The sequence below is a fragment of the Sceloporus undulatus genome, chromosome 6, assembly GCF_019175285.1.
Source record: "Sceloporus undulatus isolate JIND9_A2432 ecotype Alabama chromosome 6, SceUnd_v1.1, whole genome shotgun sequence".
Taxonomy (NCBI): domain Eukaryota; kingdom Metazoa; phylum Chordata; class Lepidosauria; order Squamata; family Phrynosomatidae; genus Sceloporus; species Sceloporus undulatus.
Genome location: NC_056527.1, coordinates 62,256,501 through 62,319,989, shown reverse-complemented (window position 1 = coordinate 62,319,989; position 63,489 = coordinate 62,256,501). Strand labels below are relative to the sequence as shown.

At 40.5% G+C, this 63,489-nt stretch overlaps 2 long non-coding RNA genes and 1 pseudogene across 2 annotated transcripts; 2 read left to right on the top strand and 1 right to left on the bottom strand.

The window, feature by feature from the left end:
* Positions 1–4,160: 4,160 nt before the first annotated feature.
* Positions 4,161–4,247, bottom strand: LOC121935827 (annotated as a pseudogene).
* Positions 4,248–13,291: 9,044 nt separating this feature from the next.
* Positions 13,292–19,407, top strand: LOC121933057. Its single transcript, XR_006104452.1, has 3 exons — positions 13,292–13,367; positions 17,099–17,144; positions 19,321–19,407. It is a non-coding gene; the product is annotated as an uncharacterized LOC121933057 (long non-coding RNA).
* Positions 19,408–47,724: 28,317 nt separating this feature from the next.
* Positions 47,725–51,772, top strand: LOC121932706. The gene is made up of 3 exons (XR_006104406.1): positions 47,725–48,432; positions 49,140–49,193; positions 51,664–51,772. It is a non-coding gene; the product is annotated as an uncharacterized LOC121932706 (long non-coding RNA).
* Positions 51,773–63,489: the final 11,717 nt, after the last annotated feature.

Here is a 63,489-nt window from a genome sequence, read left to right as displayed (position 1 = left end):
TTTTTCCTGTCTGTTCAAGGGCATCTTAGTGGGAGTAATACAGACATGTAGATTGGAAAAAGCAAAATACTGTACAATTAATAGGTGAAGCCATTTTAAAAACCTTTAAAACAAAATTAGGGTACTCATTTATTAAATCCAAATTTCTGCAACGATGGTAAAAAATAAAAATGAATGAATTGTGCTTTTGCATGGGAAATGATTTAGCTAAGAACATTAATTTAAAAAAGAAAGAATAAAACTCCAGTGCAGTGCTAAAATTGGAGTGAGCAAAAAGGCAGTAATTTTATTTATGTTTAAAATACTTAATTCATGCTATAAGATTCTTGCATAAATGCTGTTTCACAAGCATTGTAATAGATATGTGGATGGGTTAGATATATAGATACTACAAATCTTTTTAGCACTATTTAAAGTGTTCAAATCAGACATTCATCAAATGGTGTCCCTCTGGATGTTTTGGACTGGAATTTCCTTCAATCCAGCCAGTCTTGTCTATTGCAAGGAATGCTGGGAAATGCATTACATTAACTTCTAGACTGCCATGCTTTTCTCACCTCTTGGCTAAATTCAGCAGTATCCCAGTGAAATCAATGGGAGTGAATTATGACTTAAGAAGTCAGTGGATTTTAATACTCTAGGTGGGATGAACACTGAATTTAGCTCATTTTGATACAATAGTTCACTCTGGAACAGTGATATTGGAGGAGATGTGACAATTTATTATAAGACCACATGTTATATGTGTTATGGCACACATTGAAATTAACAACCATCCACAGAGATTGTACTTCTGTTCCATTTGTCCTCAAATAAATAAGATTTTCTGTGGTCTGAAGAAAAAGATGATTGAAGTAGTTCTGCATGAAAACAGAAGCCCTATAATGTAATGACAACACTCTCCCATATAAAGTAACTAAAGGTGAAAGAACAATACCATGCTAAACTCGCAGTGTGGAAGTGTGTCACAGATTGAGTTTTGACTCCATCATTCTAGTTCTCTCTGTAATTGTTTTACAGAGAAAAAAGGTCTGTTTTTTTCCAAAGCAGTGCACCAAAAGTGTCACCTCAGTGTTAATTCTGTAAAGCATTATTCAGGCATGAGTAAGTTGGTAGGATGTATCAGGATCTTATTGAAATTTCAGCTCCCAGCACATTGAACATGAAAGTGAATTGCATTAAAACCTTGGGTCAGACCTTCTTACCGAAGCAGAACAAACCAATAGTTCAACCATGCTAGCAAACAGCCTCTACTGGCATAATGTCAACACAGGGATTTTGGGATCCTGTGCACTTCCAGTAACTAAATTAAGAGGAAAAATGAAGAAAAGCAATTTACTATCTAAAGAGCGAGCCCTGAAAGACCACTAAGCCCACAGCCCTCCCTCCACTTCCCCACTGTAAGACCATTAAAACAGTTTATAATTACCTAAGTACACCACTCTTGGCATGCTGTCATTCATGACATTTTAGAATAAGTTTTGCCAAAAAAGAAAAGAAAAAAGGAAAAGAAAGCCCCAGTCTTTCCTGTAGATGGCTCTACATTACTGTGAAATGGAGGCGTAAGATCCATAGAAGTATTAGGGTGATTTTGGTGTCTTTGGCCAATGTGCCATTTCATAATATAATAACCTCTTTCTCAACTGCTGGAACTCCACACTAAATGCAATCTTTATTGGTTTTAAACATACTGTGTAAGATTGCTAGTGCCATGCAGGAAGGAAGCAATGCAGAAGAGTTGGCATTTGTGCAAATCTGAAAATGACTGGATGCTTTCCATATGCATGTACAACACTTGAGTTTGTATCACTTTAGGCAGCTATAACAAAAATGGCTGCTTTTACAGATTTGTTTGTACTTTTTTGGGGCAAAGTTAGTTATTTGCTGTCACTGTGAACTGTGTAAAACGACTGTTTTTAGGAATTTATTAAAATTGTACAGAGATAAAAGAAGAAGAAAAAAAATCCCTTTCCAAAAGTGTACAATCTAAATGAAACCAAGATGAAGGTTAAAGCAAGCCAGAAGAGAGAGCAGGAGGCAAGAACTGGATCTTTTGTTTGCAATGATAGCGGGTGATTTGAAAATTCTGCCTGTAGTGTTACATTTGTGCAGAGCCTGGAAAAGTAATTTTTTGGGGACGACAGCTCCCAGAATCTCTATGATCCTGGAGAATGATGGCAGTTGTAATCAAATGTAGCATTTCCAACCTCTGGATTTGTGGCAACAACAGGCCTCGCCTGGGAAGACAAAGAGCCCTCCTTCCGACCACCATCTTTAGGGGGAGAGAGGCCTCCGAGAGAGAGCAGATGTGCTGGACTTTTCCCCCTTCCCTACTGTCATTCCTTTCTCCTTTTGTGTCTTGTCTTTTTTAGATTGTAAGCCTGAGGGCAGGGAAATGTCTAATTAACAAATTGTAAGCCGCTCTGATAGCCTTGGCTGAAGAGCGGGGTATAAATAATAATAATAATAATAATAATAATAATAATAATAATAATTATTAAGAAATTATCCTCCATCTCTGAATCTTACATATAATTACAGTCAGCTACTTGTTTTTCTGTTTTAAATCAACTTGTTTCAATTGTCTTGTCCTAAGTGTTAAATGGTTTCATAGAATCATAGAGCTGGAAGAGACCACAAGGGCCATCCAGTCCAACCCCCTGTCATGAGTTTTTAGTGAGCTTGTAGTCTTTTATAATTATTCTTCTTGTTCTAAAATATTTGAAAATGATTATATTGTACATGTCCAGACAGCTTTAGATACAGAGCAGAATATAAATATTTTAATAAAAGATAAAATAAAATAATGACATGGACACTGAGAGCAGACCCGTGGAAATCTTAGTAAAGTTTGAATCCCATTGATTTCTATGGTTAGATTATGTTGTGTGCCTTTTAGTCATTTCCAACGTATGGTGACCCTAAGGCTAATCTGTTGTTGTTGTTAGCTGCTTTTGAGTCAACCTTGACTCACAGTGACTCTATGAATGAGATCTCTCCAAGCCCCCCTATCCCCTTCCTTCCTGCTCAGGTCGTGCAGGCTCAAGCCCAAGGTCTCCTTGATTGAGTCTATCCATCTGGCATGTGGTCTTTCTCTCTTTATACTTCCCTCCACCTCTCCCAGCATCATTGTCTTTTCTAATGGGTCATGCCGTCCCATGATGTAGCCAAAGTACAATATTCTTAGTTGGCTTCTAGGGAGAGTTGAAGCTTGATTTGCTGTATGACCCATTTGTTTGTCTTTTTAGCTGTCCATGGTATCCTCAGCACTCTTCTCCAGCACCACATCTCAAATGAATTACAGTGGACCCTTGTTATACGCTGGGGTTTGGTTCCAAGATACCCCGTGTATAACAAAATCCATGTATGCTCAAGTCCCATTAAATATAAATAGCAAAATGGTATCCCTTATAAAAAATGGAAAATCAAGGTAAATTTATACTTGTTTGGAACATTTTCAAACCGTGTATGCTTGAATCCGTGTATAGAAAATCCGTGTATAAGAAGGGCCGACTGTAATTTACTTCCTATCTGCTTTCTTCACTGTCCGGCTCTCACATCCACCCATGATAGTAGGGAATACAATGACTTGAACAATTCTAACTTTAGTGTTCAGCTGTATATCTTTACACTTTAGGATTTTGTCTAGTTCTTTCATAGCTGCCCTTCCCATTCCTAATCTTGTTCTGATTTCTTGGCCACAGTCTCCATTCTGATCAGTGTTTGATCCAAGGTATGGGAAATCTTTAATTATTTTGATTTTCTCATTATTTGGTTTGAATTTATGGAAATCCCCTGTGGTCATTAGTTTTGATTTCTTTATGTTTAACATTAGGCCTGCCTTTGCACTTTCTCCTTTGACTTTTTTTTAGTGATAGTTCCAAGTCTGTGATGTTTTCTGCTAGCAGTATCGCCATCTGCATATCTTAGGTTGAACCTATCATGGTGTTTTCTGGGCAAAATTTGTTCAGAGGGGGTTTGCCTTTACTTCCTTCTGAGAGAATGTGACTTGCTGAGTGGGTTTCCATGGCTGAGCAGGGATCTGAACACTGAACTCCAGAGTCATAGTCCCACACTCAAACCACTACACCATGCTCTAAGTATGCTCTAAGTATGACCAAATCTGGATCTGTAATGTTCACACACTGATGATAACGTTTTGATGTTTTGTCATGACAAAGCTAAGAAATGTGCTCTTTATGTGTATGATACTACACTTGATCTTAGCCAAAAGGCCGAGAAGCGATGTATGAAGGCTATTTATTTATCAAAAGTGTGTGTATAAATGTATCTGCTGTGTCAGAGAACAACTTGCCTACAAACTATAGGCCAATTTATGTTCAGAATATTGCAACTCAGTCCTTATGCTTGTGTGATAGCTAATAAATAGTTGAGGATGCATGCTTATGCCCATTTTCCTTAGAAAAACCTTACTGAATTCACCTGGGCTTACTTCTGAGAAAACAGGCATAGACTTGCACCGGAAGTTGCAGTAATTTAACCATAATTTTCTGATTAGTTATTTTCAAGAGTCTGAAACATATAGGCAATACACAAAATTAAACAACTGCAATCACTTTGCCTGCGCCATATTATTAATGATTATTTATAAAGAATCTTCAATGTTGAATCAGTGCACAAAATTAAGAACAGTATCAGTTATGCCTGTGGACTTACAACAGCTTCCTCCAAGTTGGTGCCTTCCAGATTTTTAAAATTGTAATTTCCTATCTTCTTCAGCTAGCATGGATAATGCCCAGAGCCAATGAGAGTTGTTGTCTAAAAATCTGAAGAGCCCTAGGTAAGGGAAGGATGCTTTCAGTCTAATATGCTATAGTATGCTGCTGTTACTCATGTTCAGCACAGATGTCCAAATGTTTTCACATTTCTACAGGGTAAATAGACACAGGTCCTATATTTACACATACTTATTTATTCCTCAGAGAAACATCAAGTGATGACCTGAATACCAAACCCTGATGTCCCCTGGGATCCTCTCAATGCAAACTTTTTTTTAAAGTAGAGACAGCTTACCATAATACAAAAGGTATTGAGTGAAATACGCAAATTTGTGAATACGCATTCAGTTTTTAACCACAAGACCAGTCATGTTTTTCAGGGTTCAGAAGGGGAGCCAAGATGCACAGGGGGTGGGACCTGGTCTACTTCCTTCAAATGCAAGGAGTGTATTGTATTTGAGACCACTCAGACGTGTCATCACTGGACTACAACCTATTTTGGACAATAATGCTGCCCTCTCAAGGGCTCTTGGTGGCAGGCCTATGAGCAGCCTCCCAATCCCAAACAGCTACGTATAGGAGGATGTACATCACAGATGGGGCGACAGATACAAGACCTTGCCACAAATCCAGATGTCAACTTTGCCCACACATCTACTCAGGAAATGTCATCACAGGACTAATCACATAACCTACAATATTAGAGGCACTTTCACTTGCTCATCCTCTAATGTGATATATGCCATTCTTTGTCAACAATGCCCTTCAGCACTCTACATTGGGTAAACAGGCCAGTCTCTGTGTCAGAGGATAAATGGATATAAATTGGATATTAGAAAATGGAATACACAAAAACTTGTTGAAGAACACTTCAGTCTCTCTGGGCATTCCATCCCTGAGCTCAGTGGTCCACGAACAAAACAAAACACACACATCTTCCCCCCACCTCCCCCGCCAAAAAACCTACGAAGGAAGATTGGAAAGAGAAACAGCCGAATTACAATATATCCATAAATTCCAATGCATCAGCAGTGGATTGAACAGAGATAATGACTTCTTGGCACAATACCCCACGAGGATGTTCTTATCACACCTCTTTTCTGGTTCTGATTTATCATACCTCTTTTCTGCTGTGACTTTTGCCCATGTGGGATCCTATTTCTGTTGGTCTTTGCTTCCACCTACTAGGCAAGACTAGCCTTCTATTGGTTGGCAAGCAGTTCACCCAGTGCTTAGATTCATGCTCCATGGTATGATAAGGCTCTTCAGCTGTAACTAACAAAGTTGTGGCTCTTTTACACTCCAATCATGTGCTGTCAATGTCCATTACTTCCTGTGCTCTTGCTAGGGCAAGACATCTTGCTATGGTGCAAGGGAAAGGTCCACGTACTTTAGGCACTGGGTCCTTGTAGAGAATGAAGGGAGAGTTAGAGAGTGGTTGTGATGAACAATGGTTGGCAAAGTCTGTGGCTGCAAGTTCAATTGCATTTGCCTGAATGTAGAGATGAGAATACGGCAAACATATTGGCTGGGGTATTCCGGGAATTGTCCAAAAATGTGATTTTTTTCAATCTCTGCCTAACTCTGGACTCGTCCGATAATTTTCTGACCAGTTCTATCTAAACCCTCCACTTTTTAATGCACAGGGCACAAAGTACCCATAAAAGGAAATGTAGACCTAATTGGGTATATAGCAACAAGCAAGGTACAGTTGGGAAGAATAGCTTTCCATTATAAAGAGTGTGTCTGTGTTTTCCCTGAGAGATGAGATGTATTTGAGCCCAAAATATGATTTACAAAAAGCAAACCCAAACTCTATCACTAATTAGCTTCTTCCTGAAAAGAAATTGAAAGTGTTCCTTTATCAGAAAAAGAGAAAAAATAGGATCCACATCCTATGGGGATACCAAGACATTGATTTTTCCGCATGAGATTATGTGGCCTAGCTATATAGGCTTAAGGCTTTTAATTTGCTTACACCGTAGATAGACTGGTTGAGCTCTATACATCATACGATCAATGAAAAACAGTTTAGTTCAAACTTGGTTCCATTTTAAAAGAATTCCATTAACTAGTAATAAAGGCCTTCTATTAATAAGATTACTACAGGGTTTTGAGTGAAGGGGGAAGATATGGCATTTTATTTACAGTGTGGATGCTGTAGAATTTCTTTTAAAAGATGAAATGGAAAACTAGGGAGATAGAAACACGTGTGCACGGAAGGAGAGTAATTTGATTTTTATCCAGCCTTACTTAGGAAAATATAGCTAGTGGCATCTATCCTGTATGGATGGCCCCACTGCTAAAATCATGGTAGGAGCACTTGCACCACTGAAAATTATGGACTCTTCTTGCAGTCTAACTCCTATGTTTTGGTTGTGTAATTTGTATAAAACTTACAATGGCTGCAGTACTATCTTATTCCCTTTAACTTCTAAGGTCAGTCCAAATGTTATTTTAAATTCCAGCAAGTGATCTGAGGGCAACACAGGATAGTTCACCACTGAAGCTGTGAGTGCTGCTGATCCACATATTCCTTACATGGAGATTTCTGTGAAATTATAGAATACAGGTTTAATTAATTGTTTTTTTTAAAAAAAACCTGAAGACCCTCTATTTCTTTTTTTTAAATGATGTAACTTCAAACCCTCAAATTGCAGCAAACTCACTCACTCCCAGTTTATCACAAACATGTCTCTTAGTATTTTGTCTTCCTAGAACCATGGGTTGTTGCATTGGATATGGGCTGTGCAGCTGCAACTTTAATCCTTAACAGATCTTCCAGCAGGACAAGGTACCTGTCCTCCCTCTCCTTCCAAACCTTAACTTTCAGCTGCACCCATCTCTCCCTAATATGTTAATTTCCTTGCTAGTCGAGGCGGGTTGCAGATTGCATTCAGCAAGAACTAAACTGGCACTGCCAACTGCACCCTTCCCTTGCTTTTCACCACAAAGGCAATAGTAGTGTTGGGATGGACACATGTGGCTGAATGTTGGGTTTGGAAGGTGAGGGGGGTATCTTTGTCTCACTTGGTGAAGCTTTATCATACCTCATTAGAACCATTGGTACCACTGATGAAGCTTTATGGTAGTTATGTTGCAAAATCTATTAAGAATTAAAGTTACTGGAGCCCTTCTCTCCCAGATCCAATCTGGTAATCCCACCAGAATCCTCCTAGATGAAAATGAATTTAGGGTTGAATTTAGGGCTGAAATGTCACATTACTTCTGGTGGACTTGGGGGCCATTCGTACTACATGGTAATATAATTTGATTTTACCTACCATGGTTGCATCTTATGAAATTCTGGGGTTTGTAGCTTGGTGAAGCACCAGAATGCTCTGGCTGAGCATTGTAAATGTCCCTTCTTAAACTGTAGACTCTGGGATCCTATAGGATGTTACCATGGCAGTTAAATTGGAAGATAGTACTATAATTGTGTAGTGTAAGTGGGTGCTTGGATATGCAACCCCCAGAAAAAAAACTTGGTTAGTCAAGGCATAAGAAACTAGATAGTCTCACCAGGATTGAGCTCAAGTCTGGTGGATGGACAAGCCTTCTAGCCCAGTAAAAGCTGGCCAGAAGGCTTAAACTGGAGGTGGGGAGCCAGCAACCCACACTGTGACAGTAGGGCCAGAAACTATTCAGGCTACAGGTGGATGTACTGGACAACACAGAAGTCTTGGGGTTCCTCACTGTGCCAGGTGAGTGCAGTAGCAGCCAGTTTTCTATCATACCTTCTTTACAGGCTACAGCTACAGCCCTGGGGAAGAGAATATCCAGAGCTGGCTTTGCTGGGCCTGTAGGAATTTCCCAGCTTTTGCAAGCGGAAATACAATATATTGTATTCATTGTTATATTGTATTTCTTTATTGTTGTAACTCACCCAGATTGTATGTGATTGGATGGGCTATAAATAAATTATTATTATTATTATTATTATTGTTATTAATTAAGCAATCAACTGCAAAGTGAAGGTGTATATAAGTACCCAAGAATTGTAGAACTCTGATGGAAGAACTACAGCAGAGGTCCTTTGTCCTCAGTTGGTGAAAGCAAGAGAATTCTTCTATGCCCGTGACATAGGTCCAAAACACACTGCAGAAATAATCCATTTTGACACTGCTTTAACTGCCCTGGCCCAGTGCTAGGGAATCCTGGGAATTGTAGTTTATTGTGGCACCAGAGCTCTCTGACGTAGAAGGCTAAATTTCTCACAAAACTTCAGTTCCCTAGCACTATGCCAGGGTGGTTAAAGTGGTCTCAAACCCGCAGTGTGTTTTGGACCTTAGTGAGAGCTCTAAATTGCTGAAGTGCTCTTCTACTGTCAATAAAGCATTTCTGAGTTACATCCTAGAGAGTTAAAGTATGGCCTTTAGGGAATAAGGGAAATTTAGACCCTATACAAACCGGCCTGAAAGGCCAGCATGAGGGCAGAGCCAGGGCGTAGCGTCCTCAGGATGCATGCCTGATTTTGCCCCCCACCGTGCACTGCTCTACATGGCGCGCAGCATGTGGAGTGTCCAGTGCTGTGTCCAGATGACACAGTGTTGAAGGAGCACCATATATCCCTTTCAAGAGTGCCAAAAGGAGCCACTTTTTGCAGCTCCTTTTTGTGCCTTTCAAAGGCCTGATCAGGGTCATGGTGTAATGTTGCTGTGGCCCTGAACCGGCTAGGAAAGAGGCAGCCTGTCAAGCCCCTTAGTGTCCTGTTCCCAGTGGAGAATATCACACCAAGACATTATGCTACATGAGGCAACAGATGTTTAGTAATACAGCATTCCATTCTAAGGGGCTTATCGCTTAGGCAAATAAGCTGGCTTACCTCTTCCAGCTTCAATTCTGGATCCAGGATGCCCCTGTATGTTTTCATACCTAAATCGCCACCTATCTAGCCGAGATGTTGTCACCCATATGCATCCCAGGCCGAAGCCTCACTCAGCCAGCACTTTTTTGAAGTGGGGGAGTTTCCAACTTCAAAAATTGGCTGGCTGAACAAGGCTTCGATGTGGGATGCATCTGGGCGGCGACATCTCAGCTAGATCACTGCTTAGAAAGGTCCTGAAAGAAGCACTGCTCCATGCCCCACTCTCCCAGGTTTGGTAGTGATCTCTGAAAGAGCTGCCAAGGCAGAGTGTGTGTGTGTGTGTGTGTGTTAAAAAGGTGAGTCCTTTCTCAATTGGATGTTGAAAGCTCTGGATCTCTCTACCCATAGAAGACCCCACTTTCCCCTACTTCCTTTCTTTTTTCATTCAGATGTTAAAAGCATCTCCTCCAGCACCAGGGAAGTGGTGTTAGGTAGTTGGGAGAGGTCCAGAGACAGAGAAGGAGGGAGGGGTGTTTTCCTTTCCTTTTGTCCTTTATATCCTTTGTTACTGCCCCTAATTTTTACGCTCAACTTATCCACAGATCATATCAAAATTCATGAGTTTGGCTCCAAAGCCTTCCCTCGACTTATACATGAGGTTGACTTGTACACGAGTATATATGGCACTTCAAAGTTCTCCTTTTGTTTTGTAATTTTTACAATTACACTGCACATGAGATACTCATGCTGAGAGAAAGTGGCTTGTTTGAGGGCACTCTTTCCAGCAGAGGATGTGCCAACTGAACCTGGGGACTTCTTAATTTGTACTTCAGTCCCTTTGCTGTTATGATACATCAGAATAGCATGCTATACTAACTGTGCATATTAAGTATTTAAGGCACCACAAAAGTTTTCATTCTTTTTACTAAACTAACAGTGTGAACCTATGCATATCAACTCAGAAATAAGTCCTATCAAGTTCAATGAAACCTACTTCTAGCTAAGGAGTAAATTGCATCCTCACTTACAAATCCAAGGTCATAAGTATTTGTTGATAGGGTGAAATCTCTTCATCTCAGGATCTCCAGAGATTTGTTTGAGTAGCACAAACTGTCTAACATTTAAGTTTCCCTCCCTCTGCCCCCAGGCAGGGAATTGGGGCATTTGAACTGTGAAGGGCACAATTTCCTGGCCTTGGCTCTGAATGCAGCCAACAATTTGATGATTCCCATATGAGCTTCCCCACTTTGGCATTTTAAAATATGTCTCCTTCTTCATCTTTTCAAGTTCCATTCTCTACCATGGCCACTCTGGGTTGCTAAAATATTGATTTTTGTTGTTGCTGCTGCAGCTATGGATCTTCCTCAAGACTACGTATGTCTCTTAGGGTTTAGACTTGCAACCAAGAATTGCAAAGATGCTCTTCCAGATACTTACTAAGAAAGCCATTTGTTGTGGTGAAGTGTGTTGGGACAGGGAGAGATTTGAAACTCATAGTTTTGCCCCCTTAGGGCCAACACAAGACATTCTGCTGCCTGAGGTGGTAAAAAGGAAAAAGGGGTTCCCATTTTCCCCTCCAGTCAAGATGCACAGTGTCTCAGGCAGAGAGTCCCACAAGTGAATCTTTGCCGCAGTAAAAGAAAGAAAGAAAGAAAGATAAAAATAACAAATTAAATAATTAAAAACCAGCTGCCATTTCATAATACTCAAAACCAACTGCCTGTGGTGGCTGCACCGTGGTGCCTAAAGTAAAGCTAGACTTGGTCTCCTGCACTGAGTAAAGTAGAGCTAGACTTGGTCTTCCTCATATTTTGTTAGAATCTCTTTTCTTGTAATTTGTAACCACTGATTCAGATCCCATCATTTATAGAAGCAGAAAACAAGCTTGCTGCATATTCTATGTGACCTACGTTCATTTGAAGATGGCTATCATATAACCTTTCAGGCTTTTTGATAGACTAAACATACCCAGTTCACTTAATCATCCTCATGGGATTTAGTTTCTACTTTTTTACCATATTGATCACCCGCCACCAGACCTGTTCCACCTTGCTGATACCTTTAAACTATGGTGCCTAGAACTGAATCCAAACCTTCAGTTGAGGCTTGGCCATTAGCAGAATAGTGTGGTACAATTACTTCTCTTGATCTAGATACTATGCTCCTGTTGATGCAACCTAGAATTGCATTATCTGTTTCTTCCATTGTGACACAGTTTAACTTCTGGTCTTCTGGATCCTGAACCAGCATGGCATAGTAGTTAAAGTGTTAGACTACAACTCTGGAGACCGGGGGTTTGATTCCCAGCTTGGCCATGAAACCCACTGGGTGATCTTGGACAAATCACATGTTCTCACGGGAAGGCAGTGGTAAACCTCCTCTGGACAAATCTTGCCAAGAAAATCCAATGATAGGTTCATCTTAGGGTTGCCATAGTTGGAAACAACTTGAAGGCACATAGCAGCAGCAGCAACAACAACAACTTCTAGATCCTCTTTATATATACCACTATCACAACAGTTGCCATCAGTTATGTTTTGGGCCATCTGATGTTTCCTGGCTAATATAAAACTGCATGATTTCTACAGTGCAGATGCAGCCTCTACTTTTAATCTGCTTTTGCACTGATCATTTTGATATGTCCCTTTATTAATGATAGCAGGGTAGATCAGATCTACCCATAGCAGATCTTGGAGTAATTTGCAGTGAATTGATTTCTGGATTCCTATGTGTTTAATAATAGCAGCAACAAAAAGGCCTCACCCTTCTGTTATTGCAATGAAGGAAGTAAGAATGGGGGAGTGGAGTGAGGAATAGCCAGGAGGAATTGTGTGTAATCAATCCAAACAAATTCCTAGGCACAGAATTCCAGAATTCTAGGAATATACCTTTTGCCCCTGGCTTCAGTGCATTTGTTAGATCTTGGAGTTCTGTTTTAAAAAACAAATTAAGGTAGATCTTGCAATATATGAAAATTGATATTTTACATTCAATACGGATGAGCCTCATTGCTGAATGGTGGCACGGCCTTCTTGTATGTCATGACCACAACCAACACTTAGAGCACCCAGGATCCCAGTGTCCTACTGTGCCCATTAGTCATTGTTCCTAAACCATCTGAGATGTGCCAGTATAGACCTTGTTTTAAAATGGGCATGTGGTATTGTCATATATGTGTGTGCCTTCAGCATAAAACAAAACAAATCCTTATTGCCTCTGTGAATATCCTGGCTCAGGCTGTAGCCTTATCCACCATTTTCCTTCCATCCTGCATTTCAGACACTCAGATAAGGAAGCAGAGGGCAGCATTAGCAACTCTGTCTCCTTTCCTCTTTTGCCCTCACATTCTCCTCCCTCAGCTCCACACCTCTCTGTCGGCTGGTTGCTTCTAAAAGGATTAATTAGGAAGATGTGAGCAGGGGTTGGAACGTCAAAAAACAATCGTCACTTTCCTATCTGACCCCTATCACCAGCTGCAGAATTAACAAATTGAATGTCGTCAGCAAACAGGAGTTGCAGATGATATGAAGTTCATTACTAGCAGTGCAGGGCTTGTTGTTCAAAGCCCATTTTAAACAACTCTTGCTGATTAAATTCCTTGCAGGGACCCCTGCCAGACGCTGTTAGAAAATACGGACATCTAACAAGTCTCTTTCTCTCTCTCTCTCTTTTAAACATGTGCCAATTATTTGTCTCCTATCTGCAGGTGCTGGCAAGGATCAGTGCTTTGGCCCCGCTGTCTACAGTCTTATCCATTTGGCGCCTCATGTAGCACTCTCACATTACCAGCAGTGGGGTTCTGGTTTTGACTGTGAAAAGCTGTGAGTATAACTCTCTTCCCCCCACACCTCGCTCTCCCTGCCTCTTTTCTTTCACCTTCCCATTCCCACAGCTCTCTTAAAAGTGCCTCAAAGTGCCAAGAAGAGACCCTTGGCGATCCTGTCAAAGATGTTACAAAGATGACATATGCTGGAGAAGGGGGAGGGACATTATTTTCATGGCACACAAACATTCAGGTATACTTTTTCCATCATTCGCTGCTACTTGGCCAGAGTTTTGGTTTTTATTTTGTTTTGCACTACTTATTTTTGCTCAATGAAAATGGCCATCTAGCACTGGGTTATAATGCTGTAAAGTGTCATGAATCCATCTAGTCTGTTCTTAAAACAAGACGCTATGCACTTTGGTCTGGAAATCTTGCATTGTTTTCGTTTCAGAAAGGTCAAACTATGTTATATTAAAACTGGTTATTTTAAATATATCCTATCAAAAAGCAAATAACATCCTCTGGGTGTATCAAAAGGCATCCTCCTGATGCAAATAGCAGGTTTGTGGGTGAAATTATCCTTAAGACTTCAGTGGAAGAGGAAACAGTTTCACATTAATTGAGTTGTGGACTAGTTCTAGATTTTAGTATGAACTTTATAAATAAAGGTTAATAATAATAATAATAATAATAATAATAATAATAATAATAATAATAATAATAACAACAACTTTAAAGGAGCTGTCCAAAGTGTCTGATCTTATTTCTGAAATGACACACCCCACTTACACAGAAGTGAGCAGCTGCCATTGCGAGGAAAGGACGATATTTCTCCTCTGTGCCTTTTCTCATCTTGATACTTATCAGCCTCCTTCCCATGGCAGATGGCATTTCTATTAGAAATCCAGTATATCTGATCATAATGGAAACGACTATTACTAGATGACTGTTTGCTTATTCAGACTGCTGTTCGTGTGGTGTTAATGTTTAGTTCGGCCCTTAGATTGGAAATAGATGTGATGGAAACCAGGTAGCTATTCCTTAAGAGCATCTCCTCCCCATCCTGTCTCCTTGTGCCCCTCAGTCATCTTTAATACTATAAGACATGAGATGTGACGTCATTATGTGTTAAGTTTCCCTGTCCCCACAAGTGGCAGTCAATGAAGTGAAACACACAGAGAGGTACTGACAGTATGGTGTTGCCACATCTTGCTTTGCAGTCCTAAACAGAAAGAAGGAGGTAGGGCCAACCTTACTAATAGGCAGAGTGAGGCAGATGATATCTTAGGTGGCAAATGGTGTGGAGTATCTGTAAGGTGGAGAAAGACAAACTTGTGCACATCCTGTAGATTTTCCTGTTTCCTCTAGGCTAGCCCTTTTACCCCAGATGTAGTGGAGAACACTGTCTCATAAAATTCAACAGCCTATCCAGTTAACTTTTATACATGGACTGAGGAAGGGTGCCACCTTTCCTGCAATCAGTTTCAATGCAATTGACTTATGCTTCAGATTGCAAATTGCTTGCTGAAGGGAAAAGTATAAGTAAAGAATGGGTACAGTAGATATAATGATCATATAGTGAAAGGTAGGATCTAGACTCTCTTGGTCTCATGGGTTTCTAGTTTCAAAAGCCCAAACTGGCTTTTTGTTGTTTCTTGGCTCAGTTTTCTCCTTTTTCCTTTGATTAAACAATTTAATTTAAGAAACTGGAGATCAACTGAGAGAATGTAATCACTTAGTTGAACTTTTACACTGGATGAAAATGCTGTACGCTTCAGACTATTTCACATGGTATAATGAAGGTCAGGTTTGCACGGATTTGGGTGCCATTTTATACTGACTCATTTGATTGCCCAACAGCAGATGGTTCTCAACTAAGTGCATGAAAAACTGACCCTGTGGAAAAGTATTGTGTCCGTGATTTGATCTGTGAGAGCTCTATTTGTGGGAATTTGTCTATGGTGACTCTTTGATGCATGTTATCACTTGATGTTGCAGTCAGTGGCCTACATCCTATTGCTAGTCCCAACCAGTGTTGCCAATTTCTGGGGAATTCCCTGGAATCAGGGAATTGAATTAATTTCTTTCTGGGGATTTTGACTGAGCAATAATAATAAATATTGGGGGAATTCTGGGGATTTTGGATTTTGGTAAAACATTCTGGGGAATATCTTTGAGGCTTGTTGGCAACATTGGTCCCAACAAGCCTACATCCCTTGTTAGTCCCAACTAGAGTAAACTGGTTGAATCAGTTTGATTCATCTACGTGTTGATTCACCACCCAACAGTTGATGCAGTAGGTTCGCTCTAGTTGAGGCTACCTAAGACCATTCTAGCCACTGAATGTTGTGTGAATATGAAATAGTGCTGGACTGAAGTATATGGAGATTGTGTGTGAGCTACATTCTGTCACCTTGTGTTCTTGTTCTGCAGTCTGAATGTATACTATATTTGAGGGTCAAACTCGGTGTTAGGAAAGCCACATAACTGCCACTGTTGTGTGTTTCTACTTTTTCTCCCCTGTAATAAAAGGAGTCATTAACATAATATCATTACGCTATGCATCTTTCCTCCTCTCACAGCTGCCAGCCATTGATGCAGACTGTTGCAATCATTAAGAGGACATAGAACCTCTGTGGCTCTTGAGGTATCTAGTATGAATCTAAAATGAGCAGATCTTTGGCAAATTAATTAACACTGGGAAACACTTTTACTGTTTGGTAGGCTCATTAGTTTGACCGGTGTTGTACAGTGTTTTGCTTTGATTTCATAAACTCAACTATTGGCCCAAACAAGTCATGTAGCATTTGAGCAACAAGATTAAAGCAGGACTCAAGAAGACTTCAGACACTGTAAACTGCAACATTTTAGCTGCCTGCTAGATGGCTTAATTCTAACTCCAAGGCAATGGAGTTTAACACTTGGACTTTATCCCATGCAGAAACAGGATTTAAATTGGTAAAATCTCACAAAAGCGGGATCTTTTTTCAAACAACGTCAGGGAGTATCCCACACAGAAAGTGGAAAAATCTCACAAAAGCGGGATCATTTTCAAATGACGTTGGGGGCACTGAGCATTAATCCAACGTTAACCCACACAGAAAGTGGATACAATCAGCTGCTTTTTACTTTCTGTGCAGGTTAATGTCGGATTAATGCTCAACGCCCCCGATGTGTCTGAGAATGATTCCGCTTTTGTGGGATTTTCCAAGATTTAAATCCCGTTTCTGCACAGGATTTGGGCACTTAGCCTCCTGTATTATAACAACTAGGAACTTTATCGCATTGGCCCTGGAACAGGCCTGTAGCGTTCCAAAATGGAATTTTCTGGGGATGGGAAGCGATGGGGAATACATTTTATCACACAGCGAGAATGCTGCCACCACCGCCGAGTGTCCCCATCCCGTTCTAGATGCGGCCCAGAGGGGGTGATTTTCAGGAATGCTTCTCAAGCGTTCCTGGAAATTACCCCCTGGGGAACACATCTGGAACGGGATTGGGATGCTTGGTGGCGGCGGCGGCAGCATTCTCGCTGTGCGATAAAATGCGTTCCCCGCTGCCTCCCACCGCTAGAACGTTCCACTTTGGAACGCTACAGGCCCGTTCCAGGCCAATGCGATAAAATTCTAGGTTAGCTCTTCCAGCTGGAGTGGGTAACCATATTTAAATTTACAATCTCAGACTATGAAGCATCTTAAAGTTTCTGAATCTAAAATACATTCAGTAATATGAATGAAACAATGTAAATAATTAGTTTTCTTAACTTTGATTTCATAATTGACTCAGCTCATGAAGAGAGGATTAGAAGGGTGAAACTGCATGGTTCAGACAGGTAACTTTTATCTTCTGCTTCTAGAATTTCAAAATGTATTAGTATTACTTTGAGGACTAGAAATGTTTTTTTAAATGATTCCCACTGTTTCATTATGTAATGAGGAGATAAATAAAGATGTGATTAAGCATCAAGGTTTATTACCTGTCAAATAGTACAAACAGTACTGTACTACTGCTTTGATGAATAGATAAGGTACACAGCAAACAAATGAGGCAGTCTGGAAATGTTGTGCTTAGGAGACATCGCTGTGGTTCTTCAAGATTTTGTTTTTAGTGTACGTAGGCCTATATCAAGATGCCTGTATCAACATAAAACACTTGTTTCTTATGCTAGTGTTAGAGACAAAAATAACCATTTGGGCCATTTTCAAAAACAGTATTTAAAATGCTCAAGAATACAAATGTTTTGCTCTTGTTCTGATAACATAGATTTACTGAAGAGTGGCTCTATTAAGTATTCTTTATGAACTGTGACAGAAAGTGCAATAAAACTAATGTTGGGCCTTGGACCTTCAGCAAGCTGCTTCTTGATTGAAGAGGGCACTGAGTAAGTAGTGTATTCCGTAGCTGAACAGAAACCCTAACAGAGTTAGCAAGCAGTAAAAGTGTAATTAATGTCATGTAATATAAAGATTTACCATTTTCTGTATGAACTTGCCTTACTCTTCCCTTAAGGAAGTTTCTTGGCACTATTCAACAGAAGGATGGCCATGATTTACACATATAGCCTAGTTTCTCATCCTGTGGGTCAGTCCTTTGCAAGTGCATGTGAGATGCCTGAAAAGTAATATTCTAAGAGCCAGCGTGATGCAGTGATTTGAGAATTAGACTACAACTCTGGAGACCAGGGTTCACATCCCCCCTTGGCTATGGAAACACACTGAGTGATGTTAGGAAAAGCACCCTTTCTCAGCTTCAGTGGAAGACAAAGGCCAACCCCCTCTGAACAAATCTTGTCAAGAAAGACCCATTATAGTTTCACCTTAGGTTTGCCATATGTCAGAATCCACTTGAAGGTACACAACAACAAGAGGCGGGTGAGGCCTGAGTATCCCCATGCTCAGGAAAAAAATGGCTACACTTTGCCCTCCATCTCAACATTAGGAGGAATTTCTTGACAGTAAGAGTTTTTCGACAATGGGACACACTCCCTCAAAGCGTGGTGGAGTCTCCATTGGAGGTCTTGAAACAGAGGCTGGGTGGCCATCCTGCCAGGGATGCTTTGATTGAGAGTTCCTGCATGGCAGAATGGGATTGGACTGGATGGCCCTTGTGGTCTCTTCCAACTCTATTATTCTATCATACAACCTTTCCTAACCTCCTGCTCTTCAAATGTGCTGAAGCAGAAACTCCCATCCTCCTCCTACCACCATGGCCAATGTCTTTGATGCCTCGGGGAACAGCAGGTTGATATAATGTATTCTCTGGCCTCACAAAAATTCGTGATATGTCATGGTTTTAGAGACTCAAGATATGTGGTGATCAGGCCAGCTGAACAATGGTTTCCAGACTGAAACCTGAATTGTTCAAAATTCTTTTCACTGTTTTGTCTTCCACCAGAAAAGCAAAATTATAAAAATCCCAGATATAAAGCCTGAGACTGGAAACTTTTTTTTAAATGGCAGCTCCCACAACTATGGGTAGGGGATTCTGGGAGTTGTAATTAACAAAACAGTTCCCAAGTTGTGTGTAAAACTGTGTACACATTCAAATAACTGGTCATGATGGCATCATAATGTATTTGTCTGGGCTATATGATTTGATAAGGCAATGGGAGATGTTTCAGAACTGTTGGAAAAAAGGACGTTGAAACAGGTGTGTTACCATCCATTATTATAATCTTTATAGCATACAAATGTGGCATGGAAATATAACAGTTGTATTGGTGCATAGTTTCCTATTGATCTTTATTCTGTGTTTGGGGGATGTTTTCCTCACCTGAGATTCAGGGTTAATTGTTAGAGATTTAACTCAGGTCCTCAGCAGAGACTCCTATATGGCCACTGACAGATGTGTTTTAATTGCATGCATGTGCTTCTCTTGTTATCACGTAGAGTCACACTTAGTGGCAGCAGATCACAGTGCACATGGCACAGCTAGAAAATACTGACCAACAAAGCTGCACTATCAGCAACTATCAAATTAATATGCAGTTTGATTTTTCCATCTGACAGTGCCTTGCCTTGAAGTGACATCCTCAGGGGGTGACAGCTGCAAGTGGCCATTTGCATCAAACAGTCCTCAAGTCACTTTCTATTAGGTGAGCTGCTCCTTTTTCCTGTTAATGAATTGCTTGCATCTGTGAAATTACCATCACTCATTCTGTTTTGGTTTAAACCATGTATCTGCTGGATACTACTTCTTGCTTCTATATTATGCACTGCTACCAGAGCTTGGCAAACTTACTTTTTGGATTACAGTGCCCCAGAGTGGCCATGCTTGTTGATGGATTCAAGGGGCTGCAATCCAAATGTTTCTTTTTGGAGTATTGGTTGCTACTCAGAATGAGGTCCTCCTACATCTAGTTAAATGTGCCTAAGTCCATAGAGTTTAATGCAACTAACAGCCACACACTATACACACTTAACAGCGAGTGTGGATTAGTGATTACAACACTGGTCAAAAGTAAGGAGACTCAGCTTCAAAATCCCACTCAACCATGCGGTTCTGTGGTTAACACTGAGCCAGTCTCTTGCTTCTCAGGCTAAGCTACCTGAAATGACTATAGTAAGAGCAAAAGGGAGACAGAGAGCCATGCATGCCACTTTGAGCACCTTGATCAAAAGGCAAAAAGTAAAAGGAAAAATAAATAAAAGAAGAAAAGAAGCCAGTTTAAGAGCGGGGTGCTAGTCATTCACACAAACCTTTAGCAGAGTAGGAGCTACTTCCATTCAGCTGATTCTCACCTGTTTGTCAGAACTAGTTGTTAAAAATGTTAAAAGATGTGGAGGTTGGGAAGATCAAAAGTGGAGTCAGGAGAGCAAAGGGAAGACTGGAATGGATAAGGGGGACAGAGAAGTGAGAGTGTCAGGGGAGGGAAGGACTGGATCCTCCAGTGTCATGGGAGTGAGCCATGAATAGGAACTAGTTGCTAATTATTTTGGATGACACCATGAGCTACTTTCCTAAAATTTCCAAAATTCCCTAGCATTGAGCCAGGACAGTTAAAGCATTCTCAAACTGGATTATTTCTGCAGTGTGTTTTGGACCTCAGAGAGAAGAGCTCCTCAAAAGGAAGAGCAGCAGAGGGACCAAAGAACTCCAGATGGTAATACAGCACCCTCTGTTTGAGCCATGGGTTTTGGCAGGCAGTGCATAATGCCAGCTCCTGATGTCTGTCTGTGACACGCTCTTCACACAAGAGAACTACTGGCCAGTGGTTATTTTCTTGCAAGTTAGAGCTCATTGTGTCATCAGAGGCAGATCAAAGGTGAAGCAGAAATAACCCATTTTAAATCTTCCACAGTTCTCTGGGAGTCAAGAGAAAAACTGTGCTGTCTCCATCCCCAGTGAGTCCATAGCTGGAGTAAAATGTGAATCAGGGACTTCCCAGCTCCTAGCTTAGCTCATGTCCTTAGTTACTATACAACATGAGCTCATATTTGAAATTTTGCTTTGGCAAACCTTTTCAGGGAAGTAATTTCCCCCTTAAATCTGATATGAATGACAGAAGATCAAGCTTGTATAATACCTTCCCAACAATGTGACCTATTGATCACATGGAGCAATAAGTGGGGAGACTGGCTACATGTACGCTTGTATTGTACCAAGTGGTTGTGCGGTGATTATCTTCAGAGATCAATACAGGCAAGTTGTTCAATCAGCCACATGGCAAAGTGTTGCACATAGTTTTTGACTGCATGCTAATTCATATTTCAGTCTTTGCAGTTTCATCAGTTTTTTCAAATTTGCTGATATTCATCCATTGCCCCTTGAACTCAATGAAGCGCGGGAAAGAATCTATAATAAAAAATAGTGAGAGTCAAGATCACATTTTAATTTCAATTAATTTCAGTTTTATGTGTCTTTCTGAGTTGCAGCATCAACTGTCCGTTTTATCATTGAGAGCGGGCAGGCTCCCAGTATGAAGTATTTTCAGTCTAATGACTGCATTTGTCTAAGTCTTTTTCTGATTAGTTCTCCGATTACTGAGATTGTCAGTAATCTCTAGTTTCAAAGGAATTACTTTTAATGAAACATTTTATTGTTTTACGTTTTTCTTATTTTCAGAAACTTGTTTTGTTCTCTCTTATTTTTATTGTAAATAATTTGGGCCTATTTAAAATGAAAAGCAGCATTAATGTATTTTTCAATTCATACACCCCAAAAGAAAGTATCATATATTACTATATCATATGGGCTCTATATACTGAAGAAGAAAACATATTCTTAAGAGAATTGTGTATGGCAAACTCTATTTTTCTTGCTGCTTGACATTCAGTATACAACATGTCAACCACTGTTTAATGATTTTTGTCTCATTGTGAAAAACATACATTTTTGATGGAGTACTGTCTTGCTGAAACATCTTTCAGCTTCTGCCACAATCATTGGCAGTGTGCGAAAGATCAAAACGGCCATGTCCACTCCACTGAAGATCAGTTATTTCTTGTTAATCTCATTTAATATCAGTGGGGGTAGTTCATATTCATTTCCAAAAGCAGACTCAACTTTTTATCAGCTGCAACATTTTTTAAAAGAAATTCTCAAAAAGGTCTGTTTGATGCATGTCAAGTAGACTTTTGGAAGTTTCTCTGAATTATCCAGGCTCTGGTATCACATATTTTAGGACTCAATAGAATGTAAAACAAATGCCAGTGGTTGCTTTGTATCTGCACTCTAACGTGCAGATGTCCCCATCCAAAATTATATGGAAACTTTTACTATGGACTTTATTACACAACACCCATTCTCACTGCAATTGCATTAATGAAAGGAAATGCCTATATATCAGTATATATGCATACTGGAAATGCATACATACACAACTCCCTATGGTACGTCTCTTCAATGGCACGCCCAGACTGTTGCTGGTCCCACATTCTCTCTTCCATCCCCTTCCTTAAACTTACTTTCTTGCCCTATGTTCTACCCAGTGTGCTTTTCAAGATTAGCAATTCTGGAGTTATGCTAATGAGATTGAACATTTTGAGATTTAAATAAAACAAAAGAAAGTAAAACAACAACAACAAACAGGCTGTTTTGAAATAGCAAGGGGGAGAGGAGAGGGGACACTGAAACCATGTCACTGCCCTGTCCCAAAACGGTCATAGGAGTAACTTGTTGCATCTTTCGATTAATACTATACAAGCACAATTGGGAGATTATTGATGAGTTTTCCCTGTCAACAGCAAGATGCGGTGTAAAAAAGCTTTGAGGACAAGGCAGTGATGAGGCTGAAATAGCATCATGTGATAGGTATCATCAAAGGTTCTGTTTTCCAACTTTTATGGTGTTTTTCAAGTGTGATAAAGTCCTATCACAAGACACTTATTCAAAGGCCTGCAGAAGAAATTGCAGCTCCTTTTCCCTCTGGCTGATGGTGCTTTGCTTTTTCCTTCTCACAGTGTATCTCTCCTTTTTTCCTACACTCACCAACCTCTGAACTTTGTAGTTCTTCATGTGATAGACCATGTCAAAAAGAAGAAAACCAACCAACCACCACCCATCTTCCACAGTCCTAGTATCATTGCACAAAGGCACACTCTGTTGTAATGAAAGGTCTTAAGTTGACGCTCAGCCATGATGCCAAGAAGCCCAAAATGTTGCTTGAGATTGCGCTAAGGCTGGTTCTTATTGGCTCCAGAAAATCTCACAAGATATGGCCAGTATAGAAACAAAGATACAAGGAAATAGGTTTCTGCATATCATGGTCTATAATTTTTCACCATTTTATCCTTTGTAATAATGGGAATTGTAGACCTAGGGGGATGTTGGAGAAGGAAATTTATTTACAGTCATAGACCAATAAAAGGAGATACCATTTACAAAATTTAAGAATCACATAAGATTAAAACTTCTTGTTGTTGTTATGTGCCTTCAAGTCAATTTTGACATATGGTGACCCTAAGACAAACCTATCATCGGGTGTCCTTGGCACAATTTGTTCAGAGAAGGTTTGCCTCTGCCTTCCCCTGAGGCTGAGAGCATGTGACTTGTCCAAGTTCACCCAGTGGGTTTCATGGCCAAGCAGGGAATCAAGGCCTGGACGCCAGAAGCGTAGTCTAGCACTCAAACGTCTATGCCATGCTGGCTCACTAGATTTCTTAAGCCTAGTAAATATAACCTTCCCGCCATGTGTGGGGGCCCTGCATGGATGTGAACTCATCCAATTTAAGTTATTAATTCAGATGTTCTAAAACATTGCTTGTGGGTGTTGCTGCATACATTCCTGTATATTCTGCTGACATATTTCTTTGTTTACCTATATGGAGAGTAAGAACTAAACTAGTGTAAGAAAATGGACAGGACCCAATTCCTGGCAGGAGCTATAGTGAAGGTGAAAAAACAGCTTTTGAACATAACACTAGTTGCCATCAGGAAGGTTTACCGATGGGTTCTATATTTAATCCCATGGCTTCATGCCTTTTTGTTTTAATCTGGGGGCAGGGGGGAAGGTATTTACAGGATTGTCCAACCAATGTAGCAGGCCACTTTAGAGACTGTAGTAGGCCACCAAAGAGTAGAACCTGTAGCAGGCCACTTGAGAGACTGCTGGTGGTTCAGATGTTGTTTGTTTCAGGACATTGCCCTGCCAATCTCTCTCAATCTCATGGGAATTTATTGCAATTTCACTCCTCCCTCACCCTTCCCTTGTTTTTCCATCTTTGCTTCCATGTTTTTTTCTTACCATGGCAATCCTGTGAAGGAGGGGAAAATAGAATATCTGGTGTTCTTTTTAAATGCCAGTGTAATAAAAATGTTATCTGATACTGCCCTAAAACAGTGATCTGAGTATTTTTAATCTAGAAAATTAGTGACTTAGGCCCTATACAGACAGGCCAAAATAAAACTGCTTCAGGTCACTTTGGAGGTATGGTGTTTCAATGATGCATGCGTCCTAAGAGTCTGGAAGCTGCACCAAAGCTGCACTCCAGTCCTTAGGACTGGAGCGTGGCTTTGATGCGGCTTCTGGACTCATAGGATGCATGTATCATTTAAACAGCATATTAACAAAGTGACTCGAAGCAGGTTTATTTTGGCCTGTCTGTATCAGGCCTTAGTTGACTGCAACACCCATTCACATAAACCCACTTGTGCTTCTGTTGGTCAAGGAAGCAAATGCAAACACCTCTTTGCAGTTAATGCAGCCTTTTTCTTCACTTTACTTCATTGCTGTAGTATGTCTTGTATTTCTACTTAAATTCTAACCATTATTTCTAAATTTGAATTTCTACATATAAATAAGCATATGCACATTTTATGCAAGTCAGCCTTCTTTTGCCCTCTTTGTTGTTGATGATGTTTGGTAATGTGTTTGTTTCGTCTGTTTGGTAACATGTATGTCACCATCTTGTGTTTAGGTCAATCCCCTACATGTTTTCCTAGATGTTGAGAGGGCCTTACATAAATGTGCTTAGGTTTTCAGGAGTAGTCACTCATTCTGCCCTGCTGCATTTCAAGAGGATGCCCTTCTCTATATTTTTCCTGGTGTCCTCATATCATAATTGTAGACCTCTGATATACCCACACACTGATTTATTGGGCATTCTGATTTACCAGTTGTTCATTCCAAGTTATTGCTCTTTCTCAAGGAGGAGTGTTTCTCTTTAAACACAAGTGTGGGTATATGGGAGGGGATTTTCTTTCCTGATGGTTTAATCTGTGATAGGATTAAAGTGGAACTGCTCCTTTTAAAAAAAAAAAAGTGTCCCCTTCCTCCTTTCCTTCCCCCACCTCTCCAATTACAACACTAATTTCAGTAATGGAGCATTAATAGAGTAATGGGCTGGCGAAGCCGGCCTGAAGGAACTGTAGTGCTCAGCACAAATTGAGTAAATAAACCATATATTAGATTTCTAAACAATACTTTTAGTCATGTCCCTGGGGAAAAAGAGTTGTCAAGACTTACTTAAGTCAGCCCTACAAAGTGTATGCAAAAAGAACTATCCATTCATGCTCTGAAAAATAAAACATAAGTGACTTAAAACAGCAATAGATGTCTTCTATATATTTTTGGTGGTCCACATGAAAAAGACATGAAGAGAAACAAATGATCCTATTTTGTTCAATTTACTTATTTATTGCTTATATAGGTTTCCCGCTCTGCAGAAAAGTGGTTGGGTAGAAGAGAGGCAAATTTAATACAGAAAATTCAAGGCTGATACCAGGCACCTGCCAAACCTCCCAACACTGCAAAAGGCCCACTGTTGACCCATGACCATCTTATCTCTATTTATGAGTTATCCTTGCTATTCCTTTTCTTGTTTTCTATTCCCTCTGTTAAAGTAAGCAAGAAGTGACCAAAACAAATAGTGGTCTTCACCCTTGTTCTGGACAGTTGAGTCCAGAGGAACAGGGCAAGTGAATGGACAACAATGACAGTGGTAAGGAAGAAATTGGTCCACTGAGGAGGGCTTGAGAACATCTTGCCCAAAGGTCCACCCAAACCAGGAGCCAGTAATGGGAATCTTACACAGGTATGTAACTAGTGTTTGTGGTTGGACTGTTATGACTGGACTCAGTCCTTTAATGTTCACTGAGAACATTGCCCTCATTGCTGGATAAGAAATGTGGAGAATGAGAGCTTGCTCATATTACACAGAGAAAAATTTGGGAACCTGTGTTCTTCCATATATTTTTTGATCTACAGCTCCAAGCATTCATGGCCTTTGGCCATATTGACTAAGGGTTCTGGAAGGTGGTGACCAAAAACATGTGGAAAGACACATAGCCTGACCAGGTTAGGTCTCTGAATTGAAGTCAGAACATTTACTAGAGTCATCTGCAACTGCGCTGGCAGGTAAATTATCACCTCAAGCAAGACACTGGCCTAATCTGAAGCAGTTTGCCTCTATGACATGATCTCAAGGACTGTGAAGCACTCAGAGGCTGGGCTGAACTTGTGGGGTGGAAGGAAAAGGAGCCTCTGCATGTACTCCCTGTCACTGTGGTCTTTATAAGTGAAGCTGTAGAAATCCTCTGCAGTGTTTTTTTTTTATCATGGTCTAGGGAGACCCCAGTAGAACCTATGAAAATGATCTAGACTCAGATTACTCCAGATCCAAACTTCTTCCAACCTAGGGTCAGTGCCACAATGCTGGCACAAAATTAGGCCAACACTCCTATGCTGGTGGGGTTGGCTCATCTGGCCTTTGGCTATCTTTGCTAGTTATGATTAAATTACTGAATTGTAATTCAGTTAAGTGGCAGATAAGCTCTATTCAATGGAACTGACTTACTTCTGAGTAGACATGTATAGACTTGCACTTTAAGTTTAGCTAAATGTGAAATTAATTGCATTTAAAGCAGGGGTGAAAACTCTTGACTCTTCAGATGTTTTGAACTATAACTACCACAACCCTTCATTCCTATTGCTGGCTGAGACATCTGGCTATTAAAATCCAAAACACCTGAAAGGCCAAAGATTCTGTACGCTGGTTAAGCGAGTTTAACATGTAATTTTAAAAAATAACAATAAAAAAGGATCAGAACTAAAGCTGCAGGGGAGGGGAATTTAATCTTTTCCTCCTGTCTTGATGAACATTTACACCCAGAAGCTGTTATTCACAATCACAGTGCCTTTGAGAAGTATGTGATTGGAGGGTGAATGAATGGCACCCACCTTGGGATGGAAGGGGAACACATGGCAAAATTGATCCTGGTGTCCTGATTGGAATTTGGCAAGCAGTCAATCAAAGAAGCAAGGATCAAGTTAAAAAACAACACTCTGCCACTTCCTTTGCCTCTTGTTCATCTGCACATCCTACCAATGCCCATGTCATGTTTACTGGAGACTAGGCCCATGCCAAGACTATGGCTGGCAGAATGAAAACTGGAGACATTCTTGTACAATATCTTTAATGTCTGTACAGTAGAAGGCTTTTCAACAAGCTTTGTTTGGTGCCTGGTTGCATGACAAGCAACACAGGAATCATCTCAAGTTTTCAACCTAGCAAGTTTAGGTCCCTAATCAACTTTTGTCCCTGTGGAGTTTGAGAAACAACCACGTTGGAGTGGATCCTTCATGGACACGTCTTACAGTTATTGGTTTGTCTGTTTATTATATTTATATATTGCCTCCCAGCTTGTCAGAGACAATGCACAATGGATGCAAACATTTAAAGCAATGCAAAAATAAAAACTGTAAAAAACCCAAAAAACAAACTCCATGAAAATAATTTAATATCAAACACTTTAAAACATCAAGACCAATGTGGAACGATGCTGTTTAAACTGTCTGCCAGAAACTCAGAAAAAAATTGAAATCTGTCTAATTTGGCAGGGAATCCTACAGCTGGGATGCTGCTACAGAGAAAGCCCTGCTCATGCTGGTTAATGTTAGAAAGTTGGTTGCAGCTCCTTATGTGTAACATTGCAATTTGTCTTATGGCCAGTTAGCTGTGTTATACCTCTATTCTAGTGAAGGTTATGTAAGATGCATGCACAAGATAAATGCAAATGTTTTTAAAATAAAATAAAGTGTTCTGATAAAGAAGCAAAGGAGAAAAGGTGGGGTAATGGATAGGGAAAGGAACAGCATGTGATTTTGGTCCTATACAATCCCACAAAAATATATGCCTCTTTAGCAAGGCTCAAGATTTTGTGGGGGAAATCTGGGGAAAGGAATTCTGATACATATCTGATGCAGACTGCAAATGACAGAAGCCAAAAACCTGCTTGTCTGGATGCACTGTTATTCTTTAGTTTCAGGCTGGCTTGGAATTGGGTTAATCCAGCAGTATTAAGTAGACAGTCTGCAGGCTGCAATGCAGACTGAGGACTGCTTTTATACTGAGGTAAACTGTCAAATACGTTCCAGGCCTATGCCAAACTGGATTTCTTCACTGGACAGGGGAAAAGCAGGATTTAATGGCTAGGACCAAAGGGGCACTAGAAGAAGGCCAGGGCTGATTTGTAAATGCTAGTGTGGAGGTTGAAAAGTGCTTCCAAATGCATGACTCTTAATGCCACAAGTTAAAAAATAGTAAACATAAGTAACTTTTAACTAAGAGAGACATAGACATATGTTGGCCCAAGATAGAACAGAGACACAGTCAAAAAAACCTGGTGCCTCAAATTCAGCCATATTTTACGATGCCCAAATTTCTATGCCCCATTTGCTTTATTTCCTGACAATATTAGAAACTAAAAATACTTTTTTCACCTGTAGAGACTAGCTTGTAGTGATTTTGTTTTTGCAGTTGTTGTCTACCTTCAGGTGATTTTTTATTTATGGTGACCCTAAGGTATACTTGGAACCGTATGCAGTGGCTCGGCAGTTAAGATGCTGACTCTGACAACTGCAAGATAGGCAGGTTGACAGAGACCCAAGTGCCATGTGATGGAGTGAGCTCCCATCACTTGTCCCAGCTTCTGCCAACCTAGTAATTTGAAAACATGTAGAAGTACAAGTAAAGAAATAGGTACCACTTTGATGGGAAGGTAACAGTCCTATGCAGTCATGCTGGCCACATGACATAGAGTCATTGGAGATTATTACACACCACTTGCACATGACTATCCCAATGGGATAGACATGTGGTTTAACCCTCATGCAGCCCATGCTTGTCCTGTAGCTTTTCAAGAATGGGAGAATGTGGTAAGATCCATCATTCAGGGTTAAACGCAGTCCCGTCCAAGTCCCATGCAATAATCTCCATCTTTGACAACGCTGGCTCCCTTGGCTTAGGAACAGAGATAAGCACTGCTCCCTATAGTTGGACATGACTTGACAATCATGTCAGAAGGGAAACTTTGATCTTTGCCTTTTAAAAAAATATATACTAAGGTTTTCTTAGGAACCTTTATTCAGAGGAGGGTTTGGTATTGTCTTCCTTTAAGGCTGAGGGAGTGACTTGCTCACGGTCATCCAGTGAATGTCCATGGCTAAGCAGAGATTTGAACCTTACACCTCTCTGGCTCTGAGCTGTAGCGTTAGGATTCAAACTTACCTTATATTTGAGGCCACTACTGCTATATTCTTGTCATGTGACAGGAAATAATCACCATGTTTGGAACTTTGAAAAGTGTTGTATGATTCTGTTCAAAGTAGCAGACAGGTGCACTCAATATCCTAGTTGCCTTCTTAAGATAGGCTGGGCAGAGGGATGCTATACTCAATGCATTTTCAAATCCTCCGGACTCATTTTTTTGTGCATCTAAGAGTGATATTCTGATCACATCCAGTTCCTGTTTTTGATTATTTCTTGTTGTTTCATAAGTCTCTGGAGGCATGGTTAGTGGATAGGCTGGGCCAATTTCTAAAAATCGTTTTATGGACATTAAAAAGGCCTAGATGAACAAGAATTTGAGGATTGTCAGCTGTGCTCTCACAAATTTTTGGTTGCAGTCTTACATATGATTATTTAGAAATAAGCTCCATTGAACAGAGTGAGACATACTGTACTTCAGAGTGCACAGGCATAGGATCACACATTAAAACTGGCTTGCTGTTTTGTTGCCATCTACTCTGTAGTACAGCTAACCTCCTACTCAGGTCTGCCCCAACTCTGTGCATTGTTTCTGATGCAGACATCCACTGGAATGAATGGGCTGCACACACACAGCAGTGCATGGTGCTTTGCAGGCAGCTAATGGCAACAGACTGCAAAAAAATACAAGTTGACATGCAGCATAATTAATACTAGCACATGATATATCGGTTACACTCTGTCATATGACGGGGACCTCTGTTGCTAGTATAATGAGATTGATCAAACTGACACCACTGAATTAATTGCTCAGTGTTTCTTTGCAGAACTGAAGTCCTGAAATGCAACAGGTTTAGGAATGCTTTCACTGTATTTAGGATACAGGGCAAAATGATTTGGTCAAGCAAACTCATCAGCTGGAATCCTGTTGGATAGTCCTATCTAGAGTAGATCCACTGACTCAGTTGTTCAATGGTGAGTCAAGACACAAGATAAATTAACTCAGTGGATCTACTCTTTTGTGGTTGTTGTTGTATATCTTCAAGCCATTTCCATTTTATGGCATCCCTAAGGCAAACATATAACAGATTTTCTTGGAGAGATTTGTTCAGAGGAGTCTTCCTCTAAAACGGTGTGACTTGCCCAAGGTCACCCAGTGGCTTTCTATGGCTGAGTGGAGTTGAGTGGGGATTTAAACTCTGGTTGCCAGAGTCATAGGCCAATGCTCAAACCACTATACCATTCTGGCTATTCTAGTCAGGATTAAAAATAAGGGTTAGATCATTGTTGTTAGGCTCATATTGCTCATATTGCAAGTGTGTGTGGGTTTCTGAAAGTGTGTAAAAGTTTTGGGACTTTGTTAACACATGTGGTTCAGTTTCTTGTTAATGGAAGTGTTTAGCTCAGGTAAGCTAGTGTGATTTAGGTATGTAGGAGACTTTATCTGTCCCCACTCTCAATATTAAGATGTGTATTTGTTGCCATGGTGTTAAAAGAATTAGTTGATCTACATGCCAAATGGCAGCCTCCTTGATAGCAGGGATTACAGTATGTATCCTGGATTTCTAGCCTGCAGTTTGTGGGTCTGCTTTTTTAGGTCAATTATTTTAGGTCCTTGAAGCAGAGATCATATAATGGTAACAAAGGCCAGGTGTGTGCGTGCGTGCATGCGCGTGCGCATGTGTGTTGAGGAAGAGAGGTGGGTTCATAAGTATTACAGTTAGAGGCTTGCTCTGAAAAGTTACAGGAGAGCAAGATCTATAGACTAGCTTCTCTGGCTCCACAAACAATGGAAACCAGACATTCTAATTGCACTAGAATCAGTCGACAAATAATCAGTGAGTGCTTCCCACACAGCACCTGCTTTCTAGTAAACTACACATTAAGAAGCAAATGCAAGTTTCTCATGCCTATGTTTCAGTTGGAATGTTAATGTTGGAACAGGCATTTCTAATGAAAAATTCAGAGACATAGCCATGTTAGTCTGGAATATCAGTATGCAAAGGGACCTTGTAGCACCTATGAGACTAACTGTGTGAAAGAAGTTGTAGCATAAACTTTTGTAGACATGGCATGTGCATCTGAGGAAACAGACCAAGTCCTGCCACAACTTATTACTAATGAAAAATCAGTGATTCAGTAGATGGCTTGGGCAACAGAATGTTTAACCCGTCCCCATCTACCAGTTCTTCCTTGCAACCCCTCCATTCTGGCTCTTCTCTCCTCCCCTTAGTTGGCAGTAAAGATGGAATTATGCATGTCTGTGGTTGGCAGAGAGGTTCAGTAGTGATAGAGAGAAATTGGCAAATTGGCGTTGGGTGTGTGAAAGATACCTAGCTGACAAGATTAAGATTAGAGTTTAGAAAAGTTCATTTTTGGACTACAAGCCATAGAATGCCCCAACTACCTTGATCACTTACCAATTTCCATTGAAGAGGCTCAGAATTCCCTCCCTTGGTGCTATACCTGATTTATGCTATACTGGTAGAATAAATAAAATTAAAATAACATTTGGGAAGTATAAAATGAGCAGTCAAGCAGAGAACACCAGAGAAGGTGGAGCAAGCAAAGTATGGGTGGGTGGGAGACTATTCAAAGCACCTAAACCCTCCCTCCATCATTGAAAATGCTGATTTAGAATGAATTTGCTTACCACAGTACTGAAATAATGGTGCAGGATGGATGGATGATGATGATGATGATGATGATGACAACGATACCTTTGGATAGCACAACAAATTGTATAAAAGCAACCTTCTCCAGGGAGGTTTCTTCCATGTTTACATATTCCATGTAGTTTTCCCAGTTGTTGCACTGGAAACAAAGTGAGAAGTAGGTAGGGCACACCTAGTTCTATTGCACACACACCCAAGCACACCCACCTCAACTGCCTGATCCCTAAAGGGATATTTCAACCCACCCCATTCCTAAACAATACCATTAAGTGGGCTGACAAACATTATTTTTTGGTTTCCAAAATTTGGGATTAGACCAGGAGAAAAAAAAGGAATAGCACCAATGTCATGTCATTGAAAGCCCCCCTACCTACCATTGGTATCTGACTGCTCTTCCATTATGGGCTTGTGTACACTTGCCAGAAAACTCAAGGCTGCCCCCCAAAGTATTCTGGCCCCAATTTTCCCCTTATCTTGGGTTCTTTTCTCCAGCAATGGCAGGTGGCTGCCTTCCTATGTGGTCCCTGTTTGTCATTTGGCGCTGCTGCTGAGGTCAGAGCAAGGCACCCAGCCATGTGTTTGACACTGGGCACCTCATTTTGACCTCAGAACAACTTGTGCCCTCAGCAGTGGCACTGGGTGACAAACAGGGGCCACAAGTGAAAAGGCAGCTACTGTTGTCACTGAACCCCCCCCCCCCCCGAAAACCTGGAGCAAATGGTGAGCAATTTAAATTCAGGTTAGGGAGAAAAATCGCCAAATAAGATTTGGGCATTGGAAAGATAGTCCGACCAGACCTAATTCAGGGTTTTGGCCCTATGTCATGTAAGCAGGATGAAGTTTCCCCAGGAGAACTTGGGGTAAATCACCAGTGCAGCCAAGGTCTATGAGAGCCTTGAAGGCAGTGAATGGATTGGCAGAGATAGGCTGACATACATACTGTTTTAAATGGGACAGTCCTATTTTTATCTTCATATTTTAGACCATCCGTCGTTTTAATATAAATGTCAATTTTGTCCAATTTTCAAGAAAAATGCCCTGTTATGTTGCAAAAATGATTTGAAGATCCCCATTTGAACTTGTGGTTGTCCCCCCCCCCTCCCCAAAAAAAGATCATGTAGCGTGAGAAGTTTTATGATAAAGTGTTGAAAAACTGAAATTTGCTGTGTGAGATTACATCAGTGGAGAAATATTCATGGGAGAATTGCATTGAAATAAAGTCCCCCTCTACAGCTACCCAAATTTGTATATGCACTCTGTCACTGAATAATAATAATAATAATAATAATAATAATAGGATTTATTTATATACCGCCCAATCACTGGGAATCCGGGTGGTTTACAACAGAGGGGATAATAGACGGTTCCCTCTCTTGGTGCTATACCTGATTGTTAGCTCAATATGTTCATGTAATAAAACTTTCGTTGTCATCTTACTTTTTCATCAATATGCAATAGTACATAACCCCATATCTTTTTTGCCATCCCAGTGGTTCGGTTTTGTCTCAAGCATCTATGGCGGGTTACAAACGGCCCTCAAGGGGCCGTTTTCCTGCCGCCGCCATTCGCTGCGTAGGGAAGCCCCAGCTGCCAGACCGCAGGCTTCCCCGCGCACAGCAAAAAAGGCGGCGAAATGCCGCTCCTTTTTGGAACGCGGAGTGGGCGCCGGCAGGGGTGGGTGCGTCCTCGCGACGTCACTTCCGCCGCGACACGTCTGGACGCACAGCGTCCAATACGTCAACATGGCGGTGCCCATGTGGATGGGCACCGCAAAAAAGTACGCGCTCTGCGCGTACTGGGAGGAAGGACTGTCAGGAAGGTAAGAACCTTCCTAACCCTAATACGGCCCTTCCTAACCCTAGTACGCGCAGAGCGCGTACTTTATGGCGGTTTGTAACCCGCCAATGTATAGTCAGCCTAGGCAGAGATCATGGCCTGATCCATTTCAGATTGTAGATGGATGATAGAATTTTGAAAATTCTGTTGCATGAAAAACCCTCTGCATGTAGAAAATAGGTATACCAAACAGAATGGTTTCCTGTAATCCTTTCCATGGTGCTAGGTTACTAGATGCAGGGAGTTTTTATCTGAGGGAAACATGCATAAATGGGAAACTCTACATCTGTATCCTAAAGTGGTATAGACCATACAACAGTTTCAGCTTTCCATCTCTTAACTCTTGTGTATTAGATGGAATTGTTCGTGCTAAGGACAAGCTTATGCTAATTAACATAATAAGCTACAATTGCAATTGAATTTTATCAAACTTAATTTGATCTCTGGAATAGTTTGTGGTGGTTAAGGCAGTTTTGTGGCAGGTTTTTTCAACAAATGAATGGAGCACATGTGATAGAGGGATTGATATACACTGGTTACTACTGTAAATTAATATGGGATTACTTTATTCCTTTGGTGATCTAACTATACATTTTAGTTGTTTTTCTAGTCTTGTGGTGTGGCTTCACTGAATTGTGGAGGAGGAGTATTGGCTGGCAGCCTCTTAGTCAGTTATGATGTTGTAAATTAGGGTTCACATTGACAATTTTGGCACCACTAAATACTCTAAAGGTACCAGATCCTATCTGATTTTGAAAGCTAAGTAGGGTCAGCTCTGGTTAGTGTTTAGATGAGAGATTGCCAAGGAATACCAGGTGCTGTAGATTATATTTCTACATTTGTAGATCTATATTTCTATATTATATTTCTAGTGGAAGGAACTGGCAAAACCACCCCTGAGTATTCCTTGTCTACGAAATCTCTATGAGGTTTTCATGGGGTCTCCGTAAGTTGATAGGTGATCTGAAGGCACATACTCTCCACTGCCATCATTATAAATGCCCCTGTCACCCAACTTAAAAGTCTGCCAGATATTCAGATATTCAGTACAAACCGGCACCTTCTTCTGGCCTGTGGGTGGGGTTGGGGCACAGTGTCCGCACACTGAGTGCCCTAATCCTGCCCCCAGAGTGTCATGATGCTGCACGCCCTTTCAGATGGCGCGCCATCATGATGCCCTTCTGGTGCTGCATCCACATGATGCAGCACCAAAGGAGCCTCACAAAGCTGTGCTGCTATGGCTATGGCACCCTATAGAGGGAACAAAAAGGAGCTGCTTTTTGCTACTCCTTTTTGCACTCTTCAGAGGCTGGATCAGGGCTGCAGCGTGCAGTTTCTGCGGCCATGATCTGGCCAGTAAATGGGCAGCTGCATACCACCCATCGGTACAGCCTCTGAGACTGAGTGATGGAGTTTTAGTGTGCTGGCAAGGGTGAGAATGCACAATGATGTGATCAGCCTCCTCTAACCAGCGACCAATGGTGTGATGAAGTGTTGCAACAGGACCACATAGGGGTCTCTCCTTCTGCTCTTTGCACCACTGCTCACTGGTGAGAAGGGGATGATCACATCATCGTGCAGCTCCTTGGTCACCAGTACCATAGAACTCTATTACTCATTACAGCTGACTGGCTTTTAAGGTGAATAGAATAGAATCTTAATTATGGTCATAGACCACAGACAACTGGTTTTTAAGGTGGGTGCTGTGAGTTAGAATAGCTATTATGTTGTAGCAATATCTTGGATGCAGGATCTTGACAATCATTTTGTTCAGTTGTTGGTTCATGCTATGCCCAGTTGTGGATGTTAAAGTAGAGCGACAGACAGGAGGAAGGGCTATTTTGTACATTGGGCCAGCAGCTTGCAACACTGAGATTTTTTTTTAAAAAAAACTGAAAAGTAATTATTTTAGTTACTTCTGGAAAATGGGAAAGTAAAGAGGTAGCCTTTAACAAACAAACAAACAAGCTTCATTTATATACCGCTTCACACCACCTAAGCAGTGTCTAAGTGGTTTACAACTGTAAGCTAATTTGCCCCCAACAATCTGGGTACTCATTTTAGCGACCTTGGAAGGATGTAAGCTTGAGTCAAGCTTGAGCACTTTTGCTGATCTTGAACTCGCAACCTTGTGGTTTTGAGTGAGTGGCTGCATTACAGGCATTTAACCACTGCACCACCAGGGCAATTACAGCGAGCCTGCCCCATATGCGGGCTTACTATAGGTGGCTTTCAGCTTATGCTGAAGCTGCTTGCCAAAAGGGAGAATGGCGTGTGTGTCTGTGGCACACATGCATGGCCGTGTTGCCAGCATGAACCTCATTATATCCAATGGGGCTCAAGCATACGCACTTTTTGCCTTACATGTGTGTGTGTCCCCGGAACAGATTGCCCACATAAGGCAAGGACCCAATGTACAATGGCAGCTAATGTCTTTTGGAAAGACTAGGAACTGTAATTCTACTTCTTTACTTTTAAAAAGCAACAGCCTATACCACAGCCAAGTACTTGATGAGCAAAGTCCATCCCAGAAAAGTTTGGACTATAACTCCTAGAATCTCTCCAGCATGTGGCCATACTAACCAGGCAGGAGTTCTTAACCCCCCCCCCCCGAAGTCTACCCCACCCTAAACCTCACACATTTCCAGGTTCAGGACCCAAGCAAATATTTTGCATGTCTTCCTTTACCACCAGTGTGATCATCATGTAGTTGCTAACTTAGCAAGTCTGCCAAATTGCCCTGCAAAGGGGAACACTTTCAAACAATGGTTTCTTCTTGTCATAATTCTTCATTGCTTCCAGTTATTCCCTTGCCTTTCCTACAGTTCAGATAGATTAAAATTTGGAAAGGCGGTAGAGATGAGATCACTGTTGGGTGTAAAAGTGACAGGAAAACTGGCTACACCACTCGATGCACTGTGAACACTTTTTCCCCTGCATGAACCAGATGTGAGGTTATTTCCTTCTCTATAACAGCCCAGAGACATCAGCACCCTGGAGACTCTGGCTGTTGTGGTAAAGCTTCAAGAGCGCAGATAAGACCGTGAGACATGGAGCCATCAAAATCTGAATGTCTCACACTGGCTTCACGTTCCTGCCTTTTAAAATTAACAACTATTTACATTAATCAAGAATAAGTTTAGAAAGAGGTATTTAAATGGTGACAAATCCCTGCCACATGTTTGAGAAACTTTTGAGATCAAATGCTTACTGCATGTCACCCCACTATAAGAGACATTCCTATTATCATTTGTGAGGCCCCAAACTGTCTGATCACCAGAGATTTTATGTATTCATAGAATCATTTGAGTTAAGAGGTCTTATAGACTCCCTTCTTCTTCCTGCTTGGTACATGAAATCCAGAATTATAATAACCCCAATAGATGGTTGTCCAATCTGTCTGAAGATCTCCACTGAGGGAGGGTACATCATCATATCATGTCACTGGTTCTGTTTTCAGAATGGCTCTAACCATCCAGAAAAGTCTTGTAATGTTCAACTGAAAGTTACCCTATTACTAAAATGGGGACTAGGAAACCTTGTACCCCACCAATGTTTTATGGGTGTCATTCTTACAATCCCCATTTATTGATTACAGAAACTTGGACTAATAGGGCTTATAGTCCAAAACATCTGGAAGGCATCAGATGCCCTGACTGCATCTTATCCTGCTTCTGGGGTAGTGGATAGGATGACTAGACATCCTCCTTTTCCACCACCTGTCCTACATTTCAGCCTTCTGTCCAGGAGGAGTTCCAAAAAGTTCTCCATTTTGGGCAAGACTAAGAAGCATGAATTTACATTTTTATGAGTGGTTTTAGCTTTTTTTGTAATGTCCTACATGTTTCTTGAATATCTTACATTTTCCTTGAGTGTCCTAGGTTTTGTAGTGCCTTGTCCTCTTCTGCTCACCATGGTACCTTCTTGATGACAATTCTTTAAAGGTTATATTTTTCCCTGCCTGGTTCTTACAATAGATTTAGGGGGGATTTTGGGAATATTTGGAGGACTGCTGTATCTATAAGTAAGCAAGATTATCAACTTTTATACCAGGGTGGGGAGCCCAGTACTCTCCAGATGTTTTAGACTACATGATCCCATGATCCCTTATGGTTGGTCATGTTGGCTGTCACTAGTTTTAGTTTGAAAAATCTGGAAAGCAATGAATCTTTAGATTAATTTCATTGCTCTGGACCCAGTCTTCCAAAAGGTTCTGTAGGGTGACAAGTGCGGAACTGGTTTTCTTTCCTGTGTGAACCACTAGAGATTAGGACATGCATACACTAAAGATTTAAATGGTTTGATAACATTCCTTTCCCTCAAGAATCTTAGGAACGTTAGCTCTGTGAAGTAGGGCTTAGGATCTCTAATACACAGGGTTGTTGAGTGCTGGCACTGGGCCCAAGGAATGATGCATGATCAGACCCCTCACACTAAATTTAGCAACACACATTTTAGCCACTCTCTGATCTGTTTAGATACCCAAATTTATTTGGTAACTCTGGACAGCCCAGTCCTCTACGGACCTGGAAAGTTAATAATAAAAAAACCCCCAAAACGAATCAATACTTTCTCTTTTCATCTGCAAATCAAACCCTGGTCTCCAGTTGTAGTCCAACACTCAAACCACTATAGCACTCTGGGGTCAATTTGAATTGAATTCTTTAACCCTAAAACATGTGAAGTAAAAATGGGGGAACTGCCTTGATGTATGAATGCAGAGTGCATTTCCATACTTCTTAACTTCATCAGATAAAAAGTATGGTTTCTAGAGAGATCGATACCACCTAAATTACGAGAAAAGCTAAAAGGCCCATATTCAGAGCTATGTGTGTGAAGATTTAGCTATTGATACATTCCCACAGACTATAGATATAGTTTACTAACGGCCTGTTAGTATCTGATTTTTTTTTAACAAAGTTGGACAACATTACTTGATTGAAGAGAAGCACAAGGAGAATTCAGCAAAACTAATTAGAGATAAGAGAGATAAGATGTCAAAAAAAGAAGACCACCAAAGAACAGGGCTCCCAAAGGAATCTGGACAGGAGCCAACAGGTAACAAAAGTGCAGCTGATTGTCACAACTTAATTCCCTTTACTTGAACAAATCCTGTTGACACCTGTGGGAGTTTTGGCACAGTTAAGATAGCGTCTTTGGCCCTCTGATCTGGATGCTCTTACCATGCTTATTTGCAAAGAAAATAGCATTTGCACTTGGAGAGAAAAAGTAAATGGCAGTAGAAAAAACATGGCTGGTAGCTGTGTATTAATGAGTAGCTCATGTATAACAGAAGCTGTTCCCATTAAACTAGTTGTTGTTGTTTAATAATTTGTAGCACCTATAGCAACCCTATGAATGAACCCTCCAAAACACCTTGTTATTAACAGCCCTGCTCAGTACTTTTAAACACAGGACTATAGATTCTTTGGTTGTATCAATCTTCCTGAGTTGTGCAGTCTTATTGGTGCCTAGGGAATGTCAGATGCTTCCTTTTGAAGATTGGGTGCCCTGACCTTGGCATCCCCACTACTGAAATCTTGAGTATCAGAATAAGGGGAAAGAAAGCATGCCAGACTATGGGCCCAAAGAATCCACAACTCTACCAGTTCTTGGCCATGATCTCCAAACCAACTGCGTATCTGCACCAGCTCTGGAACTACTATTGATGGATCTCTTTCCCTCGTTTCAGTTGGAGGGGATTCATAAACTAACAACGGGAGAGGGAAACTTTAACACCACTCCTTCACTTCTTTCCGGCTGGCATGAGCACAGCAGAGCTTGGGGTTTGTAAAAGGATCCCATTTGGATTATTCATGGAGTTCTCTGGAAGCTGGAAAGTGTATTGGTCAAAAGTGGCTTAATTTGAAGTTTACTGAAGAAGGGATGAGGCTCTGGGAACTGTCAGCTAGAAATGTGAAGGCAGTATAGTTAATGTATAGATGGTATTTTTTTTATTTCAAAAATCTGCAGAGTAAGCAGCCACAAGGCTCATCAAGTCTTCTCTTCCTTCTGCATAATGGTGAGGAAAGGGTGGCTTCCCAAATCCATTTTTGAGGCTGCCAGGGCCCTACTGTATGCCCCCAACAAAATGATGATTTCTCCACCACCACCACCACTATTTCAGGCCTAGGAAGGGCCATAGTTTAAAAGGAGGTTAACTAGTAGCAGTTTTCAGGAGAACTTTTTAAAAAGCCTCCCCTGGTCTCCAAAATGTGTCAAAATTTGAGGGACAAGTTGAGCCATTAAAAAAAAACAACAAGGTTGAGAATAGTCCACCAAGGTCCACTGGGGGGGCAATTTAGCCCTCCCTCCAGCTCTGTCATTTGTCCACCTTATTCTACACCTTGACACAGGAACACATGATTTTATGGATCCAGATACTAGTGTCTCTCTTGCTGGAAGTGTGCAGTATACAAATAAGGCTGGCATTACTCACCAACATTTCACAGATGAAAACCAGGATGCATGAGGCCATCCAATATCAGAATGTGGTCAAGACGGCACAACTTGAGGAAGAACACACACACTGGGGAGAGTCTGCAGCAGTTTGCTTTTGTCTATGCCTACAAGGAAAGGCAAGATTCTGCCCCTTCCCCTCTCCTCTCCTTGCTATTAATCTGAGTGGAAAATACATTTCCACTTTGACAATGTCACCTCCATTTTCTTCCACTGTGTGACCCCTTCCTGAGTACATGAATCTTCAAGGTTGTTTTAAAGAAGGTATGGACAACTTCCTTTCAACTGCCACAACTGAATAAGAGGTTGTACACTGCTACAGTGCTGCTAAATTTGCCAATGAACTGGCCAATTCCAGTGGCAAAAATGTTGTAATTTCTTTAAAAAAAAACATGTTAGGAAGATTCAGCATGTTTTAATGAAGCATCATATTTCTATATGATTTTGCTATAAAACAAGGCACTTGCTTGCCACATGATTTGTTTTCAAAGATAATAAAAATAAAATGGGGACTGTTTACCACTGTAACACTGCCATTATTCAACAGCATTGTGGCAAATACAGCAGAGCACAAAATTAGTGAACGGTATATGTAGCTCATATACATCTCATGTTGCCCATTCCTTTTGTAAGGATTTGCAACAAGATAATAAGTTGGGTCCAGCCCACTTTGTTTACACTGAAATCCATAGGACTTAAACCATGACCAAATTTGCACATTGGATTTAACAGGACTTAAGAGAATGAGCATGGCATAGTAGATTGAGCATTAGACTATGGCGCGTTACAGACCGCCATAAGGGACGTCCTTAGGACGTCCTAGGTTTAAAAAGGGGCGTCACTTTTTGACGGCCCCAAGCCTAATACGTCCTGAGGACGTACAAGATGGCGGTGCCCCATCTACATGGGGCTACCATGATGGCATCACGAACGTGCCGCCTCCAAATGAGGCGGTGCGGACGTGACGCTGTCGCGCCATGTGAGAGCGCTTAGTGCGCCTTTCGTCGGCGGAGGAAGGAGCTCCGAAACGGAGCTCCTTCCTGGTCTTGCGTCACTGGGTGCAGCCTTTAGATGGCTGTGCAAGAGAGAATGGGGCCAAGCGGCCCCTTTCTTCTCCTCCTCACACCGCCGGGTGTCCTTGGGCTTGAAGCCCCAGGACACCCCTTTCCAGGCCTTGGGGAAGTGACCTTTTTCCGCTTCCCACGGCCTGGAAAGCGGCGGATCGGGGCTCAGCGGCTGCCGCTCTGGCCACTGAGGCCCCGATCCAGTGGGTAAAGGGGCAGGTACAGGCCACCACTTTTCGCGGTCTGTAACGCGCCTATGACTCTGGAGACCAGGGTTTGATTTCCCATTTGGGCACTTTCACTCACTCAGCCCTAGAAAATTTCATGATAGGTTTACTTTAGGGTCTCCATAAATTGGAAATGACTTGAAGGCACACAACAACAATTATAAACTAATTGGTCAAGATCCATCCCAGTGAAGTTTTATGCTTTGAACTATAAGTGTGGCCACCTGTCCTAATTTACAAAGTATACTTCTGTCTTGGAACAAATATCAGAGAATAGTCCTCTGTTTACCAATGTCAGCTTTGAAGAGCTGCCCCATACATGTCCAATTTGAAGCTAAGGAGACCAGGGTATTGAAGTTTCCCATCAACAGTTAGCTCATGTAGCTTCAGTAGGCTCAGAGGTTATCTGGTCACAGTGTTTTCCACAGTGAAGAATTCTTTATTGCATTTTTATTTAAATTATAGTGATTATTTCTACATCTGCATTTATGCAGATACATTAGTACAGACAAACCATATATATATATATATATATATATATATATGTCAACTTTTTTCCTTTGAAAATACATTTGTTGTTGTTGTTGTTGTTGTATAAGTGGCTACATTACTGAACATTGTATCACTACAAAAATGTTAAAGAATCTCATCATCATTATCACCACACACTCTGTATGTGTTGTTGATGACTGTCCTTGAGTCAACCTCAATCCATGGTGACTTTATGGATAAAACATCTCCTAGTTCCACTATCCTCCACTTCTCTGCTTAGGTTTTGTAGTTTTAGTCCTGTGGCCTCCTTGATTGAGTCTAGTCATCTGGTGTGCAGTCTTCCTCTTTTTCTACTGCCCTCTACCTTTCCTAGCATCATTGTCTTTGCTAATGAGTCATGTCTTCTCATGATGTGGCCAAAGTACGAAAGCCTCAATCTGGTCATCTTGGCTTCCAGGGAGCATTCACATGATGGTACTCTGCTTAGAGAATCCTCTCCGTTGAAAATTACTTGTCTTTCCTTTTTATGCCCGGTGAACAAAAATAACCAAACACATTTTTATTCTTCCAGGTTTTGAAATTTTCACTTTTAAGGTGCTTAAGATACTTATTTCCTATAATTCCTTTGTCAGGAGGGTTTATTTATTTATTTATTTATTTTACTGGAAGCTTTTCTTGAAGCATAGCTGAAGAACAGTATATACATTCCCCAAGAACAGTGAGCAAACAAACATAGAGGGCTACCAATAAATTATGGAGTAACTATGATGCTCAATCAGAGTAGGGTTTCTTTCTTTTTACATGTGGAAATATTTTTAGAACTATATTTACTTTTGTTTATGTGAAAAGAGATTCATTCCACAACAAGGAGTGAGTTACATGAAAATGCTACATGGATAACCCACTGTAGTGTCTTGGAAGATAGAATCTCCCTTATCCAAAATGCTTGGGACTAGAAGTATTTGCAGATGCATACATAATGAAATATCTTGGAAATGGAACCCAAGTATAAACACAAAATTCATTTATGTATCACATAGATCTTATATACACCGGCTGAATATCATTTTATATAATATTTTAAATATTTTTGTGCATGAAACAAAGGCCTGTTACAGACTGCCAAAATAAAGCTGCTTTAGGTCTCTTTGGAGGTATGCTGTTTAAATGATGCATGGGTCCTAAGAATCCAGAAGCTGCACCAAAGCTGCCCTCCAGTGCTTAGGAATGGAGTGTGGCTTTAGCATGACCTCCGGACTCTTAGGACCCATGCATCATTTAAATAGCATACCTCCAAAGAGACCCGAAGCAGCTTTATTTTGGCAGTCTGTAACAGGCCAAAGTTTGTACATTGAACAATCAGAAAGCAAAAGTGTCACTAGCTCAGCTACTCATAAAACTATTTTGTTGGCTTTTGGAATATTTCAGATTTAGGAATTCCAAATAAGGGAGACTCAAATGTACTTTCTGTGTGAAGATGTCATGATGGCCAGATATTTATAAAAACACCACACAATTGATGAAAAATCTTCTTTTTTTTTTTAGAGTTTTTACTTTATGTTGACAGATCTAGTGTGAAGGACTGAAATGGATGAACCGAAGAGATATGGCATTAAGGTATAGTTTAGGATTTCTTCAGCTTTTAAGATGCAGCACAACTTTTGTAGTTGATCTTTCTTCTCTCACATGCATATGTGACAACAAAATTTAGAACTGCATTACACTAGAAGTGGGCAACAATTTAATAATAATATAGATGTGGCAATCTTAGAGGACAACAGAAATCAAGATAAAGAGAGGGAAACAATTATGAAATATTGAGGCCTACATACTGAGATTCATAGTCTCTGGGAAAAGAAAACCACTGTGGTTCAAGTAGCAATAGTGCTCAGGGAGCAATTCCATGTCGGCTGACAAAACATCTTAAGGCAATCATTGATGACCCAAAACTCTTGCCAGTGACAGCTCTTAAAGTGCCACTGTCGTTGATCGTGAAATAATATTATTTCCTTTTGAGAAATCAATGATAATGAAGATGTTGTGTAAAAATGACATAACATTTACAGTAGGCAAATGAAAAACTAAAAATACAAACTAATTTCAGCTTGCCACCTTTAAGTAGCTGCTCTGCCACTTATCTTCTCTGTAAGCTGAGTATTCATTTAAAGTCCAGCCAGTAAGGTCTGGTAGTGTGCACTGATTATTAACGTTGGAGTCATATTAAGCTTAAAAATGTGCATTCTGTTTATCAGTCATCTCACTGCAAAGCTGCAAGCCATAGTGCATTTTGGGGTAAGACATCCAAAGCTGAGAACTCAGACCTTGGAAATGTTATATTTCTACAATTCCCTCTCAGCTGGTTGGGGTTTTCTGGAAGGTATAATTGGCAAAAGTAACAATCCCATTTTGGAAAGGAGGTTTCTGGACCTCCTGGATGCAGAAGTGACATAAGCAGTGCCATGTGAAATCTCACAATGCAAAAGAAGCTGAGATGCATTGCCAGTAATCTAGTGGGTAGAATTATAATTGACTTTTGCCTTCTATCAGGTTAGCCGGAAAGAGATTTGGGTTTTGCAGGGGGACAGGACAAAATGACCAAGTGTTTGCAGATGTCCATTGTGTATTGAAGGAAACTCTCTTTTTTTAGCTGCACAATTAGCTCTGACCCAGAAATTGTCCTTTTTGTTGACATTTGCAGGTTATACATATAAGTATTAATATTCAGTGAAATAGTCTATACAATTTGTATATGTTTGCTGTTGTGATTTGCCACCCTGCCACAACAATGCAACCTGGCAAAACATTAAGCCATATAAAGTATTAATATTCAGTGAAATAGTCTCTACAGTTTGTATGTGTTTGTATCGAGTTTGTATGTGCAACCTGGCAAAACATCAAGCCATGTGACATCTATTTTTTAGTTTTTCTTTTCCCCAGTCCACCCTGCCAGCATAAATATAGTAGGTAAGGAGATAGCTAGAAGAGGGAATGTTGTATTTTAAAAGTCACTGGAGACAGCAAAGTTATGCTCACTCTCTTTAATACTAACAATCCAAATGCTTATAACTCTTATCAGACAGTCTCAGCAATGTCTGCATCCCTTCACTAATTTCAACAAACTGTCCTCCAGAGTGGGAAGATTAGCTTGTGTGTATGTTTATTCTCTGTGGAATTATAGCCATGTTCCTGTCAAGTGAGCAAGATACGGAAATAAAATCTTGTTTGTATGCCTTCTTTCCTTTGCTCTTGGAAAGGAAAAGAACAGTCAGTAATTTAAAGTGTAACTGTACAAAGTCCTCTTTCCATTTTTAAGGATGTTTGTGAGCTTTGGGATGGTGGAGTCTTTCTTTCTGCTGATGATCTGTAAGCAGGAGGTCCTTCAGATAAAGGTCCATGTAAATCAGCAGTGGACAACTTCCAGTACTCCAAGGGCTTAGGATGTTATTTCATTTTATTTTTTTTGTTCCGAGGCTGTTTCATACTACACAAATATAGCACCATGATTTCATTTTAACTGCCATGACTGCCTCTTATGGAATTCTGGGGTTTGTAGTTTGTTGAAGCACTGGAACTCTCTGGCTGAGAATTCGCAATGCCCCTTCCTACACTGCAAAACAAAGGATTCCTTAGGATGTTGTCATGGCAGTTAAGGTGGAATTATAATGCTATGTATATTGTAGCATGAAACACACACACACACACACACACACACACACACACACACACACAATGATTTTGTAATCCATGTAAATTAGCAGTGGACAATGTTTTTGTCCACTAGGCAAAAGCGTTGCTTTTGGGCTATACTAGGCACAGAAACACTTTTTTAAAAACTAAGAAGTGACTGGAATCCCCCTCCCAGCTTTTGCTTTGGGGGCAATATTTGAATGGCTGTTCCACATTCTGCCACAAAATCAACACTCTATAGGCTTCCAAGAGCAGGTCTTTTTCCATGAGTTTTTTCCCATGTGAGGATCAATGGGAAGAAGGCCAGCAAGCCAGAAAAACTGCCTGATCTCATGGCTTTCATTTTGCCTACCTTTGGTACAATTGGAAATGTTCCACTCTGTAAGAAAATAGTTATATGAAAAGTTGTGTGTAGCCATCCATGTGAATGGCTTGCTCCAATCTGGGTCTAGAGAAATTGTCCCCAGTAAATCTCTTACTTTCAATCCATTTAGCAAGCATTGCCCATGCACTTGTGCACTTATTTTCAGAGCTGTATGGACTAGGAATCAGCAATACATTGTTCAATTGATTGCTTTTTTTTTTTTTGGTCTGCATTGAAATTTGTAATATTTTTGTACTCATTTTCAAAATATATGCACTTGTATACATTTTTCAAATACATTATGTACATACATTTTTCAAATTGACACATGTTTGCAAGTGTATAAACACTTTTGCATGCACATCCTGAGATATATAAATGTTTGCATGCACTGTTTCAAATGTACACTTTTTTGGGTGCATTGTTTTACTTGGAACAGTATTGGAAACCTTGGAAAAGTACAGATTTCAGTGTCTAGTTGTGCTCCAGTTCATGTTTAAATTTGGAAATTGCCAATCTGAAAAACCACCTGGACATTTTTTTCACACATATAATAAGAACTGCTAATCTGATTTAAAACAAGGGGGAAAAAGAACCTTGAGAGTATGCGAAAGCACATGCATGGTTATCCAACTTTTCCTTATATTTCAGTTTTTTAAAACATTATAAAAGAAACTGGGAAGCAATTCAGCAAGGGCCCATACTTACATTACAGTACCTAAATATTCTTATGTGGCCAGATTTTTCCGAATGCTATCGAATTGTGCATCCAGGAAAGGTTTGCTGATTTTGGGTCGCCAGAAAAATCAGCAGTTGCAGAACACATTACAAACCATCCTGGGCACAAAATGCTGTTTGAAAACACTGACATTCTGGACCATGCCAACAACTATCAGGTCAGAATGCACAGGGAAACCATTGAAATCCACAAACACTTGGACAACTTCAACAGGAAAGAGGAAACCCTCAAAGTAAATAACGTTTGGCTACCAGTCCTGAAGGACAACAAAATCAGGACTCAGAAAATGCAAATGAGAAACCACTCAGGGTCAGAGGCTTTCCCAGCAAACAATGATCATCAGTTATCAGACCCTTATCCTCTTTTGCATATCCTCCTACCCTGAGGAGGCCATTAACAACAGAACAGCACAGAGATTAACATGGGAATCACTCCTCACCTAGGGTCACACAGTATATATATACCCACTCTCTTCCAGGTTAGCATTCTCTGAGGATGCCAGCCACAGATGCTGGTGAAACGTCAGGAATAAATTCTTCTAGAACATGGCCACATAGCCTGAAAAACTCACAAAAAACTATGTCCTTGAAAGAGTCAAGGGGTTCCAAGGCAGTTTATCACCAGGTGTGATTTTGAAGTGTATCTATTTCTTTTACATTCCCAGTCATCAGATATATTTGTCAGGATGTCTGCTTATGAATTGCCAAAAAAAGAGGACATAGATTTATTTAAAATTTCCATACACTTAAGTATATGAGTGTGTGTACTTTTAAGAAATACTGATGAGGAGTTAAATAGAAATATTGTGTCTCACTGTAATGGGGAAGAGTGTGGACAGGTATCCTATGTGCCTATTCAGCTGTTCTCCAGGTGGTATCACTGGATGGGCCACCTCACACCCTTCTTTTCCTTCACATTCTTCTTTATCTCTAATGTGGATTTAGATTGGACAGCCCTTCAAACAGAGGCCACTGTCAAGCATAAGGAAGGACACCATGACCATCTCAAAGAAGATCCTTCTCCGATGGTGCTGTTCAGGAAGCATGCATTATCCCTAGGCTGAATTCCAAATCTTGGAGCTTGGTGCACCATGTGGCTGCTACTCTGATGTGGCCTTTTTAAGCACAGGAGAGGCTTCTCCTGGAAGGCAGTGTGAGAATCACAGAGATATGAAGGGCAGGAACTATTTTCATTGTTTGTAGATTCACATATAAAAGGGAGCAGGAGAGTGTGGAAATCTAGCATGGCTCAATACATTAATGTTTCTCTTGTCAGTTTAGTGACATCAGAACTCTGGTGCCGCAAGTCTGAGTTGAGAAGATGGCCACAGGCAGCAGCTGTGGAAGAGTTGCAGCTGCTCTTCACGGCCCATTGGCAAGGTTTACGCCTGGAAAGGAATCGCTACAAATGTTTACAAGTCAAAATTGCTCTGGTGAGAAAAGCTGTCGAAAGTCCCATCATTATTAACAAGCACTTTCTTTTTCTTTTACTTTGTTTTATCACCGATGGAAAAGAAGCTTGTAGCCAGCATGGTGCATGGGAGGGATCTGTCAGAATGATGTCATAGTGAAAGGGAGCAGAACCTGATTGTGCGGTTGTGCACACTGGAAATCTCACTGCAACAGCCCACATCAGCGCCTTTATCAATTAGGTAACGTCTGACCCAGACGACTGGAAGTTCATTTATTTTTCTCTTGACGGTGTTGATATGTTACCAAACAATCTTTAAAGGGCTATAAGGTCTTTCATGTTTTCTCAGGCCCCTAATTTCCTACACTGAATGATAACAAAGAGACGGAAAATTGGATCTAGACTCATTGAAATTTTGGTGAAGTGCTACTCCCATCATGCTTCGTCCCCACTAGCCAGAATGACTAAGGGAGTTGACCTGCCTTTGAAAATGGCATGCTGACAGATTTTGTCTTGCAACATTTCATCTAGGTTGGCCACTTACACATCATCCCCCCCCAAATGGAAAGAGAAAGAAGACAAAGGGTGTTCCCCAGGTGCTGACTGGATAGGCAGCTCCAAAGCCCATGATCTCCTTTTTTATGGGTACAGTATTATCTTTAAATGAATGTGGACAAGACAAACCTTCCAAGAGAGCAATGTCCTTCCAAGGGCCCCCGCCTTCCTGTCTTCCTGTCAGTAGGCAAAGACTTTCATTTTAATAGGCTTTTAGCACGAAAGGCCTTTAAAGAAAGGGCTTTTAAGAGGTCCCCTCCAATGTCCTGTTCTTATACTGCATTTTATTATTTTTAATTTTATTTCACAATTGTTTTAATATTGAAAACAGCTTACTTCTAGTTAAATGCTGATCCTTTTTATGTTTTGAGCTATGTTGTACCCACATTCTAGCTGCAGCAGGGGAACCCTAAAGAGCGAGCCAGTGGACTGGGACTTTCAACCAAGGTAAAACCTTTTTTCTTCTCAAATTTGAAAAATATACACAGAAATCATTTGGGGGGTGAGATGGAGGAATTAGTTCATTTGGAATATGCATCTGGTTAAAGATATTACCATATGAACTACTACAAAATTTCACCAGCGTTGTCTGTGTTGATGTTGATGATTTTGCTTTAATAACTTATTGTCACTTTCAGTATAATATAGAAGAATTAAAGTATACCACAGAGAAGATAATACATGGTGTGGTTCCTAGCCTTTAGTCCTCCAAATGTTTTGGACTTCAATTTTCAGAACTATTGACTCTTGGCCAAGCTGGCTAGGGCTTCAGGGAGTTGAAATCTAAACACCTAGACATCCAAAAGTTGTGAACCACTTCCAGTCTATGTGTAACAAAGGCATGTGACAGTAGACAGGTCTAACCTCATCATAAATGGAAACAGCTCATTCACCAGCTTATTCTATTACAGCCAATAAATAAATATTTGTTCAGGAACTACCAAATTAGTATATGGATCAGGTCCGAAACTTACTAGGATCTTCAGACTGTGCCCCTTTAATACACCAAGTTTGGTGATTTTATGGTTAAGCAGGTGGATTTGTGTAGTATGACAGATCAAATGATAGTACAGTTATATAGGCATAAAGTACTTTTTGGGGATATTGTGCAAAGATATAGAGTACCTCCTTTCGCAATGTCCCTTTATTCAGGCTGTGCAATGACATGTGGTCAACTCTTTCTCCAGCCACAACTCCAGCTACTCAGATACTGATGGATCACAGAAATGTCAGTGTTGCCCAGCTGCCTCTGTGCAGCTGAGAAAATGGACAGCCTTCACCCTCCAGATCTACAATGAGCCTATGCTGGCAGAATTTATCTTCTGTCAGCAGCAGAATAGGATTTCAGCACTTGTCTAGAATTGCAATATGTGTGTGTGTGTGTGTGTGTGTGTGAGAGAGAGAGAGAGAAATCAAATGAACACAGCAGAATGCTATGCAACAGAATAGAGTATGGGGAAAGTACCAGCTCTGGCAAGCTAAGGGAACAAACAAACAGGTCAAAATAAAACTGCTTCAGGTCTCTTTGGAGGTATGCTCTTTAAATGACACACATCTTAAGAGGCCAGAAGTTGTGGCAAAACTGCACTCCAGTCTTTAGGACTGGAGCGTGACTTGGGCATAGTTTCCAACCTCTTAGGATGTATGCATCATTTAAAGAGCATACTTCCAAAGAGACCCGAAGCAGCTTTATTTTGGGCTGTCTGTTCAGGTCCTTTGTAGTGACCATATATGACTTTGCAGGCCAAATGAGCTGAGCTATGGCTTCTGAGCTCTTCCTAGGCTTGGGGTTAAAACAAATCTAGAATTTTAAAGTTGGAACATATTGAGACATGTGACTGTTTGGCTTACTGTATTCATACCAAAATCCTGACTGGTAGACCTTGAGTCCCATTCAACGGCACTCATTTTAGGATGACCAGTTACCTGATATAACTGAGTTTTGTTTTTTATCTTGGACTCCTTGAGTTCCTCAGCTGGTGCCTCTAGATCTCTTACTATACAACATGAGGCAAACAGCAACCTCTTAAGGCACTGTAGCTATAATACTGGAGTAAAACATTATATCAGGTTGTTAGGCCAAGCTGTTCTCTGATAATGTATGTTTTCAGTTAATTAAGAGAGGCCTTACAGATTTTCAGATAGTACAAATAAAGCACATGACAGAAATAGCAAAATGAGCAGGCACAAATAGTAGAAAACACAGTTGACACAAATGGCATTCTAAGGCCTGATCTTCCTGACAAAGCATTTTTTAAAATCATGCAGCACTTGGAACTTTTTTTTTTAAAGCAGTGAGTTAAATATTAATTCATATATTTTTCAAACTAACCTGTTATGCACTAGGAGTAATGCACTAGCAAATAATTAATAATGTTATTTAAAAAAAAATTCATTGCTTTTCCCACAAAATATACCTAGAGCCAAAATTCATTAAAATTGCCTCCTAACATTTTAGAGGTAACAAGTAAGTGTTAGTTGTGTCATTAGAGTGGAAAAATAACAATCATATCAGTCATCATATTCTTTCACAGATGCAATGCTTTTGCCCAATGTAATGTAATGTACCATCATTACTTATAGTACATGACTTCCAAGCTCTGAAATCAGGACTTTATGTGGTTGAATGGTTATAAAACAGTGAAGGCAGGGAGAGGTATCTGGTCCACTAAGACTTCAGCTGCCAGAACACACGTGATGTGTTCATTTCAGCTGGAGGCCCATTTTTTATCCCTTAAAAACAGATCAGGTCTGTAAAGCCCCTTTAAGTCCTTGGTATGTTAAACTGATACTGAATGAAGCTCAGCTGTTGTAGCACCAGAGAAGACAAATACTGCTGCTGAAAGAAAATGGCCTGTATTGCTTGTCCAACATTGAAGTCCTCTTTGCCCACTACTTTTACTTGCTCTGTTAACAGAGTCAAACATTGTGATTCCTCAAAAGGAGCACCGCAGATGTGGCCACCATGTTGTGAAGGCTGTGAGCATCGTAACCCACTGAGTCAATGAAAAGAGTGAGAAAAGGCAAGTGAGTGAGAGTTCATGGAACTGCTGAGTGGAGGAAATGCAGCTGAGACCAAAATTGATTTAGGGGCTTTTCTTAAGTAAAAAAATTCATCACTAAAGAGCTTTCTTCCAAGAGCCTTTTGAGAAACTCTTTGTTTATATATTGCCATTTGCTTGACCCAGACTGCCAATACTTACGGTAATAGGTTTAAAGGGGGGGGGGAATTGTTATCCATTGCATGACAAACTTGTGGGCAATAAAGCCTTTACACTACCACTGGTGACAAACTGTGGAAACTTTTCATCCTATAGAAAAATGGGGACAAAATCCTTTGACCAGTTAAGGCAAAGAATTTGACCCAGGTTATGGTATCAAAGATACAGGACAATGAAACCTTTCATGGTCTATTTAGCCAGGTGTTTTGGAACTGGGATGTTCTGAAATCAGACAGTATATAATATGATAAAATGAGATAAATGGATGTGTTGTGGGATAAATGACAAGGAAGAAGTCAGGTGCATTTGGCAACAATCCAAGGAGTTAGCAAATACTCAAGCCTGATTTCACTAGACTGAAGCTTGCCTAATTTTCCATTTGCTTGCAGATGCAATTGCTAGTCTCAACCAGAGTAGACCAATGGAATTAATTGAGGTGTGGTGTGGTGTAGGACCAGGAATAGCATTTAAGCTACTGATTCATATGTACAGGAATAAGATGAAAATGAGTAGAGGGCTCCTGTAGGCAATAGTGTGCACAATTAGGACTTTGGGGCAGAGGGTCAGAATTCCAACTCAGTACTATAAGCAAGATGGTCCCCTAATGCATCAGGGCATTGCCACATTTTGAACTGAAGTAATATTTATCACTGTAGAAAGAGCATCCCCATAAGATTATTTAAAGTATTTTTATTTATTTTATTTACAGTATTTATACCCCACCCTTCAGCCCTAAAAGCTTTCAGAGCGGCTTACGGTTATTATTATTTTTAATTAGATGGTTCCCTGCCCTCAGGCTTACAATCTGAAAAGACACGACACAAAAGGAGAAGGGAATGACAATGTGGAAGGGGATCAGGTCCAGCAGTTCTTCTCTCCCTCTCAGGCCTGGATCAAGGCAGATGGTCTAGAAGGAGGGTTCAGCTTCTTAATCTAGGCTAGGCCCAATGGAGCTGGGTCTGTATCTCTGCCTCCAGATGGCACCAGATGGACTGGAAGGAGGGCTGTAAAATAAAGTAAAATAGATTATATGTAAAAGACCAGAGTGTCCCCTCTGCAGTAAGACTGTTCACCCAGAATTTTTTAAAAAATATCTAAGTAAACTATTGGCTTTTCCATCAGCAGCTATGTAGAAGGGAGGCTATCTAACTAGGGTTACCAGAATTTTTCTGTCTTCCACGCCGTTTTTCTGAAATAAGAAACAATCCTTGGCATGCTTCATGATGGGCTGTCACCAGATTGCCCTGCCGTTTTAAATGGTGGTTTCCTTCTGGGCAAGTGTTTGCTGGGACTGCCTTAGGAAAATGATATCCTCCCCATCAGGCAGAGTGAGTTAGCTTCCTCAGGCACAGATGTTAAAAGCAGCAGGGAAGTGTTGGAAGGCTGAGCTAGGGATGTTCTGCAGCCTGCCCTACACACCTGAAACTAGCTTGCTGTTTTCAAGTGTGATGGATGACATTGTTCTCATTGGCAGTAGAACAGAATGGGTGGAGTGCCATTGTTAGGGTTGGCTCTGGTCTTAAGTATTCAACCATTCACTGTTGGACTTTTTTTTTTAAATATATAAATTCCAAAAAGCAAACCTAGATTTTGTCATTTTATTTAAGGGACACCAATTTACTATGTCATTGTATTTAATAGGACTTGAGCATCCATAGATTTTGGTATCCCCAGGTAGATGTTATGGAACCAGACCCCAACAAATACCAAGTGCCCACCGTTCTCAAACATCTAGTGCAGGGATGAGCAAAATGTGACTCTTGGTCCACATTTGGCCCCTAAGTTCTTTATGGCTCTTAACCTGCCCTCCAACATCTCCAAACAGTCTTTTTCTGTTGAATTGCCTCTCCTGGAAGCACCTAGGAGTGGTGATTCACTATTAAAAAACTCATATCCCCCTACCTGAGATGATGGATTGGGAGATACATAATAAAGTTCTGCATAGACAGATATATCATTTTTATTAGTATCATATTCACTGACATTCTGCCTTTTCCTCAGTACTGGGACTTAAGGCATCTTACAAAGTCTTAACACCAATATAGATTTAAATCATTTTTTAACAATCAAGTATATATGTGTGTATGTAGTTGAGCAAACATGGCATAGTACTTGGGGTGTTCAACTATTACTCTGGAGACCAGCATTCACCTCTGACATGCTCTCAGCCTCAGGGGAAAGCAATGACAAATCTCCTCTGAATGAATTTTCCCAAGAAAACCCCATGATACAGTTTCCATAAGCTTAGGGTTGCCATAAGTAAGAAATAACTTGAAGGAACACAACAACAAATGTGTGTGCATGTGTGTGTGTGTTTGTAAAACACACAACCCTATTAAACAATCTATAAAATTAAAACCATTTAAAAATCATGGAAAGAATATAAAAATCAATAAAACAGCACGCCATTAAAAGCCTATTGCAGTCACATCCTAAAAGCCTGACAGAATAGGAAAGTTTTCACTTGCCAGCAGAAGGAGAGCAAGGAAGAAGCCATCCTAGCCTTCCTTGGAAGGGTTCCAAAGCTTGGGAGCAGCAACTGAAAAGGCCCTCTCCCTTGTTGCTACTAAACATGCCAATGGGTCCTGAAAGAAAGTATTCCCTGGAAGATCTTAGATCCCAGGCAAACTCATACAGGAGGACAAAGTCCTTCAAATAGCCTGGGTCACTTTGAATTGTGCCTGGAACAGACTAGCATCACCAGAGCTGTTGCAACAAAAGAGTAGTATGTTACATCTCCTCACAAATTCCATCTTTCAAGCTGTTGCACCCCTTTAGAGGCTGATGCAGAGTGGAGGTGAGGTGGCAGCAGAGAAGCATCTAGCTGTATAGCTAACATATAATGACAGATTGGGGGGGGGGGTCTTCTGGAGGTCTTGGAGGAAGATGTTATTGCTATGTGTCCAGCTATAGGAACATATGGGAACATAGCTGGTCACTTCTCTGCTGCCATACTGACTCCACTGGCCAATAAGTGACCATGTTGAGGGCAGCAGTAGCTTAAAAGGTGGTTTGGTCATTGTTCAATCAGTAAAGAATCCCAAATTCTACAATGACCAAAAAGTGAGTCCTACAAGCACAAGCTGACTTTCATAAATACCTAACTGGGTGACAGACACTGTTTAACATTAAATAATACCCACTTTTCAAAGCAGAAATGGAATTCAGACCACTTCTAGTTGGGCTTTTTGGCAGTTTGTGTGACACCTCCCATGGTATCGTTGGGTAGAAAATTGGTCCTGGACTTTTCAAAGTTGTCTAACCTTACTCTAATTTAATAGGATCCATTAGGACCTATATTCAGTGACTATCAGTGACTATCTTTAGGGGTTTGTTTGTTTGTTTTTTTTTTGTTTTTGTTTTTTTTTGACAAAACTAAACACCTGGCTTCTTATTAGCTTAATGGTAGCCCCAGGCCTGTTACAGACTGCCAAAATAAAGCTGCTTCTGCTCTCTTTGAAGGTATGCTGTTTAAATGATGCATGGGTCCTAAGAATCCGGAAGCTGCACCAAAGCTGCACTCCAGTGCTTAGGAATGGAGTGTGGCTTTGGCGCAACCTCCAGACTCTTAGGACCCATGCATCATTTAAATAGCATACCTCCAAAGAGACCTGAAGCAGCTTTATTTTGGCAGTCTGTAACAGGCCCCAGTTAAGTGGAGTTGTGGTGGATTGCCACTTTTCCTTGCCTATGCCTTCCAGACAAACTTCTGCACTTCCAGTTGCACATGTGCCATTCATTTCAGTCGGTCTTCTGAGGAGATACTCTTCAGATATTCTACCCCAACCTGATGTCCTCCGTGTGCAGTGGACTACAAACAGTCCTCAGGTGATGCACACGATGATCCAAAACATTCAAAGGGTGTTGTTTCATATTAATAAGTTATGGCTTCATAAACTAAATCAAACAGTTAGAAACAATTTATTTTTAATTTGATTTTTAATATCAGATTTTAAAAAAGATAGTGTTTATTTGAATTCTCTGTCTGAGTAATATAACCATGTCAGTTCATTTGCCACTGGAGCTGCTCCACAAACACTGTTCCACCATGATTGTCATATGCAAGAAGACTTTGAAAAAACCCCTTCATTTCCACATTGCGTGTCTCTGCATAGATCCAGAAAGGCTGAAGTGCTGGGGTTTTCTCCACCTACTTTTGCCCTGTGGGCTTCTGTGCCACTAAAGTACTTGTATCTTGTCGCTCCCATGCATGCCCTCTATTTAAATTTAAAGAACACACTCTTTTTTGAGCACATATTTATATCTTGCTGGTTGTGTTGCCAAGGAGCCCTGAAAGAAAGCAGAGCTGAGATAACTTCTAATCCACCTTTCTGTGATAATGTGGCGCAAGTGAAAAAAGCCAGTGTTCCTCTCTCTACATTGCGGGGCCTTTAATAGACACTGGAGACAAAAAGGGAAAAAAGGGGGTTCCCAAGGACAACCCTGGAAAGGAGGCAAAGAAACACTTTCTAGAAAGCTGTGGGCTTCCCATCCCCTTTTTTCTTTCTTTCAGAAATGGAAGTGGGCAAGTGTGGCCAAGACTGCCAAGAAGGCATGTATATTGTTATAAATTTTGTTTTATAGGCAAAAAATAAATGTTTTTCTCCTTATCGCAAGAAATTAATCAAAAGCTGCAATTTTCTCCTTTCTGCAAGCAAGTAATCAAAAACTGTGCACTTTTTGAAGATTTTTGTAATTCAGGGCTTATTTTTTTTTTGCATTAAAAATCCTGTTTTCCATACAGGAAATTTGTTTTCTGCAAAGATTTTTTTTTCTGCAAAGGAAATTGTTTTTGGAGCAGAAAATACCATTTTCTGCACAAAACACCAACATAGGTGTTTGGCTTATTTTTTGCATAGAGTAAGTCCCAAACTGCAAAGATTCTAACTTATCTAAAATTGCCCTTGTCAGAGTTTCCCCAACAGGCAAGAAACCAATTTTAAACTATTTTGAAAATACTTTGGAATATTCTTTCTAATGCTGCTTCCAAGATGTAAAGAGAATAGATAACTTTCACAAAAGAAACTAAGATGTTGGTGTAATTGGCACAAAAGAGCATGGGCCGCCACCAAGAAACCTGGATGGCTGTATCAGTTCATATAGTGCCTTCTGCTACAACACTTAATTTCTTTTTGTTTTATTAAAACTTTATTCAAAATATATCATACAAAATCTTGAAGTAATAAGACAGTGGTCTAAAAAAGTTTCATGTCATTAAAAACAGATTCCTTATAAAAGTTTTACACAAGTCAATTCATTTAAAATAAATCTGACCATAAAGAACAGTGGCTAGATGGAGGAGAAACGGATGTAAAATTTGTATTAATATAATCTATAAGAGGAGACCATTTTTCCTGAACAGGTCTTTGATTTTGTTATTTTGAGTTATCTTTCATGTTATATGTTAATTTCTCCATAAGCCATTGATCCCAAACTCTTTTTCATCAGCTATCCAGGGATACAAGACCTGTTTTCCAATTATTAGCTACTTCTAGATGAGCTGCTGTCAGCAAAATATATATATATATATATATCAACATTCTATTTTTTAAAGATTTATTACCTTTTGTGTATACTGAAAATAACAAAAGAGCTGGGCAAAATATTATTTTTTGTTTTGTAATTGAATCAATTTGGTTGATCACATCATGCCAGAAGTGGATAATTTTGGAACAGTGTAACCACATATGGATATAAGTCCCTAAGACTGGACAACCTCTCCAACACAGAGGTGATATAGACTTTATCATCTGTGATTTCCTAACAGGGATCAAATACCATTTATGTACTAGCTTTAGAAAGGTCTCTCTGGTTAAGGCTGATCTTGACTTCAACACAGAAGATGACCAAATAGCACACCAGTCTGATTCTGGAATTGATATATTTAGTTCACTTTCCCACAATGTTTTGATACATATGGTAACATGATATGAATTCAACACTTAATTTCTTAATAACTTCATTGCTTTCAATAAAGAGATTTTAATGGCACTTACATTTTGAGCCATATTTTTGGCCTGCAACCAGTTAACTGGAGAAAGAATTAGGTGATTTAAGCATTTGCATAGATTTCAGTGTATATTTTGTCCCTATTGTTCATTAAGGGTTGGGATGTTTCTTAAAGTAGTCCAGAATTCCCATACCTTTCATGGGTGCTTCTCATCCAGTTGGGATGTCTGCCTGTCATATAATAGTATGCATTCAATTCCTGTTTCCCATTAGTTTGCTGTGGTATTTAAAATTTGATAAATTAGTTTTATCCTTTGACAAATGCCATTTCCCCAGTGTGGTCAGTAGCACATTTCCCCCTGCCCCCCAAAACACACACACACACACAAGAACACTGGTTTGCATAAAATTTGATTTACATATGCATGCCTGGAATTTTTGAAATGATTATAAATACGTGACTCTTACTTGAAGGCAGTTGTTCAGTCTGCTATCAAGCTGTTAAACATCTGATGGGCAACTTTAAGGGCCCCTCCTGTGCACCTTAGACAGAGGACACCTTCAAACAGAGGACTCTCTTAGTAATGTCGGCGGTATGGGTAAACTACACAACAACAGGCATTGTCCCTAGCCCAGCTTTTCACCCCTGGACCATGCTTTTGTTCTTCCAGGGTAGGCCTGGAATGAAGGACATGTCAGTCATACAATGGGAAAGCTGACAACTGAGGATTTGTTGGTCATATTGTGTATTCCCCCTTACTATGTCCTTGGATAGAGCAATAAGAAAATAAAGGGATGTGAAGCTGTTCTTTGTTTGTCAACCCAAAATCCGGGATTCAGATACATCATAATATATTTGGCAAAGCAAGGAAAGAAGTCTTGTAATGTTGGTCCATGCCACAAACAAAACCACTGTTTTCTTCTATCACCATTTAAAAAAAAAAATCCAGAGTATTTCTTCTTGGTGTTCATTCTATTAAATCGGTACTCAAGGCCAGATATTTAAAAATTGCACAGAAAAAGCCATGAGTGAGTTTCTGTGGTTTGACATTTCCCTGCCTACAAATCTGTGGTAATTTGCACAACGGGGAGAGAGTGCAAACAGAAAGTTGTCACCAAAACAATTGACTCAACTGTCCCCATTTGCTGTCATGAAGCCGGCCAGCAACTTCTCCCCCTGTTTTTCTTTTTTAAAAAATAAATCTCTGTGTATGTGTGTGTGAGTGTTTCAAAATCCCCTCCTATTATTAGTATTATTATTATTTTGTTTCTAAGCCTTTGTTGACATTGACAGCTCATCCTTTGGCCATCATTCATCCCCGTTACTGCCAACTTTGGAGAAAATAAAAACCCTGCTCCCCTAATCCAATTAGAGGGCTGGCAAATTGAATCTGGCCCCTCTCCGTGTCCCCTCAGCTGGCTGTCATTAGGAGCAGAGGCTGGCCTTTGGCAGAGCTCCAAACACCACCTAACTGCATTTGAGATGCTGGAGTCTTGACAGGCCAAAGAAGGTAATTGAAGAGCTGTGGGGATCTTGTAAAATTTAAGGCCACAGAGATTACACTGGGGATCGAGGGAACCCATCTGTAGCAGAGGCAGGGGCACTAAGAAGCCACTGTCTGGGCCACCATTTCTTCCGTCTTATTGTTATTATTCTTGATAAAGAGATTGGAAAGAGAGATGTCAAATTAGGGGAAATAAAAACATAGTGTCAGCTTATCAAACAGCACCTAATCCCTGTTATAAATAGAAATAAAGGCTTCACTTCTGTCTTAAGCACAAGAGAAAGTCTCACAGACCTTCTAGGGAAATATGTTTAGACTCTGGGTGTACGTCTCTTCCTCTGCCTTACTGGAACTGTATATCTCTTCATCCAATTGTTATTTTTTGGAATTAAACATTGCACAACTGCTTAAGGAAAAAAAATGTATGAGTGTGGTATTATAATTTTAGCTGAATTATTTTGAGCCATTGGTAATCTCATTCTTTTATACTAGATCTGTCTTCTCTCACAATAGGCCTACTTATGTGTATGTGTGTGTTTATCTAAACTGATGTGATATAATTTGGTCTGCCGGAACATACCATTGCAAAAGGGCAGATTGGTGTTGCCTGAGTACTGCTTGGCTCAGTGCCACAGCAACCATACTCTGCGGTTCCAATATGCCCTGGAGCCGGACCAAATAGGAGCGGAAAAGATCTGCTGCTATTTGGGCCAGTATAAAGCTGCCTTAGGCAGCCCAGCCGCAACTCCAGGGCGGCTTCAAGCTGTTTGATGGTGTGCGGCATATAAATGCTGTGCCCCAGAGCTTCTTGGTTCTGCCCATGTCAGGGTTGCCAGGGTGGTTTCTGGACGTCTTAGGGGCATGGGGCATAGAAACCAGCTTTATTGGTCGGTCTGTTCCGGCTCTAACTTGGGAACTGGAATTCACATATTGGTTAGAATTTAGTGAAGATTCCAAAAAGTCTAGCATTTTGGAACGAGAAATATGCACTGTAGTAGCACAGTGAAGTTTAAATGTCAGTATCTCCTGGAAATAGTGTAAGGTTTTAAGTATTTTATAAAGCACCCGAAATGCAACAAGCAACAGGTGGAATAGTTCATAGGTAGATGAGAAAGGCTCATGCAAGCTATGGAAATTCTGAACTAGTTTAAGAAACATCCAACCCTCAATGAATGATATGCACAAAAAGTACACCGAAGCTGAAGAAATATCTGAAATCAAGCAATTCTCCATCCAATTCACTGACTGCAGATTGAAAATATAGCTCACAAATAAGAGCCATTAAAATCTCTTTATTTAAAGCAATGAAGTTATTGAGAAATTAAGTATTGCAGCAGAAGGCACTACATGCATTAACACAGCCATCCAGGCTTCTTGCTGACTACTTATGGCTTTTTTGTGCCAATTACACCAACATCTTACATACAAGTACAAAATCTGAAAAGCCATGAGTTAACGCAACCAGTAAATCTAAGGCAGCCATGAAATGCATATTATTGGGGAACAACCCTGAGAGAGAGGGTGACTTACATGGGAATGTTGCTTACATGGGAATTGAGGATATTTCTAAATGAGATTTCTAAAACACAGCATTTTGTAGTCCACTGAGAAACCTGAATTAGGATTTCAGCTAGTGCTTTTTGCTAGACCCTAGCAAATCACCTCTGAGTCATGTATCATGTTTTTTCAATGGAGGGCCAGTGTCCTTATATGTGGCCACTAGTGGAGGTAGTGTAAGACATTTCTAAAAAAAACACATAATGGGCATGGATGATAGGGTCGAGATGAACATCAGGTTTTGATATTTGAAATATTTATATATTTGGGTCTTTGCGATGAAGCTTTTTATAATCTACTAAATGAATAAACCATCTTCCGTTCATACTTCCAAATATGATGAGCAAATTGTTTTATTTCTATGCTAGATAGCTACCAGTTGTTTATGCATCTGGAAATCTTTCCATTTCGCCTTTATTATGCGGTTTACTGAATTTTCAAAAACATCCCAGTCAAGACGTGGGGCAAGTAGGTTCAAGTCTAACCCAAGAAATTTTTCTTTCTGAAACAAAACACCAGACAGTGTTTCCACCTCACTTTCCTGACCTACAGAAGCTGTCTGAGCTGGCCATTGGACTTCATTGCCACACTGGCAACAGGATGGCATTCTCTACAACATCTGAGCAGCAGGCTAGGTTAGGGCCTCAGAACAAGTTGCGTATACAAACACTGTGCGTTCCCACCAACAGTGAGGAGCAACTGGGGAATCCAGCAGGATAACCAAGGAAGCTGCCACTGATGTCCCCAGCACCTGCTACTCAAGGTAGCTATCTCACTCTGTGTAAATGTAGGGCCAGCCTTGTCCAGGAGATTAAATTATTGCTGGGATTTATATCTTTCTTCATGGTAGGCCTGGCCTGTCATCCTGAATCTTGTGCCATAGTTACAAAACCGTGGAATGGGACATTGGGTGCAAGAAAACTAGGGAGATTATCACACAGGGGAAAAGAAATGGTTTGAAGACTACAATTGTGCAATTGCACCGTGTATTATCACACAATGTTTCACAAAATCCGTAGTCGCAGTGGCAGTAGACAGCAACATTTCATTCAGGGGTAACTCCCAAGAATTCATTCATGATAGCAGGAACTCATGATTGAGAGAGTGCGGAAGTCAATCACGCTGGATTACCGCAACTGAAGAAGCAACTTAGGATACCCAGAATGCATTGCGGTGGTCGCAATCCATTCTCATTGCCAGGATCAGTTTTGCAGTGGATTTCAGTGTTCTTTTGAGCTGAGGGGCACAATTTAGATAATACTTGATTAAAACAATGTGTTAAAGTAATGAATTTTATTTATTGTCATTATTCTTTGTGGTCCGAGAACAAGATTAGCAGACATGCAGAATTGCACTGATATGCCATGCATGCACAAAGTGATCATTTGCGATATACTAGCAATTTATTTGTGGATGTGTCCAAAATGCTATTGCGATATTTCAATTGCACAAATGGATTCTATTTGAAAGCATTCAAAGGAATTGTGTGACTACCTCCTCAAATTGCTTCTTTTCCCCCGTGTAATAATCTCCTGGATCAGTCTACTTCTCTTTACCACTGCATCATCAGTACAAAGAGGATGACAGTGCCCTTGCCTCTATGAGGTGCAACTTCACAAGGTAACCAGCCTATATCATCCCCAAGCACTTTTGATAGTTAATACCTGATTTCCAAAGACCACAGAAGAAAAAAAGACTTGTCATTATCTTGTCCTAACAGTTTCCCCGCTTTTTTGTCCCCTAACCATTGCATTTAGCCCTCTCTGAAAACTGCCTTTTCCCCCTTTCAAGCCATAGTACTACTACAAGTTATTAAGGATTGTTTTCTGGACCGGTCTGTTAGTGGTATGGACAAGTGCAAAGGCCTCACTTTGTATAATGGTTTAATTATAATGTCAACGTGGATTCATTAGCATGACAGCTGTCACTGTAAATGGTTGAGTGGGGAGGCTTGCTGAGCCCCCAGGGTCATGGTAATTGATGTAGTGAACAGAATACTGCATTTGCTAAACAATGGGATGGGCCTCTATCTTGACCTGAGAAGGGCAATCAGGGTAATCAGACAATCGATAGCAGCTGTATTTTCATCAACGATCAGAGTGATTCAGCCATCCACACACTTTTTAACATCCTCCAGGCTGCTACAGCTGGGAATGGCAGACACCAGTGAAACGGTTGTGGGACTGATGTGCTCTTTGTATAGTAGTGTCCTTTTTGTGTACACTAGAGAACAAACAATCTCCTTTTCTTATTCCTGGTTATGGATGAGCCAAAAAGCAAATTGGACATATTTCCGTTGTTGGGGACAAATAGTTCTGTGGCTGAGTATTACTGTTATAGTGGCCATCTCTAAAACAGACAAACAAACAAAAGCAGGAAATGTTTGCACTGATATTGAGCCATTGGTGCCTTGTTGCATTTAGATAATAAAACTGTGTACTCTTTTTACAGTTTGAAGCTATCTTCTGTTTCAAGGGCTGTCCAGTCTAAACCATAAGAAGGGACAGCAGC